Here is a 72089-nt window from a genome sequence, read left to right on the forward strand (position 1 = left end):
CCATTTGGAAATCAATATTGTCTCAGGATTAGGAAATAATTAACATGAAAGGATTGACACTGCCCATGACGAGTACAGTTCTAACAAATTAAACAATTGTACTTTGCAGCGACTTGTTGTTGGACTAATGAGCAGTGAAATGTACCCTTTGTCTAACGCCATTTGAAATTATGATGTGATGGCTGCCTATATTTATCTCTTCCAAGAAAATTAAAGGGGAAGTCTCAATCTCGATTTCTTGGAACAGGTGCAGGAGGCACAATGATAATCAGAATAGACTTGGGGCTGTTCAGAAATTAATGATATGCAAATCGAAACACAATGCAGCGTCTATTTGGCTTAAAAAAGTGCCCACTGTTTATCTGAGCAACGATTTCATATCAGCCGTTGAACCTACAAAATAAATGCTCATTGATTCACAACATGCTTTCTGCCGCTTTGCACATGTTCTTCCCTTGCAGTTTTGCATTACCAGACATATGACTTCAGTGGCATAAAATAAACCCATCAGCTGCGATCATCCCTGTCTGTATCTGTGGTTGGTGTCTCTTGCCTTTGTTTTAAATGTTTTCAAGCATTAGAGCAGGGCGGTTGTAGGTAATGATTAACGGAACTACAATGACTGCATTTGGTTGATGTACTGGTCTCATGCACAAGGCTGATAGTCTTACAAAATTGTGTGCTGTATGCTGATAAGTACATGATAACACTTTCCTGAGCTTGTTTGATCTCTTATACTTATACGTGCAGTCTTGCCAAGAAATTGGCCCCATTTGTGCCTTTTTTTTTAAAGCTGCAGTGAGTTAAATTTGATCATTGGAAAATGGACAAGCACTTCTGAACGTTTGCCTCGTGTGAAGTCATAGGTTCATGTTCATAAGTGATAGGATCAGAGTCTACTCCACCATTCAATCATGGCTGATCTATCTTTCCCTCTGAACCCCATTCTCCCACCTTCTCCCCATAACCCCTGACATCTGTACTAATCAAGAATCTATCTATCTCTTAAACATATCTATGACTTAGCCTCCACAGCTTTCTGTGGCAATGAATTTCACAGATTCACCACCCTCTGACTAAAGAAATTCTTCCACATCGCCTTCCTAAATAAAATTATAAATGGTTGCTTTCCGAAAATTATAACTACTCTTAATTCAAATTCACACATGCACTGACTTCACAGCCCAACACCTGGACTTCCATCTGTATATATGTATATAGCGCCGCAGAATTTGTGCACCTATCCCCCCCCCCTTCTCCCTTCTGTTTTTTGTTTTTCTGTTTCTTGTTTTTTTGTACTAAATTATATGTATGCACTGAGTACGAGCAGCTTTCAATTTCACTGTACATGTATAGTGACAATAAATGGCATATCTATATCTATCTATATCTATATCTATCTATATCTATATCTATCTATATCTAAAGGAACGTCTAAGTCACATGGCTAATGGGAACATCCATTGCAAAATTGTCAGTCGGGCGGCACAATGGCATAGCTAATGTAACTTCTACCTCTTCAAACCTGATCTCCAATTCTGTCGTTGTAGAGTTTGCACATTCTTCCTGTGATGTTGTGGGTTTCCTCCGGGTGCTCTGTTTCCTCCCACATCCGAAAGATAAGACCTTGGTAGGTTCATTGGCCATTTCAACTACTGCTAGTTTGTAATTTGTTCATAGAATCTATGGGAAAGTTTACGGGAATGTGAGGAGGATAAAATATAGTAGGTTTAGGATTACTATAGATGGGTGCATGGAGATTAATGAGGACTTGGTATAGCGAAGTGCCTGCTTCTATGCTATTTGATTCTATAAAGCATCCAGGCGTACCAATGAAAATTGTGGATTAAATGTGTGGCCTGCATTTGAAACTCACAGAAAGACTAGGGGCCAACCATGCAGCAAGTCAGTAAAAAGATGTAAAATAACCCTTTCATCAATGTATTGCTTGTTGCACTGTGAGCATCGGTTTTTATTCCTCAGCATTTCTGGGTGTTCAGTAACTTACTATAACCCTTGTAGATAATTCACTGTCCAGGTTAATGTTGCAGTCCCTGTCCACATGATAAAGCCACGCTCTGCCATAACATGAACACACTCGCTTCACTATACTGGTTGAGGAAGGGGTGGGAGGTGGACTGTGTGGGGTGGCAGGACACGTTGCTCCTCCCGTGCAGCAGGTGGCGCTGCACAGGATAAGGGAGATGTTTTGTATATAGTTCTCTCCTGTGTGTGTGTGTGTGTGCGTGCGGCCATTTTGAGTAGTCTTGCTGCCAGCATTGGGTAAAGCATTAAGGACTTCTGTTCTAATTTAAAGACTCTCAAGTTTTGTGCAACTATGGGTCCCTCCTCAATCTTCCCTCACATCCAAGGCAGCTTTCTCTGAAAAAAAGGTCCCGATCGAAGACATCACCCAGTCCGAAGAAGGGTCCCGACCCGAAAAGTCACCTACCCATGTTCTACAGAGATGCTGCCTGACCCACTGAGTTGCTCCAGCGCTTTGTGTAAACCAGCTTCTGCAATTCCTTGTTCCTATAGCTTTTTCTACAACTGTTCCACAGCTGAACATAGAGAGTGTATATTTAAAGTTCTGACAGCCTTCCCATGCTTCATGGCAGGAACAAAATAACAGCCGTCAATAGAACCGGGCCTGTAAACGTACCCAACACGGCATAGATGCTTTTTTTGGTTATTTCCCACCATTTTAACCAGTCACCTGGCTCTGTGTTTTTACAAATAACAATGGCCATTTGATACACTAGAAGAACATGAATTCTAATTTATAGCTATCTGTGATGTCTCTCACTGAATTGATCATCAAGGATCACACATGAAGAACTAGCAAATAATTTGTGTAGGGTGGAACTTCAGATGCTGGTTTATATTAAAGGAAGCTAGACACAAAATGCTGGAGTAATTCCGGAGAAAAGGATTAGATGACATTTCGGGTCGAGACCCTTCTATAGACTGAGAGTCAGGTGTGATGGAAACCAGAGGCATGAAAAGGTACAGAACAAATCAGAGCCAGCACTGATGGTGAAGGAAAGGTGGCTGTGGAAGAGGTGATAATGGAAGGATATGAACAGTGAAACTTGCGAGGGTGGGAGAGGGACGGAGAGACTCATCGGTGCTGACTGATTTATTCTGTACCTTCCCATATCGCTAGGACCATTTGACACATCATGTCTACTCTGCCATTCAATCATTGTTGATCTATCTTTCCCTCTCAACGCCATTCTCCTGCCCTCTCCCCATAACCACTGACACCCATACTGATCAATATCTATGAACTTGTCCTCCACAACCGGCTGTGGCAAAGAATTCCACAGATTCACTACCTTCTGACTAAAGGTCATCTATCCGTCAGTCGTCATCGTAGCTTGTTATCAAATTACGTCTGATAATATGCTTGTGCAGCACATTGTGAAGTTAAAACCATTGTACAGACACAAGTTGCTGTTGGATGGGAAGTTTCTATGTCAATGGTTTTATGGACATGGGAACTGGAACCTCTACTGGAAATTTACAGATGCTAAATAGGGATCTACTTGCATTAATCTCCTGATAAGCGGAGAAAAATGGTGCAGCTGAAGGTTTAGTTTGGCTTCATTTAGTTTATTGGCACGTACATACCAATGTACATTGAAAAGCATTTTTGTTGCATGTTATTCAGTCAGCGGAAAGACTATGCGTGATCACAATCAAGCCGTCCACAGTGTACAGATACAGGATAAAGGGAATAACGTTGAGTTCAAGATAAAGTCCAGTAACATCCGATTAAAGATGGTCCGAGTGTCTCCAATGAGGTAGATGGCAGGTCAGGCCTACTCACTAGTTGCTGATTTGAGGGAAAGATTGGTGTCTTGGCACCAGGTTATGAGGTTCTCAATCTCCTTTCCATACTCTGTCTCATCATCCTCTGATATCCGGCCTAGCACGATGGTGTAATCTGCGAAATTGTAAATTAGTTGGATTTGCACTTGACTGCATGTTCCTGAGTGTATTAGGAGTATTATTTAGGATTGCATTTCGTTGTCTCTGTACTGTACACTGCACAATGACAATAAAGTTTGAATTTTTTTGAATCTGAGTAAAGAAAGTAACTGAGAACACATCCATTATGGGGCACTAGTATGATTATCGTAGAGGATGATTTAGGTCTGGTAGGCCAGGTTAGGCCAACCTAACCTATGATACGAATAATTGACTGCCGTACCCAAAGATATGAAAATAGAATATTTGGCGTATTGCATACAGTTCTGGTTGGCCCAGTAAAATAAAGTGTGGAGGCTTTGCAGAAGATGCAGAGGAGGTTTATCAGAGTGCTGCCTGGATTAGAGAGTTTCAGTTACAGGAAGAGGTTGGATAGACCTGGAATATTTTCTCTTGAATGTCGGAGGTTGGGGGGATTCTTTATAGAAATATATAAAATTATAAGAGGCATGGATTGGGTAGACATTCAGAACCTTTTTTTCCAAGAGTGTAAATGACTAACACTAGAGGGCATTGCTATACGGTGAGAGGGGGAAAATTTGCACAACATTTTTTAAAAGACAGTAGTGGGAGCCTGGAATGAAGTACTAGGGGTGGCAGTGGATGCAGTTACGATTGTGCCATTTAAGAGGCTTTTTGGCACATGGAAGTGCAGGTAATGGAGGGATATAGATCATATCCAGGCAGAGGAGATCTGTTCAACTTGGCATCATGTTCGCCACAAACATTGTGGGCTGAAGGGCCAGTTCCTGTGCTGTACTGTTCTATGTTCTAATAAATGGAAAATAATTTCTGACTTAATAATTTTATGTAAAAAAAAATTGTTCTTGAGCCTGCAACAACATTCTGCAGTACAAATTCCTTAACAATTAAATTGAAATATAAAGCTGGGGACTGGTTGCTATTGAAGCTTTTTTTTAATATTACTGGTGAAACATTTGCATTTGTTGCAGTCATTGCTGCTTACCTAGCTGGACTGGATGCAAATAAAGAGAGAAAATGAAAGAAGTCTTTTATTTTCTCTGCAAACTGAATGCAAATGTCGCAGAAACAGAAAGTCATCTTATCGCAGGCCAGGGAACATTCAAATGAAACTCTTTTTTTTTAAAATATGGTAGGGGGAGGGGGTGGGGGTGGGGGGGAGAGGTGGTGGGGGTGGTTCAGTTTGTATATTCTTAAAAAACAGGAACCGAAGAAGAAAGATGGGCGATATCGAAACCAGAACAAAAGGCAAAGTGCAGATCAGGGTGAAAGCATTTAATGGTAATTTTATTCTACATGCCACAAAGCAAAAACTCAGCGACATTCTATCCCATGCTAACTGGGAGGATAAGTAAACACAGTTACTGACCTCACTCCCCAGTTTTTACATTTCCTATTTCATTTGCAGCCAATTCATTCATATTTTCTTAACAGAGGTTGAAAGTTGCCTCCGAAGCATCGGTGTGGTGATATGCATTTGATCATATTCCATTCATAATTGCAGGGTTAATAACTGATTGAGTTCGAGCAATTGCACACTCGAAATAAGTTAGACGAGAACGGATAGTGATACTGCATTAATCGTGGATGGCATTGATCATAAGTAACCTTCCTGCACAGCTAACCTACAAAAAAAAGCCATCTACTCGAGCGCTAATAGTAAGACCGCAGACACTAAATGCTTTTTAAATACTCTCTGAGGTGAACTGATCAAGCATTGCAGGGCAATAAAAATGGCATCTTCTCACTTATGAACAATTAGTATAAATGGAAAGAAAGCCACACTGGCGATCCCAGGGACAGAGTAAGTGTACATCATTGAACACAATGCACATTGTAAGAGGCATGATTTTTGCTTATGATTTTTTTAATTTGTGCTTATTATATTGTTTGCAATGTACTATGTTTACATATTATGTTGTGCTGTTGCAAGTAGGAATTTAATTGTTCTATCTGGTACATATGACAATAAAACACTCTTGAATCTTGACCTCCATTGAGGATAATGTGCACTCCATTGAGGATAAATGGGGATCCTGTGGATAGGGTGAACTGTTTTAAATATCTGGGAGTCCACATCTCCGAGGATATGACATGGGCATCACACGCATCAGCACTCGTGAGTAAGGCAAGGCAGCGCCTTTACCACCTCAGGCAATTGAGGAAATTCAGAGTGTCTCCGAGGATCCTCCAGTGCTTCTACGCAGCGGCGGTGGAAAGCGTCTTGTCCGGAAATATTACCATCTGGTTTGGGAACTGCTCTGCCAAGGACAGGAAGGCTCTGCAGAGAGTAGTGCGTTCGGCTGAACGCACTATGGGAACTTCACTTGCCCCCCTGCAGGAACTATACAACAGGAGGTGCAACTCCAGAGCAAATAAAATCATGAGAGACCCCTTCCACCCCTGCAACGGACTGTTCCAGCTGCTATGGTCAGGCAAACGCCACCATTGCCATGCGGTGAGAACGGAGAGATTGAGAAGGAGTTTCTTCCCAGAGGCCATTCGGACTGTAAACGCCTATCTCACCAGGGACTAACTCTACTGAACGTTTTTCCTTCCATTATTTATTATGTAAAAGAATATGTGTGTTATGATTGTGTTTATAATTTGTTTGGTTGTTTGGTTGTTTGTCTTTTGCACAAAAGTCCGCGAGCATTGCCACTTTCATTTCACTGCACCTCCCGTATGTGTATGTGACAAATAAACTTGACTTGACCTGACTCCTGAATTTGAATATGTATTGTGATAGCATTTTCACTTGGTTCTCCAAGTGGTGGTGCTAATTAATTTCATTTGAGCAAATGTCCCAGTGCATAAAGATGTGCAAAGTGGAGACGTCCCTCTTTTTCCCGTAATTTTGTTACACTTCCATCAGGTCTCACTGCAACCTCCAGCGTTCCAGAGAAAACAATCCACGTCTGTCGGACCTCTCCCTGTAGCTAGTACCCTCAAATCCAGGCATCATTCCAGTAAACCTTCTCTGCCCTCTTTCCAAAACCTCCACATCCTTCCTATAATGCATGGGCTGCAGAACCGGAGGACTGGGGTGCTAGGGGGGCTGCAGCAGGCGTATTTTTCTCTTCTTCTGAGGACCTCCGACATCCAGAATCTCAGAACAAGTGCACAGTGAGCGCGGCAAAATCGCTCTATGAACTTTGGGCAAAACCATGACCAGCCGTGGCGGAAACTGACTGCCACTCCAAAACCCTCTGCTCTACGGCCAATCACAGTGCGGTACACAGTCGAGATATGGGGCAGTGAAGGAAGAACTGTGATTAGCCTCCGAGCGGAAAGGAGGGTGGGCACTGAGAGAGAGAGAGAGAGAGAGAGAGAGAGAGAGAGGGATTCAGTCAGCCACAAGAGGAAGAGAGTCGGCTCCGAGAGGGAGGGAGGAGAGAGAGAGAGAAAGTTGGGCCCAGAGACAGAGAGAGAGAGAGAGAGAGTCGGCCCCGAAACGAAGGGGGGGGGGGGGGGGGGGGGGGGGGGGGGGGGGGGTTTTTTGGTTGGGGGATGACCTGTATATTCCCCAGTTTTTGAGTTCGGGGGAACGACAATATTATTCCCCAATTTTTGGAGGTCGAGGTACCCTCAAGTCTGCTGATAGTGCTCCGCTCCCCCCCCCCCCCCCCTCCCCCCCCCCCCATAGTCATCACTCAGCCCCCCCCCCCCACTGTAATGGGACGACCAGAACAGCAGGCAAAATTTGCACTCCAGATGTGAGCTAACTGAAGTCCTATGACTCATGACTTCCTGAAGGTCAGTGGAATGACATAATCCATCCTAACAGCCTCTGATGCATGCGTATCCATGGTGACTGTCGCTGACGTCAGGTTGGCTTTTCTGAGAGTGAACCCAAGGACATTGACCACCCTGGGGAAGTCCACGGTTGAATTCTGAGAACCTGCAATGACCAGCGTGCAGGAGTAGTCATGGACATCCTTATTATCTCCATACTCCAATTAGTTTAGTTTAGTTTAGAGATACAGCACGGAAACAGGCCCTTCAGCCCACTGAGCCCGCGCCAACCAACAATCCCGGCACATTAACACAGTCGTACACCCACTAGGGACAATTTTTACATTTACCAAGCCAATTAACCTACAAACCTGTACGTCTTTGGAGTGTGGGAGAAAACCGAAGGACTCGGAGAAAACCCACGCAGTAACGGGGAGAACGTACAAACTCCGTACAGACAGCACCCGTAGTCGGGATCGAACCCGGGTCTCCGGTGCTGCATTCACTGTAAGGCAGCAGCTCTACCGCTGCGCCACCATGATCGCCCAGATTGTTCCAACCAATCTGTTGTTCCCCACTGCGTTAGGAAGACCGCTATTATCCCAGTGTCAAAGAAGTGGAAGGTAGCAGTCTTAATGACCACTATCCAGTGGCTCTGACATCCATTATCTTGAAGTGCTTTGAGAGGTTGCATGATGGGAGGGTCCCCCATCAGGTAGCGACAATCTGTGGCTCCGGTTTTAACGCACTAGGAGCATGGAGAAGCAGCTGGGAACAGACTTTGCGATCTCCGCAATACATTGTTGCACCGAACACCACAGCCACCACCCGGCTCGGATCTGCCCCGTAAAGTGTGGGTCACCCTGAACTGGCTCCGTGCAGGGGTCGGCCGGTTCAACGGCAACATGTATCGCTGGGGGCTGCGTTCATCAGCAACCTGCGTGTGTGGTGCTGACCAGCAAACAGCGCAGCACGTCAGTTTCGACGTCGCAGCTGTCGACAACAGCACATTGAACTGGCTACAGCGCCTGGAGGGCGTTATATAACTTCTGCTGCCTCTCACGCAAGAAGAAGAGGCTAGTCATGGTGCACATCAACTACAGCAAACGGGACAGCTTTGATCCAATGCAATTCACATTTTGCCGCAACAGGTACACAGTAGACATCATGATGTTTTCACGAGAGAGTTAGGTTTAGCTCATGGGGCTAACGATATCAAGGGATATGGAGAAAAAGCAGGAACGGGGTATCAATTTTTAATGATCAGCCATGATCATATCGAATGGCTCAAAGGGCCGAATGGCCTACTCCTGCACCTATTTTCTCTTTGGGGTGAGCTGTATTGTCCAAGATGCTCCACAGTTTGAGGAGCATCCTCCCCTACAAGATCACCTCCAGTGAACCTAACTCCACCCCCAGGACAGAACCAGCCAAACCCGCAGAGTTACTCCAGTCTGAAGAAGGGTCCCGACCTGAAACATCGCCTATCTGTGGCCACCAAAGATGCTGCCTGATCCGTTGAGATATTCCAGCACTTTGCGTCTTTTTCAACATTTCCTCCAGAGGGAGAGGTTGCGATAGAACAGTGTAGAGGCAAATTGACTGTGGTGTCATCAGCACTATTTCAAAATGGGATCAAAGTGCAATGGGATCATCCCCTCCATCCTGGCCATATTTAAGACTCATTTAGTCAGTTTTGTTATTGTTCTGCTGGGAGCATGCTGTAAATAAATGACCTACGCCAAATCCTACATTACAGTGACTGCATTTCATTAGCAGTTCCTTTAGACTTTAGAATAGCTTGAAATGGGCGGCACAGTGGCGCAGCGGTAGAGTTGCTATCTTATAGCGCCAGAAATCCGTGTTGTATCCTGACTACGGGTACTTTCTCCCTGTGACCAGGTGGGTTTTCTCCTGGTGCTCTGGTTTCCTCCCACACTCCAAAGACACACAGGTTTGTAGATTCATTGGCTTTGGTCAAAAAATTGCAGAAATTGTCCCTAGTGTGTGGGATGGTGCTAGTGTACGGGATGATCGCTGGTCGGTGTGGACTTGGTGGACTGAAGGACCTGTTTCTGTGCCATTTCACCATAGTCTAAAATAAAGTCTAAATTCTGTGAAAGATCCTATCGAAATACAAATCTTTCTTTACAATGATGGTTTTCTGAAGCAGAATGTCAGCTCAACGACAAGTTGCTTGAGAACATACCACTGAGAGATTGAAGCAACACAGACCAACCACCAAGATTACAATAGAGACCTATTACTGCCAGAGAAAAAAAACCTCTTGTATGCTTAGAATATAAGCACCTGGCCTTAGTGTGGACGCGCCCACTAAAATAAGTGAAAACAGGAAACAGACACTAATCAAAAGGGATGTATCTGCAGCCTGATATGATGAACAGTCTTCCAAGAAGTGTCAAAGTTTACTATCTCAGCTAATGTTTAGAAGACTCTGAACCTTCTCTGTCAGTGGACAATTCTGTAAAGAATTTTAGAATCATAGGGGACGGCAAAACTGAACCAGGCCCTTTGTTCGGGTTATCATCCACCATTTACGCTCATCGTACAAAAACATCTGCCCCTCCCCCACCTCACCCCGATTCTACAATCATCGACACGTATAGGGGAAATTACAATAGCCGATTAATCAGCCAACCCGCACATTTTTCAGATGTAGGAGGAACAAGGTGCACCCAGGGGAATCCCACGTGGTCACAGGCAGTTCTTGCAAATGCTGTCTGTGAGTGAAGACTGAACAATTCATGCTTTAGGGATCCCTCTATCTGATCTTCAGTACATTCAGTCTGGACGAAGCAGCACTTTGTACATTAAACCAAAGATAGACACAAAAAACTCAGATGGGACTTGCTTAGATGTGGCATCTTGGTCAGAATGGACCAGTCGGTTTGAAGGGCCTGTTTATGTGCTGCGTGACACGATGATTCGATATATTATTATCTTATGAATATTGTGGATGAATACTATGAGCTGCTTATGGACTAGGAATTTTATTGCACCCTGGTGTATATGAAAGAAAGCTAATCTGAATCTGAATCTGACTGATATGAATCCAAATCAGAATCAGGATCAGAATCAAAATCCGAATGTACAGTAAATGTGAATGTGAATGTGAATCTAGCAGGAACACTAGAAGAATGGTTCTGCTTTTTTTGTTCCCAGATAATGAGCTTTACGTTCACCTGAGAGAACAGTCGAGAATTGGCTTCATCCTCGAGATGGCCACTGACAGTGTAGCACTGAATCACCGCTGCAACTGAGCACCAGCCAAGCTTATACGTTTAAATCTCTGGAGTAACTCAGCGGGACAGGCAGCATCTCTGTAGAGATGGAATGGGTGACGTTTTGGGTTGGGACGCCGGAAGAAGGGTCTTGACTCCAAATGTCACCCATTCCTTCTCTCCAGAGATGCTGCATGTCCCGCTGAGTTACTCCAGCTTTTTGTGTCTATCGTCGGTTTAAACCAGCATCTGCAGTTCCTTCCTACACTTCGTACATTAATATCTGGGAGCTTTGCAACAGCAGCTAACAGGGTGGCGCAGTGGCACAGTGGTATGGTTGCTGCCTTACAGCACCAGAGATCCAGGTTCGATCCTGATTATGGGTGCCATCTGTATGGAGTTTCTTATGTTCTCCCCGTGACCACCGGGATTTTCTCTGTACGGTATCTTCACACACGTTCAGGTACAAAGACGTACAGGCTTGTAGGTTAACTGGCTTTGGTAAGTTTTAAAATTGTCCTTAGCATGCGTACATTAGTAAGGGATGATTGCTAGTTGGCGTGGACACGGTGGCCGAAGGACCTAAATACTAAAGACTTTAACCAGAGATGGACCATTAGGATTTAGGATTATGCAGAGGCCATTCCATTGCCAACCCTAACATTGCTAAAAGCTCTGTGATAGTTTGGCATACTGAATAGTCTTCATACACAATGTGGTCCCATGAAATCTTCTGTAGCTTTATCAAGGCCTTGTAAAGTCTTTGTAATAAATTCAAGTGACTTTCTTGCACAATGCTGCTCAGATAGCAATCTCCTTTTGCATGCAGGCTCTGTGAACTCTGCATGGCTCTGCATGGTAAATGAAGGAGGAAATAGGCTATGGGGCTGCAGCTCACTTGTGCCATTCTTGGTGCTGCAAGTTGCTCTTCGTGGAGAGGGTCAGAAGTTGAAATGCTGTCTGCAAAATCACACTATCAAGCATCCCTTTTCCACCTTTCAACATTGTACTTATTGTCGTATTTCACTCAGGGCGTATTGGGTATATGAAATGAGCTGCCAGAGGAGGCAGATACTGTATCAACATTTAAAAGATACTCAGACAGGTACATGGATCGGAAAGGTTTAGAGGGATATAGACCCAATGAGGGCAAATGGGACTTGCTTAGATGTGGCATCTTGGTTAGAATGGACCAGTCGGTTTGAAGGGCCTGTTTATGTGCTGCGTAACACGATGATTCGATATATTATTATCTTATGAATATTGTGGATGAATACTATGAGCTGCTTATGGACTAGGAATTTTATTGCACCCTGGTGTATATGACAGAAAGCTAATCTGAATCTGAATCTGACTGATATGAATCCAAATCAGAATCAGGATCAGAATCAAAATCCGAATGTACAGTAAATGTGAATGTGAATGTGAATCTAGCAGGAACACTAGAAGAATGGTTCTGCTTTTTTTGTTCCCAGATAATGAGCTTTACGTTCACCTGAGAGAACAGTCGAGAATTGGCTTCATCCTCGAGATGGCCACTGACAGTGTAGCACTGAATCACCGCTGCAACTGAGCACCAGCCAAGCTTATACGTTTAAATCTCTAGAGTGGAGCTTCATTCCACGATTGCTCAACGATGCCACAAAACTGTGGCAAGCTGAACAGAGATGCAATTCTCAAGCTGCAGCTATTGTTTAATTGGGAGCACTGAAGAGACAGGCGGAGATGCACTGTGCATCTGCTTGACCAAGTCTCTGTGAAATGTAATGAGAGCTGTGGGGCATTTCATCTTTTCCCTCCTTTTAATGCTTTGGCTTACCGTCTGCCCCCAACTCAATGCCTCTTGTTGAATAAAACTAAAATGGGACAACTTTGTCAGCCGAGGTACTAATTAAGTGCCACTAGTGCATAATTAGCAATAATAGATGACAACACTAGAGCCTAAAGAAGCCACTGACTACCCAGAGATTTTCTCTATGCCCAGTTTACCAGGTTGCTTTATAGCGCAGAGAATAGGCCAACACTCTATTACTTCAGAGCAAAGCTTTTTGACGACTTACAATTGGAAAGGGGACAGATCATGCCAGTGATATTTAAGCTTAGCACACAAAACCATCAGCTTTCTGCAGTCTACATCTGATCATTTTATATTTGCATTGCTCTATATCAACACTTTCAAGTAATTGACTGCAGTGCTGGCCAGGGAGTAGGATACAACCCTTCATATGCTTTGGTAGGAGTTCTAATCATCGGCATGGGGCCTGTACGATTACATTTGACAGCAATGTTATTCAAGCATGTCATGACCTTTGACAGAGAAGGTTGTTTCCTCTACAAATTGGGCCAATAAGACATCACTAAATGGTAATATTTGTATTTGTACAACTAATATAGATTCATGAAGCCGCCACAATGAAAGGGAGAATAATTGTTATTCATTTTTATTAAAACATCTTTGAAAAAAAATTCTATTTGGTTCGGTATCTCCGCAACTCCAATAAAAAAATCAATGCAACAAGACATCGAAAATAATATTTTGTATTACAGAAGACTCCAAAGGTCTACAGATTTGTAGGCTAATTGGCTTGGTAAATTGTCCCTAGTGTGTGTAGGCTAGTGTTAATGTGCGGGAATCATTGGTCGGCGCGCACTCGGTAGGCCAAAGTGTGCGGTATCTCGAAACAAAACAAAAAAAAACGGAGAATTACAAAAAAATGTTTAGAACTGAGGATCAGTTTTCTTTCAAACATTTTGAAATATGTTCTAACTACCGAAATCTATTAGAAATATAATCTAAACGTCTTCTGTGTATTGGTTTAAAAATTGTCACCTACTTTCAATCGCAGTTGACTGAGCATGCAGTGGAAAGAGCAGAATTGGAAAGATTTGGCTTGGAAAGGCTTTGTGAGCCCTCGATCTTATGTTTACATGTGCAGTCTATCCAGCAGAGGTCAACAGACAGCAATCAAGAACCCTGAGAGATTTTTACCCTTGTGTAGGAAGGAACTGCAGATGCTAGTTTAGAAGCATAGAAACATAGAACTTAGGTGCAGGAGTAGGCCATTCGGCCCTTCGAGCCTGCACCGCCATTCAATATGATCATGGCTGATCATCCAACTCAGTATCCCGTACCTGCCTTCTCTCCATATCCTCTGAGCCCCTTAGCCACAAGGGCCACATCTAACTCTCTCTTAAATATAGCTAATGAACTGGCCTCAACTACGCTCTGTGGCAGAGAGTTCCAGAGATTCACCACTCTTTGTGTGAAAAAAGTTATTCTCTAGTTTGCACTGAAGATAGACACAAAATGCTGGAGTAACTCAATGGCAGCATCTCAGGAGAGAAGGAATGGGTGTTGAAGAAGGAACTGCAGATGCTGATTGGGTCTTCAAATGGGGTCTTAAGGGGTTGGACAGGCTAGATGCAGGAAGATTGCTCCCGGTGTTGGGGAAGTCCAGGACAAGGGGTCACAGCTTAAGGATAAGGGGGAAATCCTTTAAAACCGAGATGAGAAGAACTTTTTTCACACAGAGAGTGCTGCTTCTAACTGACACGTTAATGCATTTGTCCTCAAACTGTCTTTTGCATCAGCCATTCCTCTCCCATCTGCTCCGCTGCTGAAAAGTAATTTGTTTTCTCTCTTGGTCTGAAGATGGGCCCTGGCACCTGAGTATTCCCTCCCCAGATGCTGCCTAACCCATTGAATCCATCCAGCACTTATGATTATTTTGCTTATGATCCCAGCATCTGAAGTCTCTTGTGTCTTTGTTTCCTCTCTTTCCGGTCCTAACGAAGGGTCATCGACCTGAAGCATTAACATTGTTTCTCTTTCAGCAGGTACTGCCTGACCTTTTGAGAATCTCCTGCATTTTTTAATATTAGTTCAGATTTCCAGCTTTTTAGGTTTTCATCTGACAGTGAGGGTCCTTCTCACTTATGGCCAAGCAAGGTTTTGGTGCTTGTTTGCAAGATCTGGTAGTGAGGCAATCCACTAGATTTTCTTAACTTCCAGCTATCCAACAGGATTCATCATCTACTTTTCTCTGCAAAGTTTGTGAACATCCCACACACACCACGGCTCAGCTGAAAAGACTTCCATAATTAGATATGATAGTGGTGTTTAAGAGGCTTTTAAATAGACACATAGAGAGTCATAAGAATAGTGGGTTATGCATCATGTGGAGGCAGATGAGATTAGTTTAGGAAGGAACTGCTGAGTTATACCAAAGATAGACATAAATGCTGGAGGAACTCAGCAGGTCAGGCAGCATCTCTGGAGAAAAGGAATATGTAACATTTCAGGTGACTGGAGTCTAAAGAACCGTTCCGACCCGAAACGTCACCTATTCCTTTTTTTTCAGAGATGTTGCCCGACCCGCTGAGTTACTCCAGCATTTTGTGTCTATCTTCGACATTAGTTTATCTTGGCATCATGTTAAAAATAGACATTGTAGGCCAAAGGGACTGGTCATGTGCTGTACTGGTTCTATATATTACCGTGACTGACCCATCCTTCGCAACACAGGAGGAGGATAGTACCCCAGCAAACATGACGCTTCATGTTTACATCCCCAGGGTCACAGTTTGACGCAACCACACATGAAGATACATATCAGGTTCCAGTTCCATGTTGGTTAGATGTCCACAGACGTAGGCAGAATTTGGTTCTGACCTGCAAAATAAGCTGAGAAATGGTTCTGGTGAATGCTGCTTCTATACGCCATAGTGACCCAGGTTTAATCCTGGCCCTTAGTGCCAATTGTGCTTTGCATGCTGCCCCATGTGTTTTCCTCCGGGTGTTCCAGCTTCATACGTTCATTAGCTATAGCAGCAGAATTAGGCCATTCGGCCCATCAAGCCTACTCCTCCGTTTAATCATGGCTGATCAATCTCCCTCTTAACCCCACTCTCCTGCCCTTTCCCCCATAAGGTCTGACACCCGTATTAATCAAGAATCTATCTATCTCTGCCTTAAAATTATCCATTGGCTCCACGGCCGTTTCCTCCCATACCCCTAGGTTTCAGGGGTGATAGGTTGATCGGTCTCTTGTGTGTGTATGTAAGTGGTTCAATCTGGTAGCTGACAGGAGTGTGGAGAGAATAAAGTAGGATTCATGTAAAAAGTTGCTTCTTGGTCAGCATGTGCTCAGTGGTCTGAAGGGCTTGTTTTTGTTATGTACGAGTTGAATATAGGAGCAACACAGGTCCTTCTGCAATTGTACAGGGCTCTAGTGAGACCACACCTGGAATATTGTGTGCAGTTTTGGTCCCCTAATTTGAGGAAGGCCATTCTTGCTATTGAGGGAGTGCAGCGTAGGTTTACAAGGTTAATTCCTGGAATGGCGGGACTGTCATAGGCTGAGAGAATGGAGCGGCTGGGCTTGTATACTCTGGAGTTTAGAAGGGTGAGAGGGGATCTTATTGAAACATATAAGACAATTAAGGGTTTGGACACGCTAGAGGCAGGAAATGTTCCCGATGTTGGGAGAATCCAGAACCAGGGGCCACAGTTTAAGAATAAGGGGTAAGCCATTTAGAACGGAGATGAGGAAACACTTTTTCACACAGAGAGTTGTGAGTCTTTGGAATTCTCTGCCTCAGAGGGGGGTGGAGGCTGGTTCCCTGGATGCTTTCAAAAGAGAGCTTGATACGGCTCTTAAAGATAGTGGAGTCAGTGGATATGGGGAGAAGGCATGAACGGGGTACTGATTGGGGATGATCAGTCATGATCACATTGATGGCTCAAAGGGCCGAATGGCCTACTCCTGCACTTATTGTCTATTGACTCTGAGTTACTTCAGGAACTATTGGAATCTTCCAGCTCCCAAAAGCTGAAAGGTTGGATACATGGCTTGAAGTAAAGATGAAAGTGAGACTGGAACGGTAAAGCCAACAATAAGACGTTGGTCCATTCTTAAGTTCAAAACATGGAAAATCCCAATATATACCATCATCTTGGAGAATAAAAGAGTTAATTATTCATGTGGAAATGTTGGTGCTACTCAGCTCTTAATTGTCTATCCCTTGTGACGATGTAGCAAAGTAAACAGGAAATACACTGCATGATTTATTATTAAGGAGTAGTGGGAATGCTGTGTTAAATACTCGTCATGCCATAGCTTTGCGATTGTGACTGGAAGGTCATAGTCTTATCTGAAGTAAAGAATTCATCCAGCTCTACAAATGACAAAACATATTCAATCTGGTTAGCTCATATTATGTTTTAAAAACACATGATCTGTCATTTCTTTTGCAAAGCTGAATACTAACCGATGCCTGAAGTGCCAAGTCATTGAAAGTTGTGAGCCAAGTGCTGGAAAATGGGATGAGCCGAGATGTGGATATTGGCAGCCAGCAAGGACAAGGTGATGTTAAAGGTCCTGTTTCTGTGCTGCCTGACTTTCACTCTATGCTATTGACATTAACAGAATAATATTTAACAAGTGCCTCATCAAAAAATATAAAAGAACGTACTACACCATTTAGGGCGGCACGGTGGCGTAGCGGTGGAGTTGCAGCCTATGGCGCCTTGGGCCCCGGTTCGATCCTGACTACGGGGGTGCTAACTGTACGGAGTTTGTATGTTCTCCCCGCCTTGTGTAGCTTTTCTCCAGGAGCTTTGGTTTCCTCCCACGCTCCAAAAACGTACAGGTGAACATGTTAATTGGCTTGGTAAAATTGTCCCTGGTATTTGTAAGATAGTGCTAGTGTGCGGGGATTGCTGGTCACTTGATGGGCCAAAGGGCCTGTTCCCGCATTGCACCTCTGAACTAAGCTAAACTAAACTAAATAACAATATTTAAAATACATTTGGACAGGTACATGGATAGGAAATGTTCAGAGGGATATGGATCAAACGCAGGCAGATGGGACTAGTGTAGATGGGGTATCTTGGAGGGCATAGGCAGGTTGGGCCTAAGGGCTTGTATCCATGCCGTATGACTATGTATAGTTTTACCTGTCATTCTATCACAGATGTTAGCTTGTTTATCTTAAAAAATAAAAATAAATTTAATTTATAAATGTCTTTGTTAAGATAATAAGCATAGAAATGTCATATGAATGCGCCCAGATTTATATCTGATTGCAGTTCAAATTTCCAGTTTAACTAAAGAGGAATTTGATCCAGTTTTAGCGGCCAGCAGGGCAATGAAGTAGCTGGATCGTAAGTACAATATTTGTAAACGGAGGGCACTGGTGTTATTTACTAGTTTGATTTCCCATACCTGCTTGATGTTTCATCCCTTTACCCTGGTATGATTCTGACAAAGCTTTTAGACATTGGAGGTATAGCACTGAAACAGGCCCTTCGGCCCACCGAGTCTGTGCCGACCAGCAATCACCCCGTACACTAGCAGTATCCTACACACAAGGGACAATTTACAATTTTACCAAAGCCAATTAACCAACAAATCTGTACATCTTTGGTGTGTGGGAGGAAACTGGAGCACCCGAAGAAAACCCATGCGGTCACAGGAAGAACGTACAAACTCCGTAAAGACAGCACTTGTTGTCAGGATCAGACCTGGGTCTCTGAAGCTGTAAGGCAGCAACTCTACCGCTGCACCACTGTGCTGCCCTGCCGCCCAGTCTTCTGATAGTGTTGTAGCAAGAGAATCAAGGTACAGACCAGGGTGAACTGGGCAAGAAATTGTATCGGAAACAACTGCAGATGCTGGTTTAAATTGAAGGTAGACACAAAATGCTGGAGTACATTGTATATCTCCTTACCCAAAAGGATTTTGAAGTTTATAGTCTAAGAATTGTGCAGTGAGTGGAAATTAGAAAAGGTGAATTCAGACCAAAATCAACCACAGAACGAGAAAGGAACAGTGGATTAATAAAAGCCAAAAGCAAAAATTAAAACGTTTAAATAATAGTCATTCTTAAAATCGCCAAAGTTGACACTTGAAGAAATTGAAGTGTACACATAAAATAATCAATTTATAGTAGTCCTGAGGTTGTACACAGCCATAGATTCATGCAGCACAGAAACAGGCCCTTCGGCCCAACTCATCCATGCTGCCCACAATTCCCCTCCTACTCTTGTCCCATTTGCCGCAATTTGGCAACAATTAACATGTCAGGTAGCCTATATCCTCGTGACTCAGGTTTGCGTGACCTAACAGTAGAATGGGACAAATCAGACAACACATCCTGGACATTCATCGCCAAACTCTCATCTGACCACCACGAGCTGCAGAAATATATTTGAATGCATTAACATTTCACCATCAAATTCCGGCCTGTTAGATAAGAGAAGGTTTGGAGAGGAAAAGTATGGGAGTTTAAATTCTGTTCAAGATGCTTTGTCTCTTTGAAAAACAAAATATGGGAACATTTATTTCCCGTTTCAAAAATGCCAAATATTTATCCCCTGGAAACCTCGTAGATTTATCATCCTCCTCTTCGATTGTCCAGTTATGTCAGTCACTGGATGAACTCCAGTCCCTGCCGCAAGGTCTCGCCACAGCCAAGTCCATGTAAGATAAGATGTAACGAATCCCCTGATGACGTGCCGCTTCATACATGTCCAAAACATCATAAAATTTCTCCCTTTGGGCAGAAGGGACTATTGGCCTTGAAGCACACTTGTGCTGCAATCATTTTCCTGGCACGAAACAGGCACATAAATAGTCCCATGTGGCGGGCAGTCCATGCACAAATACTTTTTAAAAAGCTGGTTTTAAATTTCCTTTGATTCAATGTGTACTTCTTCAGAGGGACTGAAAAAAAGATGGACTTTTGGGCCATCAGGGTAATCGAGAGTTTGCTGGATAACGCAGGGATGTAAGCCATGATCTTCTTGAATGGCAATACGGGCTCAAGGGGCCGGCTCTTAACGATTTCCCATCATCTCAAACGTACGAGAGATATTTTGGTGAACTAAAGCACAAATGAAGCATGAAGTTATTCTACAAATATGGCCATCCAAGTTTGTTTTCTCTGCTCAAATGAAAGAAAAAGCCAATAGCTATTGTATATGTTTGAAGATTGTAACAATGCAACAAAAAGATTGCCTTGCTGTCCAATAATGCAATACTCTCTATGATTCGTAGGTTCCTCTTCTGCTCCAATAATATACATGTTTGACAGTTCTAAGCTTGGGAGGGGATTCTTTCAGAAGAAGGCAGGAAAATAAAGTAACACAAAACCAGAATAGTAAACAGGTGCCAAAACATTTAATTTTGTTATTGATTTGCATTTCCAAAATCCGATGGAAGTAGTGTGCAGTAACACATATAGATTAATTTTGTTTAATGTAGAGATACAGCATGGAAATAGGCTCTGTGACCCACCGTGTCCCTGCCGACCAGCGATCCCTGCACATCAACACTATTCCACACACACTAGGGACAATTTACAATTTTACCAAGTAAATTAGCCTACAAACCTTTGGAGCTTGGGAGGAATTTGAAACTGGGGAAAACCCACGCAGGTCACGGGGAGAATGCGAAAACTTCATACAGACAAGCACCTGCAGTCAGGATCGAATCTGGGTCTCTGGCGCTGCGCCAATATGCTGTCCCATAGTTGTATGTCACAACTGGATGAGAGCTAACTTCTAAAACAGAGTAAATAACTTCACCTGGTGGTGCAACCTACTTCCCAGGTTTAGTTTAGTTTAGGTTTGTTTATTATTGTCACATATACCGAGATACAGTGAAAAGCTTTTGCTTGCATGCTTTCCAGTAAAAAAAGACAAGGAATAAGTGACGTTTCCATTCAGAACCCTTCCTCAGACTGAAACATCACATAATCCTTTTCCCCAGAGACGCTGCCTCACCCGCTGAGTTACTCCAGCATTTTGTCTTTATCTTCAGTATAAACCAGCATCTGCAGTTCCTTCCTACACAAAAAAAGAAGACAATAAATGAATACAATCAAGTTATAATAAAGAGTACAACATTAAGTGTAAAGATATAACATTGTTGTCGGTGGGTTCTCTTCCTCCCATTTTGTTAATACTTTGGATAATTATTTATACTTTCAATTATTAGTAATTTGGCCCAGATTATTTATCATCAATAAACAAACTATGTTGAATTTATATGACAATCTTAACATGTCCACATTATTCAAAATGCTCCACAGGGTTTTTATCGAAAATGTGTGAGTCACAGATGACCAAAGGCCTGGTCAATGAGATGGACATTAATGACCAATTTTAAAGGAAGTGAAAGTTGTAGAGAACAAGATTTAGCAAGGGGATTGTAGCTTAAGACCACAACCAAGATTGTGAAGTTTTAAGTGTTAAATATGAGGTTAAAGGAAATGGGGACTCACAAGAGGCCAGAATCAGAGGATTGCAGATGCCCTGCAGGTTTGCATGATTGAAAATGACAGGAAGGATAAGGACATGGAGTAATCTGAAAGAAAGAATAAAAATCGAACTTGTTTCCCATTTTCACTTTTTAGTTTAGTTTAGTTTACTTTAGTTTAGCGTGGAAACAGTTGTTCAAGAAGGAACTGCAGATGCTGGAAAATCGAAGGTAGACAAAATGCTAGAGAAACTCAGCGGGTGAGGCAGCATCTATGGAGCGAAGGAAATAGGCAATGTTTCGGGCCGAAACCCTTCTTCAGAATCGTTGCCTATTTCCTTCGCTCCATAGATGCTGCCACACCCGCTGAATTTCTCCAGCACTTTTATCTACCTAGCGCGGAAACAGGCCATTTGGCCCACCAAGCCCGCGATAACCAGCGATCCCCATCCACTAGCACTATCTTACATGCTAGGGACAATTTATAATTTTTACTGAAGCCAATTAACCTGTAAATCTTTGGAGTGTGGGAGGAAACCGGAGCAGCTGGAGAAAAACCATGCAGTCATGGGGAGAACGTAAAAACGTCTTACAGACAGCACCCTTAGTCTGGATTGAACCCGGCTCTCTGGCGCTGTAAAGCAGCAACTCTACCGCTGTAACACCTTACGCCCACTTGATATTGGTATTTGATACTGGAGGTATTAAAGGAAGTGTGTGTTTGTCTTTATCAGCCTGTCTGTAAGTGAAGAGACAACGACTTCCGCCCAGTTGCACTTACCCCCATCATCACCAAGTGCTTCGAGAGGCTGGTCCTGGCACACCTCAAAAGCTGCCTACCCCCCACACTGGATCCCTATCAGTTTGCCTACCGCAAGAACAGGAGTACGGAGGATGCCATCTCAACAGCACTTCACTCCGCCCTCTCCCACCTTGACAACAGAGACACTTATGTAAGAATGCTGTTCATCGATTACAGCTCAGCATTCAACACCATTATTCCATCAAAACTGATCACCAAACTCGGTAACCTGGGCATCGACCCCTCCCTCTGCAACTGGATACTGGACTTTCTAACCAACAGACCCCAGTCTGTGAGGTTAGACAAGCACACCTCTTCAACCCTCACCCTGAACACCTGAGCGTTCCTCAGGGCTGTGTGCTGAGCCCCCTCCTCTACTCCCTCTTCACCTATGACTGCACACCTGTACATGGTACTAACACCATCATCAAGTATGCAGATGATACAACGGTGATTGGCCTCATCAGCAACAACGATGAGCTGGCCCACAGGGAGGAGATCCAGCACTTAGCAGCATGGTGCGCTGACAACAACCTGGCCCTTAACTCCAAGAAGACCAAGGAGCTCATTGTAGACTTCAGGAAGTCCAGAGGCGGCATGCACACCCCCATCCACATTAACGGGACGGAGGTGGAACGTGTTTCTAGCTTCAGGTTCCTGGGAGTCAACATCTCCGATGACCTCTCTTGGACCCACAATACCTCTACTCTGATCAAGAAGGCTCATCAGCGTCTCTTCTTCCTGAGGAGACTGAAGAAGGTCCATCTGTCTCCTCAGATCCTGGTGAACTTCTACCGCTGCACCATCGAGAGCACCCTTACCAACTGCATCACAGTATGGTATGGCAACTGCTCTGTCGCCGACCGGAAGGCATTGCAGAGGGTGGTGAAAATTGCCCAACGCATCACCGGTTCCACGCTCCCCTCCATTGAGTCTGTCCAAAGCAAGCGCTGTCTGCGGAGGGCGCTCAGCATCGCCAAGGACTGCTCTCACCCCAACCATGGACTGTTTACCCTCCTACCATCCGGGAGGCGCTACAGGTCTCTCCGTTGCCGAACCAGCAGGTCGAGGAACAGCTTCTTTCCGGCGGCTGTCACTCTACTAAACAACGTACCTCGGTGACTGCCAATCAGCCCCCCCCCCCCCCCCCAGGACAATTATTTATTTTTTTTTTATTCAAACCGTTTGCTATGTCACTCTTCAAGGGAGATGCTAAATGCATTTTGTTGTCTCTGTACTGTACACTGACAATGACAATTAAAATTGAATCTGAATCTGAATCTGACCCCAAGTCATGTGTGCTATTAGTTATTGTTGCTGATTTGTCTTCAATGACATTTTTCATTGTCCTGTGCAGTTAACAAATGTGTCAGAGAATCCCTACTGAATACACAAACTTGACTGAGAGTAACTGATTTACCATAGAATATATCACAAGCAAACCCTTAACCATCCAGACATGTTGACCTCCTCCTAGTCAGTTTTAACCATGACTCTATAGTACTAGATTGAAATCCCTTCCCAGAGCCTTTGGCACGTGATGCTAGGCTTAAGCTAAGTAATATATTGTTATGGGTGCTGTCTTTAGGATGAACTATGAAAGTGCTTGTGTCCACAGCTGCACGTTAGAGATATTATGTTGTAATTTGAGGAAGTGTTTCCTCAATGTCTTGGACACTCACAAATCGTTGGACTCTCAATTCATCGCTGCCTGTAGGAACTTGCTGCATGCAAATCATTTTGCCACGTTTCCCCACATTACAACACTTTGAACCATACTTGCTTGACTGGAAAGTACGTGAAGACATTCTGGCCTGCTTACATCAATGTCAGCAAGGAATATGGTGACAAACGGCCTCAGCTGTTGGGCCAGCATTCATCGGTCCAAACATATGAGTTCAAATCCCACCAGGGCAGCTGGAGAATGCACATTCAGACAAAGAAATAAATTTGGAATGAATAGAAAATAACTGTGAAGCAATCGGATTGTTGCAAAATCCATCTGTGTTCACTGAAGCTCTTTCGGGGATGATATCTGATATCCAGTCTAGCCTGACTGCCAAGCTCATTGCAATGCTTTAAATTGTGTTTTAAATGGCTTGCTTGGCATTCCAGGGGCAATTGGGGATTCACCAATGATGTCCACAAGCAGTGAGGCGGCATCGTGGCACAGCGGTAGAGTTGTTGCCTCACAGCACCAGAGACCCAGGTTCGATCCTGACTACGGATGCTCTCTGTACGAAGTTTGTACATTCTCCCCGTGACCTCATGGGTTTTCCCTGGAAATTCTGGTTTCCTCCCACATTCCAAAGACGTGCAGATTTGTAGGTTAATTAGCTTCTGGAAATTGTAAATTGTTCCTAGTGTGTAGGATAGTGCTAGTGTATCGGGTGAGTGTACGTCATCATGGACTCGGCAGGCCAAAGGGCCTGTTTCCATGCTGTATCGCTAAAGTCTAAAAGGCGATCACTGGTCAGCGTGGACTCGGTGGCCAAAGGGCCTGTTTGCATGCTGTATCTGTAACCTAAACTAAATTAAACTAAACTAAACTAAACTAAACTGAACTGAACTAAACTAAACTAAACTAAATAAAACAAAACTAAACTAAACATTAAAAGGGAAACCATTTCTATGCTAAAGGTTCTGGATGTTTTATTGCCCACCTAGCATTTAAGTCGTTTTTAACATCCTATACTATTTCCTGGTTGCAATAAGCATAGAAACATAGAAAATAGGTGCAGGAGGAGGCCATTTGGCCCTTTGAGCCAGCACCGCCATTCATTGTGTTCATGGCTGATCATCCACAATCAGTAACCCGTACCTACCTTCTCCCCATATCCCTTGATTCAGCGAGCCCCTAGAGCTCTATCTAACTGCCTTTTAAATTCATCCAGTGAATTGGCCCCTACTGCCTTCTGTGGCAGATAATTCCACAAATTCACAACTCCCTGGGTAAAAACATTTTTTCTCATCTCAGTTTTAAATGGCCTCCCTTTTATTCTTAGACGGTGCCCCCAGGTTCTGGACTCCCCCCAACTTGGGAACATTTTTCCTGCATCTAACTTTTAAAATGTTATATGTTTCTATAAGATTCTCTTTCATCCTTCTAAATTCCAGTGAATACAAACCCAGTCCTTCCAATCTTTCAAGGATAGTCTGAAGCAAATCAGAGGTAGAGAGTAGTTCAGCACTGCTCTCTGGTTGTGGTAGGATGATTCAGTGGCCTGATAACAGCTGGGAAGAAACTCCATGAATTTGGTGGTGTGCATTTTCACACTTCTATTCCTTTTGCCTGATGGGAGTGGGGAGAAGGGGGAGTGGCCAGGGTTCGACTTTGTCCTTGTTTACGCTGCTGGCCTTGCCGAAGCAGCGTGAGTTATCAATAGAAAGGAGGTTGGTTTGTGTGATGGCCTGGGCTGAGCAAAAGTAACCTCTCAACCGTAAGCAGTGTATGAATTGTCTACATGTTTGAGTTGTGTACAAAAATCATTCTGGTGTGTGATGCACATTTCCAAAAGGATGTGGGCAAGGAGATTATGGAAGCTTTTGTCCAGAACCACATGGCAGATTTTGAGATTTTTTAATATGTGACATTTTTCTTGAAACCGGTGCAAGGTGGTTATGGAACACTGAACAAAGGAAGCGATTATATTTTGGAGTTCATTCAGCTAGGATTAATATATATACGTTAACAGTACTGCTGAAGATGCATTTCACACACTTCAGATTGAGTTTATCCACATAGTATGGATCAAAGCTATATGCCTGCATTAATAAACGAATTGCTGAATAGAGTCCATGACTATACCTAACATGGTTCTCCCAGTACGAATCCAGGCTATTTATTGTTAGTCATTCCACCAAACTAGATTTATTTTGCCCTGTGGCTGGCAGTGATCAAGTAAAATATTTACACAGTTATCGCTGGTGAAAGGCGAAAATCATATTTTCCAAATGAACGCACAGAGTTAAGGAGAATGGAGGGAATATGAATTATGTGCAGGCAGATAGGAGTTGATATTGGCATCATGTTCTGCAAAGATGCTGTGGGCAGAAGGGCCTGTTGCTGTGCTATACTGTTTAGTTTAGTTTAATTTAGTGCCTTCTCTCCATGACCCCTGACACCTGCACAGTGGCGCAGCGGTAGAGTTGTTGCCTTACAGCGCTTGCAGCGCCGGAGACCCGGGTTCGATCCCGACTACGAGTGCTGTCCGTATGGAGTCTGTACGTTCTCCACGTGACCACATGAGTTTTCTCCGAGATCTTCAATTTCCACCCACATTCCAAAGACGTACAGGAATGTAGGTAAATTGGCTTGACATAAGTGTAAATTGTCCCTAGTGTGTGTACGATAGTGTTAATGTGCAGGGATTGCTGGTCAGTGCAGACTCAATGGGCCGAAGGGCCTGTTTCCGCACTGTACCTCTAAACCAGTGGTCGACAACATACGGCCCATGGGCCAGATCCGGCCCATAACCCGAAATCATCCGGCCCGCAGACGTATTTTTTTCAATTTGTTTTCGCAACCGGGTAACTGCAGCCAGTCCCGGGTACGCAAGCTGATCTGAGAAATGCAGCCAGTCCCAGGGACACTATGGCGATAGATGTGGCCCACCATCCGCTCACAGACTTGGGTCCTGGCCCCTATGCTGAACAAGGTTGCTGACCCCTGCTCTAAAGTAAACTAAACTAAACTAAACTAAACTAAACTAAACTAAACTAAACTAAACTAGAGATACAACATGGAAAAGAGCCTTCGGCCCATCCAGTCCATGTTTTCCAGCAATCACCCATACACTTGTTTTATCCTCCACACTAGGGATTGTTTACAGAAGCCAATTAACCTACAAACCTGCACAATTTTGGAATGTGGGAAAAAACCAGAGCACCCGGAGAAAACCCAGGGGGTAATAGGGAGAAGATACAAACTCTGTCTCGACAGCACCCGTGGTCAGGATCGAACCCGATCGATCATGGGCTGCTGTTGCTTTGGCGCTCAGACAAGTGATACTCTTAGAAGGTTAAATTTAGTTTTAGTTTAGTTTAGGCCCTTTGGCCCACTGAGTCCATGCTGACCAGTGATCCCCGCACACTAACACTATCCTACACACACTTGGGACAATTTACAATTATACCAAGCCAATTAACCTACAAGCCTGTACGTCATTGGAGTGCGGAAAGAAACTGGAGATCCCGGAGAAACGCCACGGAAATCATGGGGAGAATGTACAAATGCCGTACTGACAAGCACCCAAATAGTCAGGATCGACCCCGGGTCCCTGGAGCTGTAAGGCAGCAACTTCACTGCTGCGCCATCGTGCTGCCCCAGTTACAGTCATAACACTCGCTTAGAGCAAAAACCATGCAGGGATTTAAAAACATGTGCAAGAAAAGAACACTAAGTTAGCTTCTTGCCTCGAGGCACACTCCTTTGGTTTAATTCTCAACTGAATCTTCAAATGAATTCTTAATTTACATCAGCATCCAGATGGTGGACAATATGAGGAAGGAATTGGCAGGCCCTGAATTGAGACCATTTCAAGGCACACGAGTGCATATCTTTTTCAGACAGATTATATAGATTGCTTGCGAGCGTTTTCAAAACAGGAAGGAAAGCGGTGGTGCTGAAGGAGAGATAGGCACATCCCTGGGAACCCTCTTATCAAACCATCTCTGCGACCGAGACTTCTGCACTCACACAGCTCCTTGTGTTTCCTGACCTCTAATCCAATTTCTCAGAAGAGAGAAAGTCAAGGTGGTTAGCTCATAAGTTCATAAGTTCATAAGTGGTCGGAGCAGAATTAGGCCATTCGGCCCATCGAACCTACTCCGCCATTCAATCATGGCTGATCTATCTTTCCTTCTTAACCCCATTCTCCTGCCCTCTCCCCATTACCCCTGACACCCCGTACTAATCAGAGGGCAAGTCATTAAAAAGAAACAGAAGTGACAGTGGAGATAAATAGTTAATGGGAATCATCAAAGGAATTTTGAATGACGAGGGAAGAAGTATTTCTTCAAGAAAAAAATATATCACTTAAGCAATGCATTCTGGAATGAAAAATAATCCATGCATTTTTTTGAAATGAATAAATTTTCTGCATTTGCCCAGACGTGATGGTGTGGCAGCAGTACGAATCATGTTTTAAAAATGTTTAGAAGGATTTAACCTTTAAGTAATATACTGTTGGAAGATCAGAGATTTTCCTGTCCTTCCATACTTCTAGTTTCCCTCTCCCCTGATTCGCAGTCTAAAGAAGGGCACTTGACTCGAAACGTCACCTATTTCATTTCTCAGGAGATGCTGCCTGACCCGCGGAGTAACTCTAGCATTTTGTGTTTATCTTCGGTGTAAACCAGCATCTGTAGCTCCTTCCTACGCACTTCACTATTTGGTGTCAGTTACAAAATAGTTATTTTGTTTTTCCCATCCTGCAGAAAGGCTGAGATCTTCTTGCGGATAAAGTTGCTTTGCCTCTCAGTTGACTGTGGGACACCACAGCTTAAAATAACTTTATCTACTGTTATGGTGTGTAACAGACCTGTCATGTCTTGCCACATCTGGAGTAGGATTCATTCCATGTTTAAAAACGCAGCCTTTTTTGAAGTGCCTTTTTCCTTGTAGTTACCAAGAAATGATTTCTGCTGTGAGCAGGAGGACTACTTTAGTTTAGATGGGAGATACATTGCAAAAACAGCCCCTTCGGACCACCGAGTCCACGCCGACCAGCGATCCCTGCACACTTGCACTATCCTACACACCCTAGGAACAATTTACAATTAACCTACAAACTTGTACGTCTTTGGAGTGTGGGATGATACTGGAGATCCCAAAGAAAACCTACGCAGGTCTCGAGGAGAGCGTACAAACTCTGCACAGACAGGAACAGTAGTCAGGATCGAACCTGGGTCTCTGGTTCTGTAATGCCCCTGTCCCACTTAAGAAACCTGAACGGAAACCTCTGGAGACTTTGCGCCCCACCCAAGGTTTCCGTGCGGTTCCCGGAGGTTTTTGGCAGTCTCCCTACCTGCTTCCACTACCTGCAACTTCCGGCAACCACCTGCAACCTCCGGGAACCGCACGGTAACATTGGGTGGGGCGCAAAGTCTCCAGAGGTTTCCGTTCAGGTTTCCTTAGGAAACCTGAACGGAAACCTCTGGAGACTTTGCTGCCGGAGGTTGCCGGAGGTTGCAGGTAGTGGAAGCAGGTAGGGAGACTGACAAAAACCTCCGGAAACTGCATGGAAACCTTGGGTGGACGCAATGTCTCCAGAGGTTTCCGTTCAGGTTTCCTAAGTGGGACAGGGGCATAAGGCAGCAACTCTACTGCTGCGCCACAGTTCCGCGCCTAGTTCCCTAATGCCATGTACCAGGGATACATGCTGATGATAAAAATTGGAGAAACAAACAACTGCAGATACTGATTTAGACCAAAGATAGACACAAAGTGGGTGCTGATTCGGGTCAGGACCCCTCTTCAGACCCGACCCAAAACATTCACCCATCCTTTTTCACTAGTGATGTTGTCTGACCCGTTGTGTTACTCCAGCACAATATGAACAAAACGTGGAGAGTGTGTACTGTCTTTTGGGTGCGAATGTTTGCATATTTCAATTCTTAGCTCTGAGAGAGTTCATAAATATACTCGCAGTCAGTTAGTAGATTTTAGTAGAACATGTTTGATATTTCTGTCAAAAAAAGACACAAAGTGCTGGAGTAACTCAGCAGGTCAGGCAGCATCTCTGGAGAATATGGAGAGGTGATGTTTTCCGGCCAAGACCCTTCTTCAGACTGAAGTTTGTTTCAACATTTTGATATTTCTCTCAGGTGCTCATTTGCACTGGTGCAGAAAAAAATCACAAGAATATTACCAGAATGTTGCCAGGACTGGAAGGTCTGAACTATAGGGAGAGGTTGAGTAGGCTGGGACTGCAGGAGGATGAGAATTGATCTTATAGAGGTGTAAAAACATGTTGGCCGGTGTGGGCAAGTTGGGCCAAAGGGCCTGTTTCCACACTGTACCACTATGATTCTTATGACTCTATGACTTGAGGGCATGAGTTGGAAGGAGTGCTGGTTAGGTGGGACATTTTTCCATGGAGTGTTGACGTCGGAGGAGCGCATTAATGGAAATATATAACTTCATAAGGGATGTAAATAAGGTGGATAGTGACAATCTTTATCCCATTGTAGGGGAGTCCAAAATGAGAGTGCGTAGATTTAAAGTGCGAATGGAAGGTTTTAAATAGGACCTGAGGGGCAACTATTTCATACAGAGGATGTTGCTGAGGATGCAACGAGCTGCCTGAAGAAGTTATAGAGGCAAGTACAAATTATAAACATTTAAAGACATTGCAACAGTTACATGGATGAAAATAGTTTGAAGGGATATGGGCCTAACCCAGGTAAATGGGACTTGCTCAGGCAGAATCTTAGTCGGCATGGTTGTATTGGGCCGATAGGCCCGTTTCCATGACTGTATGTCTCTAAGACTCCTAACAAATAATCTGTTAGTAGCTTTTAATGGTGCAGCAAAGGCGATGGGGCATCTTTTAAGGGAACGTTGACTGAGAAACTTGGAGCAATTTTAACCTATGCTGCCATTCGGGAAACCTGATGGGATGAAATCAGGTGTCCGTTTGACAGCCGATTCGATTTTATCCCTCATTAGACTCCGTTGATCCAATCCTTTCAGTTGAACCTTGCGGACATTTTTCTCAAAACTATCCCCTTTCATTTGAAGACAAGGTAAATATTAGATGATATATATTGGAGTCGACTACTTATTGGATTCCAGCGGGACTGAGTTGTCTTTACTGTGATCACATTAAGAATGCAAAACGCATGTCAGGATTAAAGGAAGGGCCACACAAGCTGAACAGACGTGAGTGAGTGATAAGACGAGCAAACTGCTTGTAACAAGACCAGTCGGGTGAGATCATCCATTAGTTTCAAGCAGTCTTTCATCTCAGCATCAAACCACACCTATAAATTGTCAAAGGCTTGCCAATCTGTGTTACTTTAAGAAATAGCCCCAACAATTAAATGGGATGGGGCAAGGAGAAAGCCTTTCCTTTCAGCAGTAACATCATTACTTTAGAATAGAATAGAATAGAATTTAACGCTTAGCAGATTAACAATTTGTCATAAAACATCCAAGTTTTTTTTTAGTCAGTTAAAAATATGCTGATCTTTGCAAAAAAAAAAAAAAATAGCAATGTACAAAGCAGGGGAGGGGAGAAGTTTTAATTCACTCTGGCAAGTGGAAAAATCAAGTGACTTTATTTCTACAAAGCCTCTCTCAGATGGAACCTTCATAACATAACTTGCTAATTGAGTTCCATGTAAGACAACAGACCGCTATCTCACCTTTAACAGCATTCTGAGTGAGACCCAGTCAACAAAACCAGTCTAGGAAGCGGTGGATAGTCCGAAGGAGAGACTCGACCCTAAATGTCGCCTATTCTTTCTCTCCACAGATGCTGCCTCACCCGCTGAGTTTCTCCAGCTCTTTTGTCTACCTAAGAAAGATTTACAGCATTCTTTGCAGAGCTGGATTGAAAAGGGATAGGAGCTAACAGAGCTAGATATAGTAGAGACATAGAGTCATACAGTGTGGAAACAGGCTCTTCGGCCCAACTTGCCTACACAGGCCAAGATGTCCCAGCGACACTAGTCCCACCTGCCTACATTTGGCACATGTCCCTCCAAACCTGTCCTATCCATGCACCTGTCTGTTTCTTAAACATTGCGATAGTTCCTGCCTCAACTACCTCCTCTGGCAGCTCGTTCCATACACGCACCACCCTTTGGATGATTCCTATTAGATTCCTAATAAATCTTTTCCCCTTCACCTTAAACCTATGACCTCTGGTCCTCGATTCCCCAACTATGGGCAAGAGACTCTGTGCATCTGCCTGATCTATTCCTCTCATGATTTTATACACCTCCATAAGATTACCTCCTCATCCTCCTGTGCTCCAAGGAATATAGACCGAGCCTACTCATGCAGAGATAAATTCAACCAGCCGGCAATGCCTGCGCTTGTGTTTAGTGCTGGTAGTGGAGACTCATTTCCCCCCTTTTTATAAGCTCCTATATAGCCACTAGATGGCTGATCATGGCTTTCATGATGCTTCTCACCGCATATTCTTTTGTCCAAATTAGTAACAAAAATATGTACTTGTGTGATCCGGAAGTGGCGGCGCTGGTGAACGGCTGGTCGCCTGCAGTCCGTTTGTCTTTACTTTTTTTGTGGGTTTTTTTCGTTTTGTCTAGTTAAGTTTTTGGTTTTTAGGTTGTGTTTATGTGGGGGGGGGGTTTGAAACGGGGCTTGCTGTCTCTCCCTTCGGGGGAATGCGACTTTTTTGTTGTATCCCCCTTCTCTGCCTCCGTCTGCGCTGAGGCCTAATGGCGGAGCTGGCGACCTCGAGACTCTGGAGGCAGAGCCAGTAGGGCCTGGCCTTGGGTCGTTCCCGTGAGTGCGGTCCGGCTCAGGGCTGGAACGGCGCTCCCATGAGGGGCAGTGACACTCCCGTGAGGGCGGCCTGGTGCAGTGACTCTCCCGTGAGGGGCTGTGGCGCTCCCGTTGGAGCGGCCCATCGCTCCCGTCGGAGCGGCCCAGCTCGAGGGTTGGCGCTCCCGTCGGAGCGGCCCAGCTCGAGGGAGGAACGGCACTCACGTGAGGGCGATCCGGCTCAGGGCTGGAACGGTGCCCGGGTGGCTGGGACAGCGTTCTGGCGGCTATAACCTGAGTCCTGGGTTCAGCCGCGGGCCAGCGGCTGTGTCCGCTGGACTGGAGGGCGGCAGCTTCGACCACCCCGGGCCGCGGTGTTTGAGCCGGCCCGTTTGCGGGGTTCGGTGAGCAGCGGGACTGGTTGTGCCATCGCCCGGTGGGGAATTGCCTCAGCGCAGAGGGAGAAGAGGAGGGAAGAGACTGCAGCCCTAAGATATTTGCCTCCACCACAGTGAGGAGGTGCTTGGAGGATACACTGTGGTGGATGTTAATTTGTGTTTATTGTTGTTTATTATTGTATTATTGTATGTATGACTGCAGGCACGAAATTTTGTTCAGACCATAAGGTCTGAATGACAATAAAGGAATTCAATTCAATTCAATTCAATTCAATGCTGACGTCTGTATTTTCCCCTAGAGGGACATTCCAATCAGCAGCGCAAGAAAACAGATTAAGCAGGTTTCTTCATGGGGCCTGTTGGGGATTTCCAAGGTGACTCAAACCACGAGGATATAAGGAACTGCAGATGCTGGTTTATTAAAAAAGTACACAAAGTGCTGAAACAACTCAGGCAGCATCTCTGGAGAACGTGGGTAGGATGAAAAGGATAGGAAGACTCCAACCACAACCCTGCACAGTGAGAGGATTAAACATAGAAACATAGGAAAAGAGAAAGTTGGTGCAGGAGTCGGCCATTCGGCCCTTCGAGCCAACTGATCATTCAAAACCTGTACCCTGGTCCTGTTTTTTCCCCATATCCCTTGATTCCTTTAGCCCTAAGAACTAAATCTAACTCTCTCTTGAAACCCTAAGAGTTAAATCTAACTCTCTCTTGAAACTCTCTCTATTAAAGAGTGGTGTGCACAGCTCTGATCATCCTCCTAAACCAAAGATGTGGAGGCACTGGTGAAGGTGCAAGGGATGATTTGAACCAGCACTAAGAGATCATATCCTTCAGTAAGGTTAAAACAAACTCCAGCTCTTTACAGCAAGAAACAGGCCCTTCAGCACAATGTGCCAAGCTTGCTATCATGTACCGAAGCGAATCCCAATTTCTAGCACATAACCTCTAGCCATCCATGCCACAATGTTTCATGATGCACACCAAAGTATTTAAAACCTCTGCAAGTACCTGTCTCCCCATCACACTCAGACAGTGTATTCAAGATTTTAACCACCACTTGGGTGAGAAAGTTCCTTTTCAAATCAATTTGAGGATTTGATTTTAGGAGCAAGGAGGTTCTACTACAGTTGTACAGGGCCCTGGTGAGACCACACCTGGAGTATTGTGTGCAATTTTGGTCTCCTAATATGAGGAAGGACATTATTGTTATTGAGGGAGTTCAGCGTAGGTTCACCAGATTAATTCCCGGGGTGGCGGGACTGATGTATGATGAAAGGAATGGGTTGACTGGACTTGTATTCGCTGGAATTTAGCATGAGAGGGGATCATATAGAAACATGTAAAATTCTTACAGGGTAGGTGCAGGAAAGATGTTCCCGATGTTGGGAGAGTCCAGAACCAGGGGTCACAGTATAAAAATAAGGGGTTTTAAATGGCTGATTCTTTATCTTGTAGCTATGTGTTCTGGTGTGTGCCTCACCCATGAGTGAAAGCATCTCAACCTCGACCATGTTAAGCCCCTTTGAATCTTGAGCATGAAAAAGAGTCCCGATGAAATATTATCAATCCAATTCCCTCCACAGATGTATCTAGCCCACGGGGTTCCCCCGTAGCAACCTCCCATTGAAGTCAACCACAGAATATCCTTCACCTTCTTGGAACTGGTGCAGAAGCTTTTGGTGAGTTTACATTATAAGGATTGGTTCGTTTGCCCAGATCGCCATTCCCTTGTTGAACAGGGGTAGTAATGCCTTCAATATCTTCAAGGTCGGTTGCAGGAGGTGCCCCCCCCCCCCACACCGGGACACAGATGGCCGGACGGGGAGAGGGACATCGCTTTGCGGGCCGATCGGTCAAAGGCGACGGAGGAAGGCCCTGCAGGAGCCAGGGGCTTAGCTAGTTCGGGAACTGCAACAATAGACCGAGTGCACGGGTGGAAATGGCAACCAAACATGGTATTGCCCACATGTGTGCATATGCAAAATGAATTTCATTGTGAATATGGGGCCAAAAGCTGGTAAGTGGGACTTGTGTAGATGGGACATGTTGGTCGCTGTGGGCAAGTTGGGCCGAAGGGCCTGTTTTCACACTGTATGACTCCATGACCACATGTGATGCCTCTTTCATCCCATATGCCATTCCCCAGAATACACACAGCATTGTCTGCAGGCTTCTGCTGAGAAAATGGCACAAGGTAGAGTTGTACTTAATTTTCACTGAGGTCATCAAATGAGTGCTGTCAGCTCACTGTCGTATGCAAAACCCTGCCCCGCCATCAATTACTTTTGCAGCATCTAATCATTGCCTTCTGACACAGAGCTTATTATCCTCTGGTAGCCGTCTGTGTCAAAAAAGTTTGTCAAAAACACACTCGCAGCCTGACTCAGTCGGAGTAAATCCTATCATTACCAACTTGAGATGGAAATATTTGATACAGTCAGAGAAAACAGGTGACTCATTGTTATACAATTCCACATGCCCCTGCAGGAATCAAATGCAATCATGCACATAATTATGTCTGTGGCATTGAGATGTCATTAGCGTACATTCGATTAGTTTACATTCGATGGACACAAAAAGCTGGAGCAACTCAGCGGAGCAGACAGCATCTCTGGGGAAAAGGAATGGGTGACGTTTCGGGTTGAGTCTGAAGAAGGGTCTCGACCCGAAAGGTCACCCATTCCTTCTCTCCAGAGATGCTGTATGTCCCGCTGAGTTACTCCAGCTTTTTGTGTCTATGATCCATCCTTTGTGTGCCTACCATTTGAAAAAGGGTTCATTTAGCCCTACTTCCCTGCCCTTTGCCCAATTAGTTCCAGTTTTAGCTTATTGTCACGTGTACCGAGGTACAGTGAAAAGCATTTGTTGCATGCTAAACCAGTCAGCGGAAAGACAATACATGATTACAATTGAGCCATTTGCAGTGCACAGATATGTGATAAGGGAATGACGTTTAGTGCAAGGTAAAGCCAGTAGACCGATCAAAGGCATTTCAAAGGGTCCCCGATGAGGTAGATAGTAGCTCAGGACTGCTCTCTAGTTGTGGTGGGTTTGTGCAGTTGCCTGATAACAGCTGGGAAGAAACCGTCCCTGCGAATCTGCGCATTTCTGCCAACAAATCCACCCCCATCATTTACGTTAATCACTACATTTTAGCATCAATACATTCGATTCTGCCTCTGAATTCCACTGGCAGCATCAAGCCACCTCAATTCTGAAGGCAATGAGGGAAATTAGAGTTCCCGTCACCGGGTTAATGTGGCAATTTGGTTGTGTTCATCATAACAGGGCTGCCACGGTGGTGCAGCGGTAGAGTTGCTGCCTTACAGTGCTTGCAGTGCCGGAGATTCGATCCCGACTAGGGGTGCTGTCGGTACTGAGTCTGTACTTTCTCCCTGTGACCGCGTGGGTTTTCTCCGAGATCTTCGGTTTCCTCCCACACTCCAAAGACGTACAGGTTTGAAGGTTAATTGGCTTTGTATAAGTGTAAATTGTCCCTAGTGTGTGTAGGATAGTGCTGGTGTGCGGGGATCACTGGTCAGTGTGGACTCGGTGGGCCGAAGGGCCTGTTTCCGTGCTGTATCTCTAAACTCAATTAAACTAAAACTAAACTAGTTGTGGTCCTGTTTCTAGACTGATAGCTTTGGTGTATTTGCCAAGGAATACTGAGAAAAGGGTGTCTGGTATGTCCTTGTCTACCGGCCGGAGGTTGAAGAGCAGCAGAAGAGGATGACAATAAGGGGGATAAAGACCTTTACACCAGCGATTCTCCCTCACTCTACCTCTCCACAAATTCCAGATCACACCGATCATGTTAGAAGGGTTTCTGCCAATGATGTGTTTGGGGACCAAGCGCAGGAAAGTGGAAATAGGGTAGATGGGACATTGTTGGCCGGTGTGGGCGAGTTGGGCCGAAAGGCCTATTTCCACACCATATTACTTTATGACTCTCTGTGTCATGCCAATTATTACACAAAGAGCAGCAGCCCTGGAGAAGGCAGGATTAGTTTCCTTGGGATGATGGAGGCAAAGTTGGAATCTGATAGAGGTCTAGGCAAAAAAGATAGAGAGAAGTGGATCTCCAGGTCAGTAGGATCAAGAACCACCGTACATAGCATGAAGTGATCCGGCAATACAAAACATAGGGGAGGGAAGAAATTAAATGCATTGCCAGTGGTACAAGTGGAGGAAGCTTCAGTCACAGTGAGAAGGGAGCTGGATAAGTGCTGGCATGGACAGTTTCACAAGGGAAAGGGAAACTGGGTGGGCACAGTGGCACAGCGGTAGAGTTGTTGCCGCACAGTTTCAGAGACGCAGGTTCAATCCTGACTCTCGGGGCTATCTGTACGGAGTTTGGACAATCTCCCAGTTTTCTCTGGGTGCTCCGGTTTCCTCCCACACACCAAAGACATACAGTTCGCAGGTTAATTGGCTTCGGAAAGGGTGCAGAAGAGTGCAGCATATGAGAACAGGGTGGCGTAGTGGTGTAGCTGGTAGAGTTACTGCTGCACAGCGCCAGAGACCTGGGTTCGATCCTGACCTTGGGCGCTGTCGGCGTGGAGCTTGCGCCTTCTCCCTGCGAAGGCTCCAGTTTCCTCCTATGTTCCTAAGACATGCGGGTTTGTAGGTTAATTGGCCTCTGTACATTCTCCCTAGTATGTAAGGAGCGGTTGCCGGAGAGAAAAAATGGGTGACGTTTCGGGTTGAGACCCTTCTTCAGATCTGAAACGTCACCCATTCCTTCTCTCTGGAGATACTTCCTGTCCGCTGAGTTACTCCAGCATTTTGTGTCTATCTTCAGTGAAAACCAGCATCTGCAGTTCCTTCCCACGCATCAGATCATTGTCAGTTTTAAATAATAATAATAATAATAATAAATAATAAATTTTATTTATGGGCGCTTTTCAAGAGTCTCAAGGACACCTTACAAAAATTTAGCAGGTAGAGGAAAAACACATAAGGGGAATGCACAATGTCCTTTCTTTAATATAGACCACTCGTAGTCATCAGATAGAGGAGATTCACACACCGTGAGTCTGGGATGGATTAGAAACCATATCTCCGAAGTCAAAAAAATGTAGGTTTAATAGTATCACCAACTTCCCCAGTCACAAACAACCCTTATCAGCAGAAACTGATATCTGCAATTCACCAGGTCTCAGATAATGCACGACTGACTTCAGACACTGTGACACCTTTTTTTTCTCTGATGTTCTGAAAATGTGTAATTCTGTCCTTTGGAGTGACTGAATGTGAGTAGCATGATTACACAGGCACCTATGTGCTAAAACAAAATTGCAAACTGATTTTCCAAACAAATCTTGCTTGTCAGATGTCTGTACAAAGTGATAGGGCAGGGGGCTGAAAGACTCCTATTCAAGGCCTATCAGCATTGCTATGTGAGGTGAGGTTGTTTAGTTTTGTTTAGTTTAGTTTAGAGATACAACGCAGAATCAGTCCTTCATCCCACCGAGTCCTTCGTCCCACTGAGTCCGTGCCAAACAGCGATCCCCGCGCACACACTATCCTACACATACTAGGGACAATTTATAATTATTCCAAGCTAATTAACCTACAAGCCAGTATGTCTTTGGAATTATTTTGGAATAATGGCATTGTTATTAGCATCATAGAAAGTTATGACTCATAGAGGCCATTTGACTTATCAAGTCCGTCCTGGCCAACTAGTCTTTAGATCTGGTTTCTTGGCTTGGTTCATAGGTGCTGCACAGTGGCACAGTGGTAGAGTTGCTGCCTTGCAGCACCAGAGACCCAGGTTCGATCCTGACCACGGATGTTGTCTGTATAGAGTTTGTACGTTCTCCCTGTGACCTGCATGGGCTTTCCCCGGGTGCTCCAGTTAGCTCCCACTCTCCAAAGACGTACACGTTTGTAGGTTAATTTTCTTCAGTAAAAATTATAAATTGTCCCTTGCTTGTAGTATAGTGCTAGTGTACGGGGGTCGCTGGTCGACCCGGACTCAATGGGCCGAAGGGCTTGTTTCCATCCACACTGTATCTCTAAACTAAACTAAACGCTATAGGTAATAGATCTTCAAGTTTTAATCCATTCGTTACTGCTGGATGGAATTAGAATTATTGGCAAATTTGACAGCCACATACTGATTAATTCGCAGCCTATCAGACCCATGTAGTACTAGCTACTTGAGCATTAACTAGCAACCAGAGCTAACAGAACCAGAACCAGGGGCCACGGTTTAAGAATAAGGAGTAAGCCATTTAGAACGGAGACGAGGAAACACTTTTTCTCACAGAAAGTGGTGAGTCTGTGGAATTCTCTGCCTCAGAGGGCGGTGGAGGCAGGTTCTCTGGATGCTTTCAAGAGAGAGCTAGATAGGGCTCTTAAAAATAGCGGAGTCAGGGGATATGGGGAAAAGGCAGGAACGAGGTACTGATTGGGGATGATCAGCCATGATCACATTGAATGGTTTGAAGGGCCAAATGGCCTACTCCTGCACCTATTGTCTATTGCCTATTGTCTACAACAGCTGCTGCTCAGATTGTTTCAGTCATCGATTTAATATTCCCTCTCTTCACTACGGTTTGCTCTAAGGGGAAGAATGTTTAGTTTCTCATTTCCTTCAGTGGGAGTAAACTTTCTCATAATATCACCCTTCCTGGCACTCAATATTTGCCATGATAATGCAGTTATCTATTTAATTTTGGACCACAGGATACAGTGCTCACGGAACTAACCAGCCGTCTCAGCAGTGAATGATTTAAGATGGTAGAATGTATTTTTGCATGATAAAATTGCACAACTAAACTCTGCTCTTCCAATTCATGTTGAGATGAATGATTTCCTCTGTACTAAATATAGCAAAATCACAAACATATTTATGAAGAATATATGCGTGGGTTACTTACTTGTAGCAGAGAGAGGTTTCCCCTTCATATTTTCAACTGTTAATATTCTGACTAAATTTGTCTTAGGCTGTTGTTTCTATTTGGGCAGTAATTGTAATACAGGTTTACCAATAACTAACCTGCTGCATCAATGGTTCAATAGTTTCATCGTCTTTATTGAGTTGACTTTATGCAGTTCAGTAAAAATGTTACTATACATAAACACAATCACACTGAAGTTCAAGAGTATGAATAGACGATAAGACTAATAGATTACTATTATAGGGTGGCACATTGGCGCAGTGGTCGAGTTGCTGCCTTACAGCACCAGAGACACAGGTTCGATCCTGACTGCGGGTGCTGTCTGTACGGGGTTTGTACGTTCTCCCCATGACCGCGTGGGTTTTCCCCGGGTGCTCGGGTTTCCTCCCACATTCCGAAACCGTACAGGTTTGTAGGTTCATTGGCTCTAAACTGTCCCTAGTGTGTAGGATAGAAGTAGTGAGAATAGGTGATTGCTGGTCGGCGTAGACTCGGTGGGCTGAAGGGCCTGTTTTGGTGCTATATCTCTAAACTAAGCTAAACTGGACCATCGAAATCAACATGGCACCTCTTGCGGCATGCAAAGTTACTCAGCATTAAAGAACAGATCAGGATGTCCATGCTTTCAATGCACCCGTAACATAAGTCGTAGATTGCAAAGGATAGTGGCAGTTTGGCAACCCTTCAGGTATTCAAGTGCTACAAAGTCTTTCTCTTCGGATTTAGTGATTCACTTTAGCCTTCCACAATCTGAAAGGGTTTTTCTTTAAAGTGCACTGTCAGATGAAAGCAGTGGTCTAGAGTTTCCATAAATATAATGTTTCCATTGGTATACAGACTGCTCATCATATTTCCATTACACTTACTTTTTTTCAGAAATCCCTTTTAATTAAAAACAGACAGCCAGTAATTCTGCCAGCATCACTAAATAAACCCTCACTGGGACCAGAAGGAGAATCCTCTGGTGGCTGTCTGATTATTTTTTGTAAAGTTCTTAAAATTAATATATACCAAAAGCAATTGTAATTTACTGATTGGCAATCTGAGAAACATGTATCCCCTTAATTGATGCTCAAGGCTTTCCCGAATTATGCTTTACTTACATTTAAAAATCATGTTGGATGCTTGATTTTTAAAGTTTAGTAATATCTTCCCTTTCATTATCCTTCGGTATCAAGGATGGCTTGCTTCTGTCCCATTTCGTTGGGATCAGAGGTGACTGATGAGGCCAAAGCAAGGACTAAAGTGTGCACCAGAGATGGGGCTGGTGATGCATCCTGAGGAGGGGAACTAGAGTTTGTGAGGTGGTGTAGTTTCATCCACTATTGCTTCTTTCATGCATGTCCCCAAGGTTCTCAATACCTGCAGCACAGTGTCGCAGCAGTAGAATTGCAACCTTACAGCGCCAGAGACCTGGGTTCGATCCTGACTACAGGTGCTCGTCTGCACGGATTTTGCACTTTCTCCCCGTGATCTGCGTGGGTTTTCACCGTATATCCGGTTTCCTCCCACACTCCAAAGACGTACAGGTTTGTAGGTTCAGTGGCTTGGTATAAATGTAAATTGTCCCTAGTGTGTGTAGGGTAGTGTTAGTGCGCGAGGATCGCTGGTCGGCATGGACGCTGTGGAATTATGGAGGAAGCTTTTGGGAAAATCTATGGAGGAAGTTTTTGGGAAGAATGATCATATTTCAATATGTTTCAGGGTAGCCATTGAAAAAGATATGGCTAGTCCTGGAGTTTAATTGGCTAGTCCTGGTGTCTTAAATTGGGGGAGGACTGATTCAGAAATATAATACAGGATCTGGTGAAAGTAGATTGGGTGCAGCTGCCACATGAAACAAGCAACATCCGATAAGTGGGAGGTGTTTAAAGATGCTGCGTTGAGTGTTCAGAGTCAGCATGTCCCAATAAGTGTAAGAAGCAAAGATGGTAAGATTAGAGAAGCTTGGTAAATAAAGGAAATTTACTATTTGATTGGGACAGGAAATAGAAGGAACCACACATCAGGGACAGGCAATTTATCTATTTAGTGAAGTTTACAGGGGGTGTAGGAGTGAACTTAAGAAAGTTGGGAGGGCAAGAAGTGGACATGAAATGGCCTTGAAAGCAGGATTAAGGAGAAACCCCAAATGCTTCTTAGTAGAAGCAAGAGGGTAGCTAGTTTGGGTCATTGGATGGAGTCGAGGGGGAGGTAAAGGGACAGATGTTCCATCTCCTGTGGTTGCAGGGGAAAGTACCTTGGGAGGGGATGGTTTTGGTGGAAAGGGAGTTTCAGACGAAACTGTCTCTGCGGAAAGCAGAAAGGGGTGGAGATGGGAAGATGTGGCCAGTAGTGGGATCCCGTTTGAGGTGGCGAAAATGTTGGAGGATTATATGCTGTGTGCGACGGCAGATGGGGTGGAAGGTGAGGACAAGGGGGACTCTGACCTTGTTACGAATGGTGGAGGGAGCATGAGCAGAGCTGCAGGTTATCGAGGAGACCCTAGTGAGAGCCTCATCTATAATGGAAGAGGGGAACCCCCCGTTTCCTAACGAATGAGAACATATCCGATGCCCTGGTATGGAACACTTCATCCTGGCCGCAGATGTGGTGTAGCCGGAGAAATTGGGAGCAGGGGATAAAGTCTTTACAGGAAACAGGGTGGGTAAAAGTGTAGTCAAGATAGCTATGGGAGTTAATAGGTTTGTAGTAGATGTCGGTCAATAGTCTGTTTCCTGTGATGGAGATGGTGATATCTAGAAACGGTAGGGAGATGTCGGAAATGGTCCAAGTGAATTTGAGTGCAGGGTGGAAATTAGTGGTGAAGTTGATGAAGTCAGTGAGTTCTGCATGGGTGCAGGAGGCAGCACCAATGCAGTTGTCAATGTAGCGGAGGTGAAGTTCAGGGATAGGGCCAGTGTAAGCCTGCAACAGAGATTGTTTGACGTACCCTACAAAGAGATAGGCATAGCTAGGGCTAGGCTAAAACTACAGTGTTTACTCAGAAAAGCAGGGACTAATAATAAGATTATGAAGAGACAGCAAGGTGCTGTGTAGGGGAGATCCAGTCTTAAAAAATCTTTAGACCTTATACTTTAGTGACACAGCATGGAAATAGGCCCATCCGCCCACGTAGTCAACGCCAACCGGCAATTACCCCCCCCCCCCCCCCCCCCTTACACTAGCACTATCCTACACATTAGGGACAATTTACAATTTGCAGAAGCCAATTAACCTACAAACATGTACTCCTTTGGAGTGTGGGAGGAAACCGGAACATCCAGAGAAAACCCATGCGGTCACAGGGAGAACGTACAAACTCCGTACACACTGCGCCCATAGTCAGGGTCACTGGCGTTGTAATGCAGCAACACTACTGTTGCGCCACCGTGCCACCACTGATCAATGTGGTCAATGGAGGCACGAGAGAACTGCATATACTGGAATCTTGAGCCAAAACCAAAGTACTGGGGGAAATCAGTGGGCCAGATATTTCCTGGCATTGGTACTAGTATCTTTGTAATTTGTCGTCAATATAGATGACCTGGATGAGAATGTAGGTGGTCTGATTCATAAGTTTGATGATAACTCAAAATTTAGTTGAATTGCAGGAATTGAACACAGTTGTTTGTCTGAGGATACAGAGGGACAAAGAACAGATGGAAGGTTAGACAGAGTGGTGGCAGATGGAATTGAATCAAGGCAAGTGTAAAGTAATACATTTTTGGTATGTCAAATACCAGCAGAAAATAACCAGAAAAGGGTAGGGACCTTAGAAGTGTTGATGTACAGAAAGATCTTGGCATGCAAGTTCAAAGTTCCCTGGAAATAGCAACATAAGTGGATAGGGTAGTATAAAGGGCACTTGGCATACTTGCCTTTGTAGTCTGAAGCAATGAAGAATTGGAATGCCATGTTGCAGCCCTATAAAATATTGGTTAGGCCACACTTGAAGTATTGTATACAATCCTAGTTGCTACATTCCAGGAAGTATCACACTATTAGAAAGAGTGCAGAAGATATGAATCAGGATATTGCGTTTAGTTACAAGAAACTGGGATTGCTCTCATTCGTCTACAGGAGGCTGAGGAATGACCTTAGATAGATTTATTAGATTATGAGAGGCAGAGATCAGACAGAGTCATAGTATGCTACCCAAGATGGCGTAGTCTAAAAATAAAGGAAATGGGTTGAAAATAAGGTGGGAGAATTTGAAAGGAGACTTGAGGAGGACGTTCTCCCTGCCAAGTTATATGGAACAAGCTGCCAGGGGAGATGGTGGAGTACAATTATATTAACAGACATTTGGAATATACTTGGATAAGAAAATAGAAAAGGGATATGGGCCACAAATGGGATTGGGGTAGCTCAGCATCATAGTTGGCATGAAGGAGTAACAAAATACCATTTTGTTGCTGTACAGCTATATGACTCCATAATAATTGAACAGCAATGTTTTAATAAATTGGATTACCCCAAGAGCTCCTGAAAATTAAAGGATCAGCCAATACATTTAGCCTTTGAACCATTAGATTCAGATTTAGTTTAATTTAGGTTGGAGATACATCGTGGACACAAGCCCTTCGGCTCACCGAGTCCGCACCGACCAGCGATCCGCCAACATTAACACTCCCTTACATGCACTAAGAACAATTTTACATTTATACAATTATACCAAGCCAACTAACCTAGAAACCTGTGTGTCTTTGGAGTATAGGAAAAAACCGAAGATCTTGGAGAAAACCCACGCGGGTCACGGGGAGAACGCACAAACTCCGTACAGATGAGCACCCATAGTCAGGATCGAACCCTGGTCTCTGGCGCTGTAAGGCAGTACCTCTATGCCCTCGTTTTTTGGCTTACATGTTTTTCAGCGACTCCAAGAAAATATAGTTTAAATGTTCAAATGTCGGCAGACTATAGGGCATTCCAGAGATGCTGGTAAAGGGCCTGTCCCACTGTACGAGGTAATTCAAGAGCTCTCCCGAGTTTAAAAAAAAAATCAAACTCGTGGTAAGCACGTAGAATGTACATTGCGGGTACGTCGGAACTCGGGACGTCTCTTAGCGGCTCGTAACGCTAACGGCAGGTACTTGGGAAATGCGGTAATCTTGTGAAGATTTTTCAACGTTGAAAAATGTTCATGAGAGCCCCTACGAGCGGCTGTTACCGTAATTCTCCAAGTTCGAATCAGGGGAAACTCTGGAGAACTCTTGAATTAGCTCGTACAATGGGACAGCCCCATAAGTGTGCTGATGGAACTATTGAGGTGGCAACTTGTGATATCTCAGGAAGCTTAACTATCTGGATTCTCTATGTACTGAGCCTCAATATTTTTGATCACGTACTTTGATTAGTACAGGTCAGGGATTAATGGGAGAAGGCAGGAGAATGGGGCTGAGAGGGAAAGATAGATCAGCCAGGATTGAAAGCAGAGTAGACTTGATGGGCCAAATGACCTAATTCTGCTCCTATAACATGAACTTATGAATTTATGAACAATACCAGTGAAATGAACTCTCTCAACTTCTGGATTTACATGGATGTAACTGTGCCAATAGCCACTGGGTCTAGTGAATGTTCTGACTCTAAAGAACCATGGATATCACTGAAGGGTACGCTGCCATTCGGTGGGAGGCAATGGAGTAAATATTGTTGCTCAATAAAGATTTCTTGGTATTTCGAAAGGCTGCTAAGGTATTTTTTTTTAAAAAGAGGCCTGGAAATAAAGGATGGAAAAGTTAATGTGGGGAGAGCAAATGGAGCATGTTGATACTTGGCAGAATGTTGGCTTGCTTAAAAAACAGGGAGTGTGGCTGTACTGCTGGGTAAGGGAGTACAAATCAATTAGTACTCCAGGGCACACGCTTCAGGGGATAGCAGTGCACCATGTAAGCAGCAGGAGGCATTTTCTTCTCAGAGTCATATCACATTGGGGTGGCATGGTGGCGCAGCGGTAGAATCGCTGCCTTGCAGCGCTTAACGCGTCAGAGACCCGGTTCGATTCTAACTACGGGACTGCTGCATGTACGGAGTTTGCACATTCTCCCCATGACCGCGTAGGTTTTCTCTGAGATCTTTAGCTTCCTCCCACACTCCAAAGACATACAGGTTTGTAGATTGACCAGATAGGCATAACATGTAAAAAGTGTCCTTAGTGTGTGTACGATAGTGTTAATGTGAGGGAATCGCTGGTCGGTGCAGACTCGGTGGGCTGAAGGGCGCTGTTTCTCTAAAATAAATCTATCAAAGCTATCCTGACAAAGTTCTAGCCAATAGCCAGAAGGAGGTAGCAAAACACAGAGGTTGGACCCAAAATTAAGAGATAGGCAACCACATCTGTGTATGAAAATCCTTAAGGAGGATCCACACTCAATCACACATCCCTCCAATTTAGTGCAACCCTTACTATTTTAACCATTTTAATGCATGGGTTTAACCTCAATGTTATGAAAAATGTTGTATAAGAGCTATATCTCTTGTTTCTCTTTCTCCTGACTAGACTGAAGAAGGGTCTCAACCCATTCCTTCTCTCCAGATATGCTGCCTGTCCCACTGTGTCTATCTAAGAGTACCAGAGTCAGGAATTCAGGATGCAACTTTGGGAAGGCAACATTTGGAGTATTATGTGCAATTCTGGCCACCCCCTTGCAGGAGGGGTGTGGATGCTTTGGAAAGAGTGTAGAAGAATTTTACCAACATGCTGCCTGGATTAATGGGTATTGACTGTAAGGAGAAGTTGGACAGAATTATTTTCTCTGGAATGTCTGAGGTTAAGAGGATACCTATATATAATAATGAGAGGCAGCAGTAGGGGAGACAGTCAGATCTTGTTTGCCAGGATGGATACAGATACAGATGGATACAGATGGACACAGACTAGAAGGCAGAGCTTTAAACTGAAAGGGGCAAAGTTTAAAGGAGATGTGTGGAGTACATTTTTTACACAGAGGGTGATGTGTGACTGGAACCTTCTGCCAGGGATGGTGCAGGAGGCAGATACAATAGTGGCATTTAAGAGGCCTTTATTTAGGCACATGGATGTGCAGAGAAAGTAGGGGTATGGATTATGTACAGGCAGATGGATTAGTTTAAATTGGCATCATGTTCAGCATGCACTTTGTGGGCCGAAGGGCCTGTTTCCGTGTTGCATGCGTCTACGTTTGATAGTCTATATTTCTCTCTGTCCCCACACTGGACGTGCCCTGGAACTGCCCTCCATTTTCTTTGGTCTCAGTATAGCAAAAGGAAAATCTTTAATCTTCAAAGCACATCTTCAAGAAACAAACTTACAGATCCAGATGTTGAATTCTTTTTTTGTGGCCATTTTATTTGGTGGAATAGTATTAATGGAGTACTCTTGTTGGTTAGGCTTTAAGCAAACATATGCAAATGGCTTTAAGTTTCAATGTTGTGTTCAAAATTGTTAAAACATCTGAAAACATATGGGTGTAATGTCTTCGACAAGAGTCACTCTTGCTAATTATTGCAAGTATAACGTACACAGCCATGACTAAGTATAATGTGCTGAGTTTTGAGGTCAGGAGTTAACTCAGTAGTAGGTCAGCCAAGCTTTGATCAAAAATGACTTTGTACTTCTCTGCCAAATGAGGTATTAAACATTCCCTCCTGTGAGCCCTGCTGCAAATGAATCTGTAACATTGCAGCAATATAAAAGTATGTCAGGATGTAGACTGTTCCATCTTGGCAATGTTTGCGCAAACTACGACCAAGAAAATGTGACATTGTGTAATTATTAAATGATCCCATTCATCATTACGTAGGTGTTGACATCAGAACTTGATGATTGGCTTCAGTAGCATTTGTCGTCTTCCTGCCAATTCTCCATGGTTAAAATTAGGGTCCATTGCACATTATTAAGAACATAGGCTCAGGAATAGGGCATTAAGTCCCTTAATCTCATGTATGATCCAATTAGGTCACGATTGATCTTTTTCCCCAACACCACTACCAAAACTTTGAACACTGACCCGCTGAGTTACTCCAGCATTTTGTGCTTATCTTTGGTACGAACCAGCATCTGTAGTTCCTTCCCACAAACTTTGATTCATATTCCTCTGTATCTTACCTCAATCGTTCCAGTATCACTAAATCAAATAGGCTGTGGGCCGAGCATTAAAAATGTGTCTAGAAATCAACTTTCGTGACCCATGTCTCGGAACTGCATGAAATTTTGCACAGATTGAGATAAAATATAATTGAGAAGGAAGTCATAACTCGTCAGAGCCAAAAGTTGCACATTAATTAAAGTAAACTAATTAGAAAATGAGATTAAAAAAAGTAAGCTCCATCTAGTGTCCAATGCCCACATTGCACCATGGGGAGCCTACTTCCATGTTGCAGTCTATTTAAACTATATATTATTATACTAGACCAAGTGCAGACCCGTTGGGTTTGCTCCCCCAATGGTGTGATCCCCCACCCCAATATTCCACCATGCACCCGTCTCAGCCAATGGAACTGAGGCCGTTCCAAAATGTAAGATTCCAGCACTCCCCTGCCTCCCTCAGCAGTGGATTTAAAAAAAAATCCAATTGCACCTCCCCTGCCTGCTGCAGCAGTGAAAAGTTCAGAGTGTTCCTGTCTTGCAACTTTGTTTCGAAGTGTGTTGGAAGCTGATAGGAAGGAGCAGCCATCAACGAATCAAAAGGCAGAAAGGCAGCCGGACGGCAGTTGGTCGGATGGCACGAGAGTTTTATATAATAATAGATAATAAAATATGGTATAATCATATATAAATATATGACTTGGGAATATGACTGTAATCATATATAATTATGTATAATTATATTATATAAAAATAATATAATCAATATAATTTTGAGTGTGCATTTTGAATGAGACTACTGCAGCGGTCCGGCTCCTGAACCAGACTAATTAATGGGTGAGGGCAGTTCATCTGGGTTGCCCCGTTTACTGAACCCCACTGACTGCCAGTGTGCAGAGTGGGGGTCATGGCCATAGTGGGACTGGGGCAGTGCCAGGCTGGGGGAAGGCTAAGGCATCTTGAGAGGAAAATGCCTAACCCTATACTAACTCTAACTTGCCCCGCTTCAAGAGCTACCTCTGACACCTGTACTAATCAAGAATCTGTCAATCTCTGCCTTAAAAACATTAATTGACTTGGCCTCCACAGCTGTCTGTGGCAATGAATTCCACAGGTTCACAACCCTCTGACAAAATTAATTCCTCCTCATCTCCTTTCCAAAGGTACATCCTTTTATTCTGAGGCTATGGCCTAGACTCTCCTATTAATGGAAACACCCTCTCCATAGCCATTCTATCCAGGCCTTTCACATTCGCGTTGCTTGATGAATACTTCCTGATTTACCTCATCTATCCCCTTACTTTATGATGGATTCTTCCCCACTTCTCGTTGTCATAATGATAACTGATGATAATCCTTGATTCAAGACGGGAGAAATTCTGAAATCTTCCTTTAAATCGTGCCTTCATGGCACAGGAGTTAAAATGTGACAAAATCTGTTTGTTTGATAATCAGAAGCATAAGCTCTGCCAGTATATCCTACTTGCATGTTGGAAGTCGCTCAATTCTTTTTTATTGAAAACAGGATGAAACAGGAGACACCATCATTTCTGAGCCAGCTCTCTGTAATGATTCCGTTCGGGTGTAAGGAGAAGCCGGTGGAAGCCGCATGCCCAACGCCTCCAGGTATAACATCATTAACAGCAAATGCGGCTTTCGTTTAAAGAAATGAGAGTGCCTGACTTTAACACTGTTGTACATTGATTCCCTGTACTTGGTTATGGACTAGTGCCAATGGCTGGATGGCAATACACTTGCTATCTAACATTGTTACATATAGTTTCCACACTCCTAGTCTGTTTGCAGAATCAACACATCCATGTTCTCCAGAGATGCTGTCTGTCCTGCTAAGTTCCTCCAGCACTTCATGTCCTTTTTTGTAAACCAGCATCTGAAGTTGCTAGTTTCTACCTCATTTATAATATTTGCTTTAGACCTTAGAACATTAGAACTTAGGGCAAGGCTGTGGAGGACAAGTCAATAGATATTTTAAAGGCAGAGATTGATTGTTTCTTGATTAGTACAGGTGTCAGGGGTTATGGGGAGAAGACAGGAGAATGAGGAAAGATTGAAACGACTAGGCAGTGGAGGCCAAGTCACTGGATGGATTTAAGTGAGAGTTAGATAGAGCTCTAGGGGCTAGTGGAGTCAAGGGATATGGGGAGAAGGCAGGCACGGGTTATTGATAGGGGACGATCAGCCATGATCACAATGCATGGCGGTGCTGGCTCGAAGGGCCAAATGGCCTCCTCCTGCACCTATTTTCTATGTCTATGTCTATGTTAATGGGGTTGAAAGGAAAATAAAGATCCTTTTTGAATGGCGGAGTAGACTTGATGTGCAGGATGGCCTAATTCTGCTCCTATCGCTTATGAATTAATGGACTTATGAACATGTTAAATTTGCATCTTTTTAACTTACTGAAATGATCTATGAAAATATATTTTGTGTGCCTTTCTTTAGTGAGGCTAGCAGCTTTTGTTACACAAGGAACTGCAAATGCTGGAATATTGCGTTGAACACAAGAATCCTGAAATGTTGCCTATCCATGAGTCCACACACAGAGGCAAAGACTGAGCTGCCGGAATAGGCCAGAGACCGGCAGCGCCTTCTCTTCAAGCCCCAAAGCTGAGCTGCCAGGAAATGCCTGAAACCGCCACGCCTCCTCTCAGTGGCAAGGGAGAATTACATGGAGAAGCTTGAGAACGCCACAGTTCCTCCTTCAAGACCAGGACTGAGCTGCGAGACAAGTCCAAGATCACCACTGACACTACACGTGCATCCTGATGACCAGGGACAGCATCCCCATACTGTCCTGGATACCTTACCACTGTAAATAAAACATATCACATGAGTTTGCCCTACTGGAAGTGTTGGTGTGTTCATTGGCAAACCCGGCATCATCCCCAACGCCACACAGCTTAAACAAAGTCTCCCACAAAGAGAGTTGATGGGGCGTAATTTATTCTTTCTGGAATATGCTCTGGAGCACCACTCTCATCCATTCAGTCTGTGCACAGTTCTGCCAATTTGAGGGCCTCCCATGTACTTTTACACTGACCAAATATCGATAAACCATGGGACCTTCTGATTCACTTGTGAGGGTTAGCACCCAATGACCCAAGGTAATGCTATCTTGTGAAACAGCAATACCAATGATGAAACTTACTCAGCTTAATAACTGATTATTTATGCCTTCTATTAGACTTGTTATTGATTGGTATTAGAAGCACCACTTGTCAAGAGTGTCGCATTGTCACAGGCACCCGGGAACGGAACAATGAAATTATTACTTTCTGCAGTTTTACTCTTGGTCATGTTGTTAATTTGAGAGTTGCAAGGTGCAAAAGGACAGAGTTCTGAGTGAACAGAAAAGGGGCGGTCCAACCACCACGCCAATCCAGGCATTGCACTGTTACGAGCATCACTAACTTGCTTACCTACCCTCATTTCTCTGTTCTCCATCTCGTGTACCTGCCAAGAAGCAAAAAGTAGTGAAACCACAAGCCAATTGGATGCAAAGTTACTTTCACACACCAAGAACAATCCATGAATCTCCAGCAGCCTCAAGCTATGCTTTTTCCTTCATATACTTATCTCTCAGCTGCTACACAAAATGGACCTTTGAGCAAATGCACTTGCAAATCTCTGAGGTGATCCATTCCTCATTAAAATTTAATATTGCTCCAAGTCCATTAAACCAACTTTCTACCAACTCTCGAACTGTTGTCCAGTAAAATTTCCTTTTCGGCAGCTTGTGAACTTATTAAACTTTTCACACCTCTGCAATTATCCTCCAGCAACCTTGAAATCAAAGAGTTATAGTGCATTAATGGAGGCAGCCCCACTATTCCTATGAATGGCTGCCTGCTTCACAAAGGCAATACCCTGTTTCCTGTTTAAATTTGATTTGGTGACTTCATATTCAAATTGCATGACCCAATTTGTACTACTTCAGATTCCAATTACTTCATTCAAAAACAAACAGTGTAACATAATTCTTACGTGTACAGAGAAAGAGAGGATGTGTGCTATCCAATTATGAGTCAACTAATAAACAAGTATAGACCATGTATAAAATCATGAGGGGAATAGATCGGGTAGATGCACAGTCTCTTGCCCATAGTAGAACCGAGGACCAGCCGACATAGGTTTAAGGTGAAGGGAAAAATACTTAATAGGAATCTGAGGGGTAAATTTTTCACACAAAGGCTGGTGGGTGTATGGAACAAGCTGCCAGAGGAAGTCGTGGAAGCTGAGGTTATCCAAATGTTTAAGAAACAGTTAGACAAGTATATGGATAGGACAGGTTTGGAGGGATATGGACCGGGCAGGTGGGACCAGTGTAGCTGCGACATGTTGGCCGGTGTGGGCAAATTGGGCTGAAGGATCTGTTTCCACGCTGTATGACTCTATGACCATTGTACATGCAGTTATTTATCATTCAAGAGAGTACAAAGGGTAACAATACTGAAGGAAATTCCCCATCTGAATCATCTGAATCAGCCAAAATATATGGCACATCTAGACTACTAAGCATAAATTATGTAATCAATGCCCACAAACACAGAAATAATTAAACAACTCCAAAGTTGTGGCATATCCAGGCTTCATGGTAGCAGACATTTGAATCATCACATTGATTTAGAATTGGGTTCAATACAATTTTACGATCAAGTAATTAAAAATGACCTCCTTGTTTTTTTTATATATCCTGAACAAACTGGTTCTCCATCATTAATGGCTACTAATCATCCAACTTAGATGCCAGATACCAGAAATGTTATTAAATAAAATGTTATATTTTTATTTGAAACAGTCACACAAGTCCTCCAGCTTCCAGTGTGAACCTCTCTGGGTTAATTCTCTTTCAATTAGATCAGTCAGCACCTCCAGATATCCCTTGTGAATTTATTTAATTTAATTTGGGTTTTAATTCAGCCCTGTTATTTCTTTCATTCATTTCGAAGGCGTGGGTGTTGCTGTAGAGGCAAACACATGTGCAAAGTTAATGAAATGCAGACCATTTGCAAAGGTACAAAATGGATGAGTGGAACTCAACATATGGATTCTAGTACAAAAGCATTGTTCTCTCCAGAAAATCATTTAATTTCTTCCATGAACAAATTGCTGAAGTTTCCAGAATGGTTGTGGTTATATTCTAAGTTTAGAGTGCTGGCACGAGATCAGACACTGCGAGCATTTCACTCTATCTGATCTGATCATGAATCTAACCCCACACAAACACACTCCCATGCATCTCAAATTACCTTGAGAAGATGGTGGTGAGCTGCCTCTTTGACCAGATCAGAGGGCAGTTAAGAGACTATCACATTGGTATGCATTTTGGAACCACATGCAGACCAGATCAAGTAATGACAGTAGTTTTCCTTGACTTGCAGAGCCAGATGAGCTTTTATAACAATCCAGCAGTTTCCAGATTTCATTCATAATACTGATCTTTTTAGTCACAAACAAAATCAATATTTGGATAATTTATTAACAGATACAAATTGCAGCAGTGAGCGTTCTTTCTTACGATTATGATTCTGGGACCCTCTGTTTATGTGTTCAAGTGTCTCGGATAGACTGAACTCAAACTGCCATTGTCTGCAAAAGTGAGGGAGGCTCCGATTCTGTGTAGGAGCCACAGCTTTAATGCCTGCTACTCAATCTGAATCCATAGCAATGCACTATCTGGAACGACCCAGGGTCAACTCAAAGCTGCTTCTGAAGAGCTCATTCAATTCTGTTGTACTTTATTTTCAGAGAGGGCCAAGACTAAGTATGTTATGACTACAGATGCCAGGTTGGCATGAGATGAAAAGCTCTTCCACAGCTGTGGTTTGGGTGGCTTGTTAAAAAGATATGGAAAGAAGCTTGTTTTGCTGCTTAACCTGTATCTGATCCCACAGAAAATAATTGAAAACAAGAATGGTCTATCAGTGATCTATTTTAATGAATATAAAAAATGAACTGATAACTTAGTAATTGCCAGGTATAATGTAAACAATTGTGGATCGGAATGACTCATACGAGAGGATTCTTTTGTTAGATCGCACACCAAGGTTTGTTTTTGAAGTAGTGCATCTGCTAGGTATTAACAAATGATAAAATTCTGTCTAAAATTTCACAGAGTTGACTTAATGCTTCCATCTGCCTAGTATTGTCTTAATCCGCTCTTACAGCGAGTTCCTCTCCTGTTACTTCCCTGCGTCACAAGTGTTCAAATAAAGACCCTGATCTTATTTATTGCAGACACAGAGGAGACAAACAAAGTCTGAATAGGTGACATACATCATTTTGGCATTTGACAATGTAGATCAGCAAGTTTTTCTCAAAACCTCTCACGTTCCTTGGATATGCCAAAATACTTTATGAGTAATTTAATCCTTTCCGATTGTAATTCGTAAACCTTTCAAGGTAACTGTGCAATAAGACTTCACAAACAGCAATGAGCAAAAGGACAAAATAGACTGCTAGAGAGCAGCCCTGAACTACTATTTACCTCATTGGTGACCCTCGGACTATCTTTGATCGGACTTTACTGGCTTTACCTTGCACTAAACGTTCCTCTTGCACTAAACTATCCCCCTCTCGTGTATCTACAAATGGCTCGATTGTAATCACGTGTTGTCTTTCCGCTGACTCATTAGCATGCAAGAAAAGCTTTTCACTGTACCTCGGTACCTAGTTTAGACAATATACTAAACTAAACTAAACTAAACTGAACTGAACGGAACTAAACTGAACTAGGTCGGTTTGTTGAAATCTGAAATGCAAACAAGTAAATACCCAACTGTGACAAAGGTGAAAAGGAGACAGACGGATTTCAGCAGATTTCAGATAATGAATAAAACCTTGGCCGTCCATTCCCTTCCCAGATGCTGCCCTACTCGCTATCATCAGTACTTTGTGTTCTGCTTAAGAATCCAACACCCTCTTGTCTCCTTTTCACCTCTAGCCTTTGTCACTTATTCCACCCATCTGCCAGTCGAACCTCACACACGTGTAGCCACCTATCACTCGCCAGGCTTTTCCCCACCTCACCTCTCTTTTCCATTCGACCCCCCCCCCCCCCCCCACTCCTGTCACTGAAGGAGGATCCTGACCCGAAATAGCATTCAGCCCATTCCGTCCTCAGAGGCTACCTGACCCATTGAGATCCTCCAGCACATAGTTTTTAAACTAATGGGCCTGTCCCACAGGTGATTTTTCAGGCAACTGTCGGAGACTGTAAAGTTGCCGGCAGTCGCCTGAAAAACCCGACAACTGGAACGGCAACTGTCAGAGTGGAACACACACACACACAAACACATCACTTCTTTCACCAGCCCGTGATGCAGGCGGGGGACAGGGCAAGCGGGGGCGCGCTATCTGAGTGAAATTCCCACGGTGCTAAGCCAAGGTGATACAGACACACACTGCGATGAACAGGAAGGTTGGTGCTGTAATTAAGACTGTGAAGCTGTGAAGTTCGGCAGACATTTAACATTACCTGTCGGTTACCCTCGGTTCTTAAAACAACCATTTACCTTTTTTTCCCCAATGACCCAATGAAATTCACCAGTCAGCCACCGGCTACAACCTACAAGAACCTTTGACCTCCTGGCAACCCACGAGAACCTCCTGGTGACCCACCTACGGCACGAGAATTCTCGCTACTCTCCTTGGCGGCTTCATTCTAGCCGCCGCTAATTTTTCAACATGTTGAAAATTGTGCGGCGACCATAATGAGGCCATGACTAGTTCCCAGAATGCGGTAACTCCTCACGACGACTCCCAGGCAACCACACGCGAACATGTGGTGACCACGTGGCGACTGCATAGCCTCCTGCAGTCGCCTAAAAAGTTGCCTAAGTGGGACAGGTCCATAAGGTTACCATTTTCAGAATAACAAATTTTTGTCAGAACTAATAAAAATGAAAAGTCAAATATGTTGCAAGTAATGGAGAAAAGAAACAGCTTCTTAATTCTTAGTGGATCCGCCTGTCTGGAAGCGATTTTACTAAATGTCCACTTACTCCTGCCCTGTTGATTATTTTCAGTAAGTCAGAAAGTGCTGGAGGAACTCAGCTGATCAAGCAGCGTCTGATAAGGGCATTACTTGTGGAGGGCATTCGGGGACAGTTTCTTCCCAGCAGTTAAAATGCATTTTTCTCCTGTCTGTTTGAGATATATTATCTCAGGCTACTACCTAATGCTGAATAATTGTTCCGACTGCCATTCCGTGAATTTTTTTTTAAACCGCGGGACAATTTCAGCGCCGGAGTAAAATAAAAATCCACTTCTAACGCCGTCAACGCTGACAACGGGACGGATCTCCTGTATGGGATAACACATAAGGTAAGTCTAAATGACTTTTACATATAAACTTACTTCTTAGGATTACTTTAATCAAAATTTAATCGGCGAAAATGTCATTATGGAAATATACGAACCGGCGGTATTTTTCCTGCCAATATGGGGTTTAAATTCACTGCAAACCGCAACGTTCCAATCGATCGCGTTCCACAAAATCCCGCTCGCAAGATGATTTAAATGGCCATTAATTTACGGGAATTAAACACTAAATTCCTTCCATTTGGCCTATAAATTCATGACAATGAGATTTAAAAATCATGTTATATTGTGAACTCTTATGTGAATGTTATTTGGACACTTAGGCTATTTAAAAATGTTAACCTTTCCTTAAGAAATGGATAGATGTTTAGATCTAGTAATTGGATTTTATAATTAGCTACAATGAGGTAACTAACTAATTATATGCTTTAATTTCAGTTTATCCAAGTAAGATTGTTTCATATTTGTTTCAGAATGCTTCAATCTATAATAACTGAAAATGTCATTCAGTTCTCTTAATTTTTAAGAAAGTTATGGGCTTTTGATTGTCCTCAATCACAGCTTTTGAGTTAAGTCAATGGAAAATCAATAGGGACCAAGATACTAATTTCGGAGTATGAAAATGGCCCAAACTTTTTTAATACTGAAGATATGAAAGTTAATTAGGTGTCAAATTAAACTTCTTTTTATGCTTTATCTGATGGGATAAATTGCACTCTTGATTTTTAAAATCTCAAAATTTTGTAACATTGCTACTGTTATCAGGCAACTGAATTATCCTACCACAACCAGAGCGCACCGGAGACTTTAAATCTCGACCGCCGGCCTGCGGCCTACAACAACTTAAAGCCGCGGTCTGCGGTGAGGAAGAGCCGATCCTGGACTGACTCTGGACTCTGGTCTCTGGTCCTGTCCACGGGGGGGGAAATGGAGGACTGGCCAAATTTTTGTGCCTTCCACCACAGTGATGAATGCTGTGGTGGATGTTTGTGTTACATTTTTTATTGTGGTTGTGTGTTCTTTATTATTGTATCGCTGCTGACAACCCAAAATTCCACCAGCCTGGCTGTGTGGTCATTAAAATACAATACAATACAAAAATCTACCTCTTTGATGACCCTCAGACTATCCTTGATCGGACATTGCTGGCTTTACCTTGCACTAAATGTTATTCCCTTATCATGTATCTATATACTGTAAATGGATCGGTTGTAATTATGTATTGTCTTTCTGCTGACTGGGTAGCATGTAACAAAAGCTTTTATAGACAGTAGACAATAGACAATAGGTGCAGGTCACTCGGCCCTTCGAGCCAGCACCTCAATTCAATATGATCATGGCTGATCATCCACAGTCAGTACCCCATTCCTGCCTTTTCGCCATATCCCCTGACTCCGCTATCTTTAAGAGCTCTATCTAACTCTCTCTTGAAAGCATCCAGACAATTGGCCTCCACTGCCTACCTATCATGGAACTTCCATCTTCCATCAGCTAACCCAGGAGAGACCAAGGAATGACTCTTCAACCTTCTGGCAAATTGTGTTTGTTTCAACAACAGGGAACTCTGGAACATAAACCTGCTAAACTCAGTAGGGACCAGTGAATCACACTTCATATGACACCAGGTAATATACCTGCACTCCGGAAGACTAACTTCTCCATCTTTATCAGGCTCAATCTGCCAACAGAAAGTGTTGGCCTAAATTATATATGACTCATGTGTGCCAGAGCCAAGAATACCATCAGTGATTACTCATCCATGATGTGTCTAAGCGTCTGACTGCTTTCACATGGGACAATATAAACCGTACAAAGTCAATTACAGCTAAAGTAGAGATTGTTGATATTTCTGAAGTGAGTCTCGTTGTACGTTAGACAAAGACACAAGTTGCTCTAATTAATCCTGGCAATAAGACCAGAGCTCAGACATTTCTGAGGTCTCATTATAAACATTGTTTGATTTTCTTTTCAGACCTCTTCCGAGTTTCCCCCAAGTGTCTAGGTCCTGCAAACACCCCCACACAACTTGGAAAGTTAGACAGTGACTCACAGATGGAGAAGTTGTGGCACCTCTTCCAGTCAAAAGTTTGCTGACAAATGTAAATAAAATGAGGTGAAACGTGGCAGACAAAGTTCCCGTGACACTGATCTCCTGATATCTCGATCAAGAATCTGTCCTAGACATGAAGGTAACGCAATAAGGGTGGTTGCCTTTAAAATTACGAGATCCTATCCCCCAGACAGATTAGGAAACTGTTAGGTCTTCCTTATTTGGTCATCCAAAAGAAAATGATTTGAAGAAAGTCGCACTAAATTAAACAATAGGTTTTTAAGCTGCCCTGTGAAATAATGGAAATCCTGCAGCCACATTTCTGTGGTCTTGATGTTTTATTGTGCTTGGCCACACGCTTTGGGTTATACTTTCAGCTGCTGTGAACTCATAATTTCTTCATTTCAGTGGCAATTTGGCGTGGAATTATCTGAAATTTGCCCTTTTGCACAGAAATTTGGACCCCAAATCCAAGGAAGGAGTAGCTGGCTCTGGAGAGGGTCCAGAGGAGGTTTACAAGGATGATTCCAGGAATGAGTGGGTTAGCATATGATGAGCATTTGACAGCGCTGGCCTCTACTCGCTGGAGTTTTAAAGGTTGAGGGGGGACCTCATTGAAACTTACAGAATAATGAAAGGCATAGACAGAGTGGATGTGGAAAGGATGTTTCCACTGGTAGGAGAGTCTTGGACCAGAGGTCAGCCTCAGAATTAAATGGCGCTCTTTTAGAAAGAAGGTGAGGAGGAACTTTGTTAGTCAGACGGTAGTTAATCTGTGGAAATCATTGCCACAGAGGGCTGTGGAGGACTTCAGTGGCTATTTTTAAGGCAGAGGTAGACAAATTCTTGATTAGAACAGGTGTCAAGGGTTATGGGGGGAAGGCAGGAAGATGGGATTATGAGGCAGTGATCAGCCATTATCTCTTTTCCTCACGCAGTTCCTTTTTATTACACAAACGTGCACTGAAGAAGGGTCTCGACCCGAAACATCACCCATTCCTTCCCTCCAGAGATGCTGCCTGTCCCGCTGAGTTACTCCAGTATTTTGTGTCTATCTTTGGTTTAAACCAGCATCTGCAGTTCCTTCATACACTGTGCATTTCATCCTGGCAGTCAAGATGAGCACAACTCTGTTCAATCAGAAACAGGTTTAACATAACTAAATAAGTCATGTACTATTTTATTGCATACAAGTTGATGAATTTTGTTAGGATTTTGCCAAGTACAATTATTTTTGTGTGAAGTGCCAGATAAAGTGCACGAGAAAGCTTTCATCCTCATATTTTCCCTTTTGCAGGGCATTTTAAAATTAATTTCTTGTGGAGAAACATGGACCAGCATCATCAAGGACCCACACCATTCGGGCCATACACTCATCTCCCCACTACCTTCAGGTAGAAGGTACAGGAGCCTGAAGACTGCAACAACTAGGTTCAGGAACAGCTTCTTCCCCACAGCCATCAGGCTATTAAACTCGGCTCGGACAAAACTCTGAACATTAATAACCAATAATCTGTTTATTTGCACTTTATCAGTTTAATTATTCATGTGTGTATATATTTATGCAATGGTATATGGACACACTGATCTGTTCAGTATTCGTGCCTACTATGTTCTGGTGTGCTAAAGCAAAGGAAGAATTTCATTGTCCTATCAGGGACACATGACAATAAAACTCTCTTGAACTCTTGAATTCTCTTGGATAGAAACTTGAAGAGCTTCATATTGAAGCTCATTACAAAGGCCCAAAATAAATCCAGACCATTGCTTCGCAGGGACAATTGATGTTTGCAGAGATATAATATCAAATACAAATGGGTCTTCAGCAGCAGACATGACACAGCAAGCAAGTGACTAAATATTCATTTTTATTAATCAAATTATATGTGCAGGATATCTTGGTAAAATGAGTAAGTTTCAAAAATAGTGCTCCCACCACTGAAGCATATTCTAAAATATCTATCACTCAGTTTGTGATATTCTTATTTTTACTTTCACTGTTCTAGGTGGCATTGGCACTTGGCCAAAATAAGATGTAGGTCATTTTGAATCATGCAAGTTATGCAGTTGCTGATATTGAGTAGTTTCTGGACTCACATGCAGAATGAATCAATTGTAGCCTTGAATGGTAAGGTTTTCAACATTGGCAAATTCTCTTCCAAGCCTTACAAAAACTCAAATATAAAAACAGATAGATATAATTAGCAATTATCAAATGCCTTGATGAAACAATATGGAATGGTGTGTTTATATAATCAAACAGGTCATTGATATTTTACGAATGCACTGTGGATTGTAGGGTGGAACTTTACATTGTGGTCTAATTATGCCTAGTGAAAACTCATTTCACATGATGACTGATGTCATGAACATGGTGAGAATTTCATGACTATCAAAGATAGCAAAGGCTAAATATTTTTCATATCCTAATGAGTAGAGGTCTCACATGCTGTGTACTTACCTATTCAGCTAACTTGCTATTAATGCTTTAAATCCTTAACTTTCACATAAGTAACGGTTATGGTATTTGTGAAGTTGAGTCAAAACCCAAAAGGTACAGTATGCTTCAATCACCATCCACAACCTAGATAGTCTTTGTAACTCGGAATATGGCTTGTCAAGATATTTAAGCAATCGGTATTACTGCAAATAGAAATAATTCAACACCATAAATTTGACCCATGAGATGTTTTGTTCCTTCATTCCTCCTTTATTTTCACAAGTGCAAAATTTTGAATCACGTTGATTTGATTCTTAACCCCTCCTCATCCAGGTATTTCGCAGCTAGTAAATAATTAAGTGCCCAACTCAGAGCCTGAGTTGATGCCTCTCTCAGGGAAAATCTTCCAGGAAATAAATGGCTTATTCAATTCTGCACACTTTGCCCGCAAAATAACCTCTCATTAAGGAATAAATGTTATTCATCGTTTTCGGGATTTGCAGCTTCTTCTGGAATGAATCTCCATGAAGGTTAAGGGTTTACCGTACAAGGGTTATTCTACATCTTCTCCCTGCACTGTGCCTCAGTTTACATACATGAGGCCACATTGATGCCTCATTCTGGGGAACGCTTGCCCTGAGAATTGAATTAATAGATTTTAAAAGGTCTTCATTAATCTACGATTGCAGCACAACCCTGTTAGAAATACATGGAATTGAGCTGGATTGGAGTTTACCCTCCACATAATTCTTCTCCTTTGCTCTTCACAAATAAAAACATTAGCTTTTCCCTTTTCTACCATGTACTCATCCCATTTCTGTTGAAAGCTTAAATATACTTGCCTCAACAAGTTCCATTGGCACCAAGTCTCATATTCCTTTTAATAATGAAAGAATCTTTTTGCGGATATGCAAGGATGCGTTCTCAGTCTGCTACATTACTCCCTGTACACTCACGACAGTACGGTCAAATTTGGCTATAACTCCATCTACAGGTTTGCGGATGACCCCACTGTGATCATGAACAATAATGAGACAGAGTACAGGAAGGAGGTAGAGATCTTAGTAACACGGTGTCAAAAAAAAACCTCTCCCTCAATGTTAGCAAGATTAAGGAGCTAGTTATTGACACAGAAAGCATGGTGGAGTACATGGCCCGATCAGCATCAATGGTGATGAAGTTGAAAAGGTGGAGACCTTCAAGTTCTTTGGCATTAATATTTCTAACGATATGCTGTGGATCAACTACATTGATGCGATGGCCAAGAAGGCACTCCAACGCCTCTAAATCCCTAGGAGACTGAAGGAATTTGTCATGTCTCCAATGAATTGTACTAATTTCTATTGATGCACCATAGAAAGCATATTGTTGGGTTGCATAACAGCTTGATTTTGGGACATCTCAGCCCAAGACCACAAGAACTTGCAGAAAATGGTTGATGTAGCCCGGTCCATAGACCAAACATCCCAGGTTACACAGAAAAGCTGGAGAAACTCAGCGGGTGCAGCAGCATCTATGGAGCGAAGGAAATAGGCAACATTTCGGGCCGAAACCCTTCTTCAGACTGATCGGGGGTGGGGGTGGGTGGGGACAAGAAAGGGAAAAGGAGGAGTAGCCAGAAGGCTGGAGGGTGGGAGGAGACAGCAGGGGAGCTGAGGAAGGGGAGGAGACAGCAAGGACTAACAGAATTGGGAGAATTCGATGTTCATGCCCCGGGGGTGTAGACTCCCCAAACGGAATATGAGGTGCTGTTCCTCCAATTTCCGGTGCTGCTTGCTGTGGCCATGGAGGAGACCCAGGACAGAGAGGTCGGAGGCGGAGTGGGAGGGGGAGTTGAAGTGCTGAGCCACCGGGAGGTCAGCTTGGTTATTGCGGACCGAGCGGAGGTGTTCGGCGAAACGATCGCCCAACCTCCGCTTGGTCTCACCGATATAGATCTGCTGGCATCTAGAGCAGCGGACGCAATAGATGAGGTTGGAAGAGATGCAGGTAAACCTCTGTCGCACCTGGAACGACTGCTTGGGTCCTTGAACGGAGTCGAGGGGGGAGGCAAAGGGACAAGTGTTGCATCTCCTGCGGCCGCAAGGGAAAGTGCCCGGGGAGGGGGTGGACCGAGAGGGAAGGGAAGAATTGACAAGGGAGTTATGGAGGGAGCGGTCTTTGCGGAAGGCAGATATGGGGGGAGATGGGAAGATGTGGCGAGTAGTGGGGTCACGTTGGAGGTGGCGAAACTGACGGAGGATTATTTTTTGTATGTGACGGCTGGTGGGGTGAAAGGTGAGGACTAGGGGGACTCGGCCCTTGTTGCGAGTGCGGGGATGGGGAGAGAGAGCAGTGTTGCGGGGTATGGAAGAGACCCTGGTGCGAGCCTCATTTATGGTGGAGGAGGGGAACCCCCGTTCCCTGAATAGTGAGGACATTTCAGATGTCCTGGTGTGGAACGCCTCATCCGTGGAGCAGATGCGGCATAGACGGAGGAATTGGGAGTAGGGGATGGAGTCCTTACAGGAAGCAGGGTGGGAAGAAGTGTAGTCCAGATAGCCATGGGAGTCAGTGGGTTTATAGTGTATGTCGGTTAGAAGTCTATCTACTCCCCCTCCCACTCCGCCTCCGACCTCTCTGTCCTGGGTCTCCTCCATGGCCACAGCGAGCAGCACCGGAAATTGGAGGAACAGCACCTCATATTCCGTTTGGGGAGTCTACACCCCCGGGGCATGAACATCGAATTCTCCCAATTCTGTTAGTCCTTGCTGTCTCCTCCCCTTCCTCAGCTCCCCTGCTGTCTCCTCCCACCCTCCAGCCTTCTGGCTACTCCTCCTTTTCCCTTTCTTGTCCCCACCCACCCCCACCCCCGATCAGTCTGAAGAAGGGTTTCGGCCCGAAACGTTGCCTATTTCCTTCGCTCCATAGATGCTGCTGCACCCGCTGAGTTTCTCCAGCTTTTCTGTGTAACCTTCGATTCTCCAGCATCTGCAGTTCCCTCTTAAACGACCAAACATCCCACATTGACTCCATCTACACTTCACGCTGCCTTGGAAAAGCAGCCAACATATTCAAAGACTTGTTCCACCCTGGTTATTCCTTCTTCTCCCTGCTCCCATCCAGCAAAAGGTACGGAAGCTTAAAAGCACACACCACTTGACTCAGCTACAGCTTCTTCCCATCTGCTATCATAAGCTGGGGGACTGTCCGATTCACCTCTACCCCATTGCGGACATTGGACTTTGTCTGTGGAACTCACGCGCCAGTATACTGAGAACTACATTCTGCACCCTGTATCTTCCCCCTTGTTTTATCTATTGAATTTGAGTTTGACTTTATTTTATTTATCAAAAGTATTATCTGACTTTGGATAGCAGGCAAAATAAAGCTTTTCACTGTACCTCATTACACAAAATAACAATAATAATCTTGAACCTAAACCTAATCACTGGTGAGGTACTGCAGAAATCAATACTTGGGCCCTAGTTTTTCACAATATATATCAACAATGTCATGCGGGATTCAAATGTAATGTTTTTAATTTGTGGTTTGGGATTCTGCGTTGAAAGGAGGATACAAAGAAGCTTAAAAGTGGATTAGCTGAGGTAGCTTACAATGCAATGGTATGTACATTGAATTTCTGTCGACCTGGTTTTCTTCTACCTTTGTTCATCGTTCCCCTCTCTCTTCCCCTCCGCCTCCTGGCTCCATCAGCCCATCATCCCTTCCCCATCTCATTCCATCTATCATCTGCCAGTTCCTGCACCCTTCCAAAAGAAGATCGTTGAACATGGTGATTTGCTCGTATCATTGGAGCACTGGTCCATAGCACAATCTTAACCGAACACATTAACCTTCATGTGTTTGAAGCAAAACGATCAGAGAATTACACGGGTCCTGTGAACACCCTTCCATTGAATTAATCCACCCTAGGCGTACCCTACATGGATAGGACAGGTTTGGAAGGATACGGACCAAATGTGGGCAGGTGGGACTTGTGTAGATGAGACATGTTGGACAATAGACATTAAGTGCAGGAGTAAGCCATTTGGCCCTTCGAGCTAGCACCGCTGGACGGTATGGGCAAGTTGGGCTGAAAGGCCTGTATCACTTTGTAACTCTAAGGCTCTATGGATGAAATGTGATTTTCAGGCACTCAATCAAAAACCCCCTACATTTAGGCCAAGATGGAGGATACAGACATTACAAAGCTACAGTATGTTGTTTCATTCTGGCCCCCTTAACTGAGAGTTCCTTACAAGTAATTTTCCTGTCCCTGCATAGCTCCTGGAAAAAGTGAATTCTGGAAAATTAGCTATGAAGCAGCACAAGTATTAAAGAGGGTCCATGCAAATGGCCTGTGACATTGAGGGAAAATGTCACTCAAAATGGTAAAGGATAACAATAAATCTAGTCACTTTCTCAGAGAGGTTAGTGAGGCAGCGTTAAAGTTAATAAGCCAAGACAGTTCAGTATCTTTAGTGTTAAATACAATGACAGAAGGAATATTGTAAAGGCCGGCCCACTTACCGTGCGATGTGATGAAGCCACAGATATGTCATTCATGCAAATGGAAGCTTTGTTTTCCTCATTCGGAACAAATCTATTAACATGTTGTCTGCTTCTTCCGTTAGAGGTCAAATACCGCAAACTACGCGTGGACATCCCTCTGACATGCTTGATCCTTGCGGCCAGGAGTGCCGCACTTCAGTGGATGGCAGCCAAGGTTTGGCCCTCACCACTGATCTCCATAACCTTCGATAAGATAATAGCAACATAACGAAAAACAAATACCGCATTCAAACGCGTCGGGACATCTAAAATTTCACTGGAATTAACCACAAACCAAGGGTGTCTAATCTGCAGAGCTAACAGAGAGCATGCTAAGTGTGACATTTCGCTACCAAGCCAGCACCAGAGATAAAATACCATGTCAGAGCAGATAGGGCGTGGGTAGCTGCACTTGAGTGAAAATCTCCGAAGGTGTTATGTAAACACATCTGCTCTCACTGGTGCAATAGCACATGATATATCAACGGTGTAATTGCCAGAAACTCTAAATTTAGAAAAGGTATTTCCTATTTTCTGAATTTAACTTCATTCCACTCCCATAGTGGAACAGTTGTTGCCAGTTTACGGGGCCCACACAAGTTAATCCCCCAGGCCTCTCATGAAATCGTCTGAATTGATGTTAAATGCGGCAGCGCATGATTAAAGTGGCTGCCTTACAGTGCTGGAGACCCGGGTCCGAACATCATTATTGGTGCTGCCTGTAGGGAGTTTGTTGGTTCTCCCCGTGAAGGCCTGGATTTTCTCCAGGTGCTCCGGTTGCCTTCAACATTCCAAAGACATAGAAACATAGAAACATAGAAATTAGGTGCAGGAGTAGGCCATTCGGCCCTTCGAGCCTGCACCGCCATTCAATATGATCATGGCTGATCATCCAACTCAGTATCCCATACCTGCCTTCTCTCCATACCCTCTGATCCCCTTAGCCACAAGGGCCACATCTAACTCCCTCTTAAATATAGCCAATGAACTGGCCTCAACTACCCTCTGTGGCAGAGAGTTCCAGAGATTCACCACTCTCTGTGTGAAAAAAAGTTCTTCTCATCTCGGTTTTAAAGGATTTCCACTTTATCCTTAAGCTGTGACCCCTTGTCCTGGACTTCCCTAACATCGGGAACAATCTTCCTGCATCTAGCCTGTCCAACCCCTTAAGAATTTTGTAAGTTTCTATAAGATCCCCTCTCAATCTCCTAAATTCTAGAGAGTATATACCAAGTCTATCCAGTCTTTCTTCATAAGACAGTCCTGACTTCCCAGGAATCAGTCTGGTGAACCGTCTCTGCACTCCCTCTATGGCAATAATGTCCTTCCTCAGATTTGGAGACCAAAACTGTACGCAATACTCCAGGTGTGGTCTCACCAAGACCCTGTACAACTGCAGTAGAACTTCCCTGCTCCTATACTCAAATCCTTTTGCAATGAAAGCTAACATACCATTCGCTTTCTTTACTGCCTGCTGCACCTGCATGCCTACCTTCAATGACTGGTGTACCATGACACCCAGGTCTCCCTGCATCTCCCCCTTTCCCAATCGGCCACCATTTAGATAATAGTCTGCTTTCCCGTTTTTGCCACCAAAATGGATAACCTCACATTTATCCACATTATACTGCATCTGCCAAACATTTGCCCACTCACCCAGCCTATCCAAGTCACCTTGCAGTCTCCTAGCATCCTCCTCACAGCTAACACTGCCCCCCAGCTTAGTGTCATCCGCAAACTTGGTGATATTGCCTTCAATTCCCTCATCCAGATCATTAATATATATTGTAAATAGCTGGGGTCCCAGCACTGAGCCTTGCGGTACCCCACTAGTCACTGCCTGCCATTGTGAAAAGGACCCGTTTACTCCTACTCTTTGCTTCCTGTTTGCCAGCCAGTTCTCTATCCACATCAATACTGAACCCCCAATGCCGTGTGCTTTAAGTTTGTATACTAATCTCTTATGTGGGACCTTGTCGAAAGCCTTCTGGAAGTCCAGATACACCACATCCACTGGTTCTCCCCTATCCACGCTACTAGTTACATCCTCGAAAAATTCTATAAGATTCGTCAGACATGATTTACCTTTCGTAAATCCATACTGACTTTGTCCAATGATTTCACCACTTTCCAAATGTGCTGCTATCCCATCTTTAATAACTGACTCTAGCAGTTTCCCCACTACCAATGTTAGACTAACTGGTCTGTAATTCCCCATTTTCTCTCTCCCTCCCTTCTTAAAAAGTGGGGTTACGTTTGCTACCTGCCAATCTTCAGGAACTACTCCAGAATCTAAAGAGTTTTGAAAGATTATTACTAATGCATCCACTATTTCTGGAGCTACTTCCTTAAGTACTCTGGGATGCAGCCTATCTGGCCCTGGGGATTTAAGACGTACTGGTTTGCAGGTTAATTGGCTTCGGTAATAATTGTAAATTGTCCCTAGGGTGTAGGATGATGCCAGTGCAGAGGGATCGCGAGTTGGCGCAAACTGAGTGAGCTCTGTATCTCTAAACTAAATTAAACATAAAGGTTTGTGTAGGAAGGAACTTCAGATGCCAGTTTTAACTGAAATAGACACAAAATGCTGGATTAACTTCGCTATACAGGCAGCATCTCTGGAGAGATGGAATAGGCGATTGAAGTCATACATGTGCCAGATTATTTGCCAAATTGGGAAATCAGCATTTCTGACAAAACAGTTGCCCAATAATGTTTAATTGAGTTTAGTTCAGTTCAGTTTAGTTTAGTTTAGTTTAGTTTATTTATTGTCACAGGTACAGTGAAAATATTTTTTGTTGCATTCTATCCAGTCAGCAGAACGATTATACATGATTATAATCAAGCTGTCCACGGTGTTTTCCGATTCAGGAAAAAAGGGAATAATGTTTAGTGCAAGATAAAGTCCAGTAAAGTTCGATTAAAGATAGTCCAAGAGTCTCCAATGAGGTAGATGGTATGTCAGGACCACTCTCCACAGATTGAACTTTTTTTCGCCTTCCATCACAGTGAGGAATGTGGAGGAGTCACTGTGGTGGATGTTCATATTAAAATGTATTTTGTGCGTTTTGTTACTTTTTATTGGTATGACCATATGGCAAATTAAATTCCTCGTATGTTGCAAAACATACTTGGCTAATAAAGTATGATTATGATGATGATTATGATAGGATGGTTCAGTTGTCTAATAACAGCTGGGAAGAAACTGTCCCTGAATCTGAACATATGCGTTTTCACACATCTGTTTGTCTTCCCTGATGGGAGAGGGGAGAAGAGGGAATGTTCGGCAGAGAGATTCATCCTTGATTTTGGTGGTGGCCTTGCCGAGAGCGTGAGTATAGATGGAGTCAATGGGAGTTTGGTTTGCGTGATGATCTAGGCTGCGTCCACAATTCTCTGCAATTTCCTGCGGTCCTGAATAGAGCAGTTCTCAAACCATGCTGTGATGCATCCTAATAAAATGCTATCTGCGGCACATCTGTAGAATTTGGTGAGAGTTGATCGGGACATGCCAAACTTCCTAAATCTTCGAAGGAAGTTGAGGCATTGATGTGCTTTCTTGCCCATTACTTTGATATTGCTGGTCCAGGACAAGTCTCTGGTGATATTTACTCCGAGGAACTTGAGCTTTCAACCATCTCTACCAATGTATACCGCTTTGCTTCCTGAAGCTACCGTAATCACAATCTACTTTGTGTTGCTGATATTGAGGGAAAGGTTGTTGTCTTGACACCAGGTTACGAGGTTCTCAATCTCCTTTCTGTACACAGTCTCGTCATTATTTGGTATCCGGCCCACTACAGTGGTGCCATCTGCAAATTTGTAAGTTAAATTGGATTTGTATTTGGCTCACAGTGGTGGGTGTATGAGGAGTAAAGAAGGGGGCTGAGAACACATTATTGCAGGGCACTAGTGTTGAGGATGATTTATCACCTATCCTCACTGATTGTGATCTGTTGGTCAGGAAGTCGAGGATCCAGATGCAGAGATGCCTGCTGACACCAAGTTCTACAAGTTTGGATGGGAGCTTGGATGGGATAGTGATATTGAAAGCAGAGTTGTAGACTATGAATAGAAATCGGACGTAGGTGGCTCTCTTATCCAGGTGTTCCAGTGATGAGTATAGGCCCAGCGAGATGAGATCAGCCATGGACCTGCTGTGGTGGTCGGCAAACTGCAGTGGGGTCCAGGTTGTTTGATAGACTGGATTTAATGCATTTCATAACCAGACTCTCAAAGCACTTCATGATGGTGGATGTCTAGGTCACGAAGGATGGTTACTAAGGCATGTGATCTTGCTTATCTTCGGCACCGTGATGATAGTTGTCTTCTTGAAACAGGTGGGTATCTAAGAACATAGTAGGGAGAGATTAAAGTTCTCTCGCTAGTTGGTCCGCAAAGTTCCTAAGGATGCGATTTGACGCTCAGGAATGCCGATCAACCTGCAACAGCGATGCCAAGAAGAGGCACACTTGAGTCTAAACGGGATGGATGCCATCAGCTCGTTGACTTTCTGTTCAAAGTGAGCATAATGTAAAACGCCAAATATGCAACGATCTTAAGGTCATGTCATAAGTGATAGGAGCAGAATTTGGCCCTTCAGCCCATCAAGTCTACTCCGCCATTCAATTATGGCTGATCCATCTCTCCCTCCTAAACCCATTCTCCTGCCTTCTCCCCGTAACCCCTGACACCCGTACTAATCCAGAATTTTTCTATCTCTGCCTTAAAAATATCCATCGACTTGCCCTTCACAGCCTTCTGTGGCAAAATATTCCACAGATTCACCACCCTCTGACGAAATAAATGTCTCCTCATCTCATTGCTAAAGGAATATCCTTTAATTCTGAGGTTATGCCCTCTAGTCTTAGATTCTCCCTCTAGTGGAAACATCCTCTCCACATCCACTCTATCCCTTTCACTATTTGGTAAGTTTCAATGAGGTCCCCTCTCATTCTTCTAAACTCCAGCGAGTACAGGCCCAGTGCCGTCAAACGCTCATCATATGTTATGACCTACTGTGAGATGTCTCTGATATTTCACAATGCGCTCAATGTTAGGCATCAGTCTCCTAAAGTTATGTTGATCGACCTAATCATCCGTCAGTAATCCCATACATTTCCGACTATGGTTGGGCCTCAGATCAGTGGCACTGACAGTAGATCATCTTTCATGATCCGTTGATATGTGTCGCGGCTATGACCCAGATTACCACGTGTGTTACAGAATGTTGTGGAGCTTGTAATCACCCGGGCCTTTGGAGCCTGTCTGACTCCAGTGCCTGGACAACTGTTGAATGTTTCAAAACAGCTGTGGTGGGAAAGACTTTAGAGAGGGGAAACTTAAAAAAAAACAGGTAGCCAAAATAGAAAAAAGTGAAAAATAACATCTTCACACGAGCCATAGGTTCAGAGAGCTTTATCAACACATTTGCATAGTAACTATTCAAATGTCTAGGTACTTTGATGCAAAGCAATAACTTCTTGGCTCCATAACAGATGCTAATGTTAATCAGATTGCATGAACTGGGCATCTGTCTGATGATTCTGCCTTGAGTCCTTTGACTGTTCAGTCATTTGCCTATCTGACAACATGAGGCAAGTGTTGTCATAAAGAATAACTCACTGTTTTTGTCAACTGTTTAATGAATGCCTGACAACTCATTTATACAACAGTATGAATGGGCAGTGTTGTGAGTCATTCTTTGCATTAGAAGAGAGTGGAGATGGTCTCAGTGAGTTTTTTTTCCACAAAGGATTGGTTGTATTATTGTTCTATGTTCAGGAAGGCAAATATTATTTGAATTTGAGTAAAATAATGAAGTTTTCAACCATTGTGGAATCGTCTCTCACTCTCTAATACATGTATAAGAAAGTTGTGCCTAACCAACTGGTTGTATTAATGACCCAATTATATGATCAATGCTATGTCAAATATCAAGCTATCCTACACACTGGGGACAATTCACAGAAACCAATTAACCTACAAACCTGCATGCCTTTGGAATGTGGGAGGAAACTGTGGGAGGTTCTACTGCAGTTATACAGGGTCTTGGTGAGACCACACCTGGAGTATTGCGTACAGTTTTGGTCTCCTAATCTGAGGAAAGACATTCTTGTCCTAGAGGGAGTACAGAGAAGGTTCAAAGACTGATTCCTGGGATGTCAGGACTTTCATATGAAGAAAGACTGGATAGACTCGGCTTGTACTCGCTAGAATTTAGGAGATTGAGGGGGGGGGGGGGGGGGGGGGGTCTTATAGAAACTTACAAAATGTTTAAGGGGTTGGACAGGCTAGATGCAGGAAGATTGATGCCGATGTTGGGGAAGTCCAGGACAAGGGGTTACGGTTTGAGGATAGAGGGGAAATCCTTTAGGACCGAGATGAAAAAAACATTTTTCACACAGAGAGTGGTGAATTTCTGGAACTCTCTGCCACAGAAGGTAGTTGAGGCCAGTTCATTGGCTATATTTAAGAGGGAGTTAGATGTGGCCTACTTAAATATGATCATATTGAATGGCGGTGCAGGCTTGAAGGGCCGAAAGGCCTACTCATGCACCTATTTTCTATGTTTCTATGTTTCTATGTTTCTATGAAACCGGAAAACCTTTAGTTTAGGCAAATAAATCTGGAGTAATTCAACGGGGCAGGCAGCATCTCTGGAGAAAAGGAATGGATGACGTGTTGGGCCAACCCTTTGTCACTGTACCCGTGACAATAAACTAAACTAAACTAAACTAAACTAAACTAAACTGAACTGAACTAAACTGAATTAAACTAAACTAAATTTAATATTATTGTGCAACTGTTTTGTCAGAAAGACTGATTTCTCAATTTGGCAAATAACCTGACTTCAATATATCTAGAATAAGATTGGAAGAGTGAAGAA

General features: G+C 43.7%; 1 long non-coding RNA gene across 1 annotated transcript; it reads left to right on the forward strand.

Moving 5' to 3' along the window:
• The first annotated feature begins 16926 nt into the window (after positions 1-16926).
• On the forward strand, positions 16927-51492 carry LOC129702975 (uncharacterized). The gene is made up of 3 exons (XR_008724483.1): positions 16927-17317; positions 49360-49460; positions 50298-51492. It is a non-coding gene; the product is annotated as an uncharacterized LOC129702975 (long non-coding RNA).
• Positions 51493-72089: the final 20597 nt, after the last annotated feature.

This window comes from Leucoraja erinacea, chromosome 13 (assembly GCF_028641065.1).
Source record: "Leucoraja erinacea ecotype New England chromosome 13, Leri_hhj_1, whole genome shotgun sequence".
NCBI lineage: Eukaryota > Metazoa > Chordata > Chondrichthyes > Rajiformes > Rajidae > Leucoraja > Leucoraja erinaceus.